This window comes from Paramisgurnus dabryanus, chromosome 14 (assembly GCF_030506205.2).
Source record: "Paramisgurnus dabryanus chromosome 14, PD_genome_1.1, whole genome shotgun sequence".
NCBI classification, from domain to species: domain Eukaryota; kingdom Metazoa; phylum Chordata; class Actinopteri; order Cypriniformes; family Cobitidae; genus Paramisgurnus; species Paramisgurnus dabryanus.
In genome coordinates, this window is record NC_133350.1 from 14,560,197 (window position 1) to 14,617,455 (window position 57,259).

Below are 57,259 nucleotides of genomic sequence, written 5' to 3' on the forward strand. Positions count from 1 at the left end.
CGATTAACTGAATTTTAAATTTGCCTTTCCCAATGCTTTGCCATTTTTCAGATTCCAACAAATCCAACAAAATTAAAAGTTTTTTTTTAAATAGAGAATGTCAGGATATAAATAACTTATTTAGGAAAACGTGCTTATTTCCGACTCATTTTGCCAGCATGGGTCAACAAGTTTAGTTAAACAATTTCAACTTGTTTTTCTAAGTTATGTCAACTTATCACAAGTCAAAACTTTAAAAAGTAGGTTGAATTTACTTGCATAAGTTTAAACTTCATGCTTTATAATTTTTTTTACCATGTAATGTGTTTGTTATTCATCTTCTTAAGCCTTAAATATTTTTAGCCAATCATATCAGCCGACCGGTGTGGGTGTTTCCTCAAGCGATGCTCTTGATTGGTTCGCGACACGGAACATCTGGAGTGGTTCTGAGTGTCGGTGTTGCCGTGGTGATGTTGTATAGGAACAGAGGGCTCTGTGTGTGTGTGTGTGTGCGTGCGTGTGTGTGTGTGTGTGTGTTTACTGCTCAGCTGTCATTAAAACTGTAAGAGTCTTAGAAAATGACTGCCCTACATCTAAATAAACACAAGTGACCTCTTAACACAAACACACACAAGAGCTCAGGGATTCTATTTAAAGCTAAAAATCACATAGAAATCTCCTTAAATGTGTTTACAGCACCAAAACCTCTACTGTCTATACACACAGCTGCTACTGAATATACAAACTACTGACTTCAAAACAAAATTCATACCAAGTAATCCTACTTTACTGTATTTTAAGGACAAATTTGTATGCAAGACCTGACAAACCTAAGCACAACTCCTTTCGGGAAAGTCCTCATTTGTAAAAACTTTGTATAAAAATATAGTAAATACATTTTGTTTAAATTGTAAAAATGAAAAAAAAGGGGGGTGGAGTGTGGTGGGTTGGGTTATAATATTACTAACTTGTTCTCTATAAAAACAATAGAATGGAATGTCCTCATTTAGTTTGTGTGTGTGTGTGTGTGTGTGTGTGTGTGTGTGTGTGTGTGTGTGTGAGTGTGTGTGTGTGTGTGTGCGTGTGTGTGTGTGTGTGTGTGTGTGTGTGTGTGTGTGTGTGTGTGTGTGTGTGCCTGGTAATTATCACGTTGTGGGGACCAATTGTCCCCACAAAGATAGGTATACCAGTGTTTTCGTGACCTTGTGGGGACATTTTGATGTCCCCATGAGGAAACAAGCTAATAAATCAAACAAGATGATGTTTATTGAAAATCTAAGGTACAAGAAAGGTTTTTGTGATGGTTGGGGTTAGGGAATGGGGCAGGTAAGGGGAATAGAATATACAGTTTGTATGGTATAAAATACATTACGTCTATGGAATGTCCCCACAAAACATGGAAACCAGAATGTGTGTGTGTGTGTGTGTGTGTGTGTGTGTGTGTGGTCTGCTGATGGGGGAATTCCAAATCCTGGATAAACTCTGATAGAAGAACAAGAGGATGGAGAGACACAGACTGTGTGTAATTATAAGCTGCATGCTGGGAAAACACACACACATGCACGCACGCACACACACCCACGCACGCACGCCCACACACACACACACACGCGCACACACACACACACACACACACACACACACACACACACCCACACACACACACACACACACGCGCGCACACACTTAAACTCACTGTAGATATTGAAGAGAAGTCTGTGATATTTAGCTGTAGGCACTGAACTGAAGTCAGTGTTTATCCTCGGTAAACCCAAGCTATCAGACGGACAGCAGATGCTTTCTGATGCGTCATCCCCTCATATCCCAAAGGCATGTTTGTGTAAATAATCATCAGGCGTTGAGTAATACTGCTCACCCTGACACACTGTTTACTGCACCATACTACTACTGAGAGAGAGAGAGAGAGAGAGAGAGAGAGAGAGAGAGAGAGAGAGAGAGAGAGCCTGTGTGTATGGTGTAAGAGTTTCTGTTTTTAACCTTTCACTTGTCATTCATCATTTCATCATTATTTATAAATTTGATTTTCTATTAGGTGGATATTTGTAAAAAACCATGCATAGCTTTTTCAAAAAAGCACAATAGTTTCACACGCCAGCTATAATGTAACATTAAACTGTAACATTTCTAATACACTTTATCCTAACATTAAAGAGCATTTATTACATTACTACAAACGTTATTTTGTGTATTTGCTGTAATACTATGTGTTTGTGTGGTTTATGTTTCATACAACATAATTTTCTACATACCGTACATTATTGTTGCTCCGCTATGCCCTGCCTCCCTGAAACGTGTTGGTTTTGTACAAACTCATCGCTCTGAAAAGCACTGTGTTCTCTGATTGGCCAGCTAACCAAAACGCTATGATTGGCCAGAATACCGGAAATGTGACCCTCCTTACCATGTTTGAAAGATTCACTCACAATGCAATACTGACAGGAGTTAATATCATCTTTACTACCTTATCAATACGCGCCGGATCTGATCCAGAAAATGCAGATGAACAAGCTGATCGATTAACTTTACCAGCTCAACTTAAGCAGAACCGATTGGTAAGATAAGGATACTAAAACATTTAAACCATGTCTGAATTTGTGATCATAAACACACTGTACACAACTTGTGTTTAAGTCATGGTTTAGTCAGTAGTAGTGGCAGATTTAGCAAATTGGGGGCCCAAGGCAAAGGTATATATGGGGCCCCCCATTCAATCTTTTTTTACTCCAAAATGAAGATGGAAAGCAGAGAACACACTAATTGTCACACTACACAAACCAATAGGGAATAAATCAATGGAGCAAAAACGGCCACGAACAGTAAATGAGGGAGAAAAAATAAAATCTGATGCTGCACAAAAACTAGCAATGCATCAAAGCCAATGTTGTTACTAATCATTCACATGCCCAAGACTGTGATAAAAGTAAAAAAAAGAATCCAGTCCACAATCACTTTTTATATTAAAAATAAGTAATTGTATGTGTGTTTCCCCAAATCAGTTTTGTGCTTTTGAAAAAATCATTGGCAATTAAAGAATTGTTCATTAAAAATCCTGGATTTATTATTAAACATTTTAATACATAATAAAACGTAATATTAATAAAATTTACAATGCTTTTGAAGTGTTCATGATGATAAGGGTTTATTTATTTATTAGGTTGGATGGGGGCCCCCCTTATATGTCCGCTGGTAGGGGGCCCCAAGCAGCCACCTACCTTTGCCTCTTGCGACTCTGGTCAGTAGTAAAGTCTTAAAATATGAAAACATTGACAACTTACAGGCTGAGAGTCAGAAGCGGGAGGAATTATGATAATGTCAGTCTTATAGGACAAGTTCGGTATTTTAGACTTAAAGCCCTGTTTTCATATTGTTTATGGTCAAATAGAATGGTTTTGACTGAAATTTCGACATTTTCGGCTGCCCTGAGAATTTTCGCTTGTTTGTGTTTCAGCTCAGACCTCTACAATGGCTTTATAGGTGCACTGGAACAATCCTTCCTAAAATGCATTAAACTTTCGTTTACAAAGACGTGAAACTCACCGAGTGGTCAGGGGTGTTCACTGGTATGCTCACACAAAAATCGCTCCAAAAGACGCATTCCAACAGGTTTTATCGTAGTTTTTACCAACTCCATTGACATGTATTAGACGTCCTGTGAGGTACGGTATTACTCCGCGCCGGGAACTTTGTTTCTATTCTTGCAATTGGCAAAGGCGGATTAGCGCCACCTCCTGGGCTGGAGTGTTTATTATTCAAGCTCTAAGCGGAAGAATGTACGGGTGTGAGGCGTTTGGGGAAATAGGTCCACAAGTTAACAACGAATGCTAAAACAGCTGTTGGAAAGCATCTTTTGCAGCGATTTTTGTGTGAGCATATCAGTGAACACCCCTGACCACTCGGTGAGTTTCTCGTCTTTGTAAACGAAAGTTTAATGCATTTTAGGAAGGATTGTTCCAGTGCACCTATAAAGCCATTGTAGAGGTCTGAGCTGAAACACAAACAAGCGAAAATTCTCAGGGCAGCCGAAAATGTCGAAATTTCAGTCAAAACCATTCTATTTGACCATAAACAATCTGAAAACAGGGCTTTAAGTCTAAAATACCGAACTTGTCCTTTAACAACATCACCAATCTCAGGAAGTAAACTGTTGACTACAATCTGTCTGTTTGTTGTAGTCCAAGAAAAGAGATTTACGTTGGAGAGGATAATTCGCGTCATCGTTTACTTTTGTACCTTTTGCATATCATTAACATGAACTAATACACACTTACACACCAAAGGAAAAACGTGAATCGGAAAATAGGTGCACTTTAAAATGTTTTAATGCCACAACATAATTTATTAACATACCTGATGGAGTGTGTACTTTAGAAATCACACCAAACTTTTGAAACTGAAAAAAGTCACCTGAGTGTATTTCATCCGGAGCGCGGGTACAGATGGAAGTTGATATCTTTGGGAATCAGACATTAAATGCAGGAGGGCCGTGTCCTGTGATGAATAGAGATGTATTTGGGTTACATGAGGAAAGAGTTTATTTACACAATGTGCTGTAAAATCCCATGACATGTAAAGCTCAGAGAACACACACACACGTTTGTTACGTGAAATGAAACTGGTATACTTGGAGTCGTCTATCGGTCCACAATGGATGTGAATGCACCCGTGTGTCTCCCCACCCTGTAAACCTTTCGTTCCCACACTTAATAATTAACCAATGAAAAATGAGCCACACAAGAAACTCGAGACACAAACCTGAACTATTCCTCTGGAGAGGTTGTTGTTCGGTCACCTGATCACCACGACCAATCACACGTCACGCCTCACCTGATAAGAGCAGACTGACCGGAGCATCTATTCATGTGTGTGACATCATAAACTCTGCTCAGTTCATTTCTGCTGGCGAATACTTACAATATTGCCCAAGCATGAAACAACATAAAACAACACACAATAACACAATAATAACACACTATGGTGCTTTAACTATGAAGTACTAAATATAAGAGCATTATAGAATAATTACAATAGAAAATTGACTTTGAAATATAATATTTGAAAGGGAGAATAAAAGCACTGTACAGATAAGCAGGTCTCTCTCTCTCTCTCTCTTATAGAGTATATCTCAGGTCAGATGAGGGTGGTTGTGTTACAGTTACTCAGTTGCACATGTCTCAGACATTGAAGGGTAAATTCAGTGTCTCCTGCCAAAATCAAGTCTCACTTTCACCAGAATGAATTTTACATTTTCTAAGACTCTCACTTTCTCTGGTAACTTTCATTTTCATGTAATGTTTTTCTGTTAGACATCATCGCTATCTAAGTTGTAAATACACACACTTACTAACTTACATGACCTGACCATTATATGAAAACTGAATACGATAAGACTTTACTTGAAGGAGTGTGCATAAGACTGACATGACACGTGTCATGAATATGAAGGAGATTTTATGACAAGTAAGTGTCATTTGTTGAATTATATCATTTTGATTGCAAACATGTCTTTGTTATGACAACTTGACCAATACATCATAACTTGTCATAAATCTGTCATAAACATGACATAGCAGAATAATGATGAAGCTTAAGAAACTATCTAAGTTTATGGGTTAACATTACATTAAACTGTCATTTAAATGGCATTAAGTGTTAATACTGTCAAATAAGTTTATTTATAGCATAATGAATATTTTTCTTGACCTCAACTACAGTGATACAAATTGAATTTGTCATGAAAATGTCATTAAGTGTTAAGACTCTGTAAAATAGTTTTAAATACCTTAACAAAATGCAACAGACATGTGAAAAGATGCACAATACATAAAAAACTGACAACTAACAGAACTTGTTCTTCCTCACACAGACGGTTCTGAAATTTTCTGACATAGACGAAAAACTAACACAAAATGTATTAATTAAATTAGTTTTTTTCAGTGATATGGACGCAACACAGCATAGCTTAACCCAATGTTGTATTGTTTTCATTTAATTTTTTAGGTGAATCGGTTTCCAAAGGCAATAAAACATAGTTTATTATTATTATTATTATTGGACGATTATTTATTTTAAAAAAACATTATGAACTGAAGAATATTCATGACGCTGTTATAAAACTACTTGACAGAGTATTAACACTGAATGACATTTTAATGACACATTCAATTTATATCAGTTATGTTTTCTTGCTAATGTAAAGTTGTCATACTGTAACATAAACATCTCAAACAATGTCATCTTTGCATTAAAAATTACATAATTGAGCGAATGAGACTTAATGACAGTTGTCATAAACGTGCATAAAATGTCCATCATGTTTATGTTCATGACACGTGTCTTTTGCACACCCCTTCAAGTAAAGTGTTACCCTGAATACTTCACAGCACAACCATTTAAAATAACAATCTAACAACATGCAGAATAAAGATGAAACAGGCAGTTTGATGAAATAATTCAAGAAGAGTCCGGTTAAAACTGCATCTGTGAGACGGTTACCATGGTGATGGACCACAATCTCTGTCTCTCCATCTGTCTAAGATGCTGCTGTGATAAAGCAGACATTGATGTTACACTGTCTGATATCAAAAAAGATAAAGACAGGTCAAGTGTCATAAAGTTTTAGAAGAGCAACTACAAAAAGCACACACAACAAGTGTCCCTCTTTAATATCTCATTTACTCCTGCTTCTCAGATGTTTCAGGTAAAGACTGCAACGGGCAGAATGAGGTTTCAACAGTGTCTCAAACAAGTCAGCTCAGACAAGTCAAATACAAAATCTGTGATGATATATTTTGTGTTTATGAGGTTTTGATAAAAACGTTTCTACTTCTAAGAGAGAAAATGACCTGAGCTGTGCTCTCTAAATGGTCAATGATCTGCCAATCAAGCATATATTATATATAAATGAAAATATGAATGATAAAATATCATACAATATCATAGAGATACAGTCAGCATCATATGGGGGACAGGAAAAAACACAATTTTCCTCCAAGATTAATTTGTAGTTTTAGTCCTTGAAACAGATGGAAACCATAAAGAGTCTCTTGAGCAATAACAGAGGAATAACAGATTTTTCTGGAAACACACACACACATTTATGAGTACTAGTTGTTGTGTGTCAGGTGACAGTAAAACTGGTGGAGTTTCCAAAGTCACATTGAGAGTCTCATTAGGATTCAGTGAGTAATACACCTGTGGCTTCATCTATATATCAATGTGTCTGTGTCGGTCTCATCCCTCTTTCTATTTTCATCACCCATCCTTCTGTCCTTCAGGAGTCATGGCGACACTTGCGTCATCACTCCAGGTGCTTGGTGGGCGGTTGCCACGGTTACAGCAGTGGGATTACACCCAATCAGACAGTGGTGTGGTCTATGAGGCTGTCCTCAAGGGCGCCGGGAGTCACGGGGAGATCTGTGTCTCACACGTCACGTGATGTTTTTCACCAAACAGAGCCAGATGATCTGTTCTGTTAACCTGGTTCTGTCGATTGTACCCATGAATTACTGCTGAAAGTCATTCCCTTTATTACAGAAAGACCATTTGTTTGTCTGTTAAACTACATCAGTCTTGATAAACAATGACAATGGAGCACAAAATGTATTGTATGTAATGTTATAATCTTTCAGTGATGATTGTTTATAAATACACTATATCTACTACAAATTACTTACAGTAAAAGAAAACCATGATACTATCATTATCAGTCTGTCTGTCTGTCTCTCTCTCTGTCTTTTTGTCTGACTGTCTGTCTCTCTGACTGACTGCTTATCTGTCTCTCTGCTTGCATGTCTATCTCCCTGTCTGTCTTTCTGCTTGCCTGTCTGTCTCTTTGAGTACCTTTCTGCCTCTTTGTCTGTCTCTCTGCTTGCATGTCTGTCTCTCTGAGTGCCTGTCTGCGTCTGTCTGCATCTCTCTCTCTGACTGCCTGTCTGTCTGCTTGCCTGTCTGTCTCTCTGCCTGCCTGTCTGCCTCTCTGTCTGTCTCTCTGCTTGCCTGTCTGTCTCTTTGCTTGCCTGTCTGTCTGTCTGTCTCTCTGACTGCCTGTCTGCGTCTGTCTGCATCTCTCTCTCTGACTGCCTGTCTGTCTGCTTGCCTGTCTGTCTCTCTGCCTGCCTGTCTGCCTCTCTGTCTGTCTCTCTGCTTGCCTGTCTGTCTGTCTGTCTCTCTGACTGCCTGTCTGCGTCTGTCTGCATCTCTCTCTCTGACTGCCTGTCTGTCTGCTTGCCTGTCTGTCTCTTTGAGTACCTTTCTGCCTCTCTGTCTGTCTCTCTGCTTGCATGTCTGTCTCTCTGACTGCCTGTCTGCCTATCTGTATATCTATCTGACTGCCTGTCTGCGTCTGTCTGCATCTCTCTCTCTGACTGCCTGTCTGTCTGCTTGCCTCTCTGTCTCTCTAACTGCCTGTCTGCCTCTCTGTCTGTCTCTCTGCTTGCCTGTTTGCCTCTCTGCTTGCCTGTCTGACTGACTGACTGACTGACTGGCTATCTGTCTCTCTGCTTGCCTGTCTGTCTCTTTGAGTACCTTTCTGCCTCTTTGTCTGTCTCTCTGCTTGCATGTCTGTCTCTCTGACTGCCTGTCTGCGTCTGTCTGCATCTCTCTCTCTGACTGCCTGTCTGTCTGCTTGCCTGTCTGTCGCTCTGCCTGCCTGTATGCCTCTCTGTCTGTCTCTCTGCTTGCCTGTCTGTCTCTCTGCTTGCCTGTCTGTCTGTCTGTCTCTCTGACTCCCTGTCTGCGTCTGTCTGCATCTCTCTCTCTGACTGCCTGTCTGTCTGCTTGCCTGTCTGTCTCTTTGAGTACCTTTCTGCCTCTCTGTCTGTCTCTCTGCTTGCATGTCTGTCTCTCTGACTGCCTGTCTGCCTATCTGTATATCTATCTGACTGCCTGTCTGCGTCTGTCTGCATCTCTCTCTCTGACTGCCTGTCTGTCTGCTTGCCTCTCTGTCTCTCTAACTGCCTGTCTGCCTCTCTGCTTGCCTGTTTGCCTCTCTGCTTGCCTGTCTGACTGACTGACTGACTGACTGGCTATCTGTCTCTCTGCTTGCCTGTCTGTCTCTTTGAGTACCTTTCTGCCTCTTTGTCTGTCCCTCTGACTGCCTGTCTGCGTCTGTCTGCATCTCTCTCTCTGACTGCCTGTCTGTCTGCTTGCCTGTCTGTCTCTCTGCTTGCCTGTCTGTCTCTTTGAGTACCTTTCTGCCTCTTTGTCTGTCTCTCTGCTTGCCTGTCTGTCTCTCTGCTTGCCTGTCTGTCTCTTTGAGTACCTTTCTGCCTCTTTGTCTGTCTCTCTGCTTGCATGTCTGTCTCTCTGACTGCCTGTCTGTCTCTTTGAGTACCTTTCTGCCTCTTTGTCTGTCTCTCTGCTTGCATGTCTGTCTCTCTGACTGCCTGTCTGCATCTCTCTCTCTGACTGCCTGTCTGTCTGCTTGCCTGTCTGTCTCTCTGCCTGCCTGTCTGCCTCTCTGTCTGTCTCTCTGCTTGCCTGTCTGTCTCTCTGCTTGCCTGTCTGTCTGTCTGTCTCTCTGACTCCCTGTCTGCGTCTGCCCTGCATCTCTCTCTCTGACTGCCTGTCTGTCTGCTTGCCTGTCTGTCTCTTTGAGTACCTTTCTGCCTCTCTGTCTGTCTCTCTGCTTGCATGTCTGTCTCTCTGACTGCCTGTCTGCCTATCTGTATATCTATCTGACTGCCTGTCTGCGTCTGTCTGCATCTCTCTCTCTGACTGCCTGTCTGTCTGCTTGCCTCTCTGTCTCTCTAACTGCCTGTCTGCCTCTCTGTCTGTCTCTCTGCTTGCCTGTTTGCCTCTCTGCTTGCCTGTCTGACTGACTGACTGACTGACTGGCTATCTGTCTCTCTGCTTGCCTGTCTGTCTCTTTGAGTACCTTTCTGCCTCTTTGTCTGTCTCTCTGCTTGCATGTCTGTCTCTCTGACTGCCTGTCTGCGTCTGTCTGCATCTCTCTCTCTGACTGCCTGTCTGTCTGCTTGCCTGTCTGTCTCTCTGCCTGCCTGTCTGCCTCTCTGTCTGTCTCTCTGCTTGCCTGTCTGTCTGTCTGTCTGTCTCTCTGACTGCCTGTCTGCGTCTGTCTGCATCTCTCTCTCTGACTGCCTGTCTGTCTGCTTGCCTGTCTGTCTCTTTGAGTACCTTTCTGCCTCTCTGTCTGTCTCTCTGCTTGCATGTCTGTCTCTCTGACTGCCTGTCTGCCTGTCTGTATATCTATCTGACTGCCTGTCTGCGTCTGTCTGCATCTCTCTCTCTGACTGCCTGTCTGTCTGCTTGCCTCTCTGTCTCTCTAACTGCCTGTCTGCCTCTCTGTCTGTCTCTCTGCTTGCCTGTTTGCCTCTCTGCTTGCCTGTCTGACTGACTGGCTATCTGTCTCTCTGCTTGCCTGTCTGTCTCTCTGACTGTCTGTCTGCCTCTCTGTCTGTCTCTCTGCTTGTCTGTATGCCTCTCTGCTTGACTGTCTGTCTCTCTGCCTGCCTGTCTGCCTCTCTGTCTGTCTCTCTGCTTGCCTGTCTGTCTCTCTGCTTGCCTGTCTGTCTGTCTGTCTCTCTGACTGCCTGTCTGCGTCTGTCTGCATCTCTCTCTCTGACTGCCTGTCTGTCTGTCTGTCTGCTTGCATGTCTGTCTCTTTGAGTACCTTTCTGCCTCTCTGTCTGTCTCTCTGCTTGCATGTCTGTCTCTCTGACTGCCTGTCTGCCTATCTGTATATCTATCTGACTGCCTGTCTGCGTCTGTCTGCATCTCTCTCTCTGACTGCCTGTCTGTCTGCTTGCCTCTCTGTCTGTCTCTCTTACTGCCTGTCTGTCTGTGTCTCTGCCTGTCTGTCTATCCACCTAAAATGTCTACCTACAATTTCATGGTAAATGTTGAAGGCAACCAATGAAAACACTGCTATAGTGTTTACCTGTACAGTGTTTAGTCAATGCAAATACCAACATCATCATAATCCCTGACTGATTTCTGACAGTGATCATGAACCTCGGTAAGATCTTCATTTATTCTTCCTATTGGTTGTTGAATGACTCTCCTGTGAAACACTGACAATATTCGTTTGTGGTCACTGAACGGCTTATCAGACTATATTTAGATCATTGAGTAAGACTAGAGCGATCTGTCCGGCTTTTATGACCCCTGGACGTCAGCCAGTGTCAATTCAACTTTCTCTGAATCGGGGGAAATGAACTACAGCTGTTGTTTTTATTTTTGTTCACAATGTGAAACTCCAGAATTTCCAACAAACAAGAATGTCAAAGGTCAAACCTAGATAACAAACATCTCTGTGGTGTCCTACAGCTGAAATCCATCAGACCAGTCACTTCACAAACCGCTGTGTGAATGATTTCAATCTTCTCCATTACAAACACTCAAGGTTGTGCAGACTCCATCCCAACTTTTGCCAAACTTGGCAGGCAATAAATACATCAAAGTAAATCACAGAAAGAAAATATGGTCTAAATTTTTGTGCTTTCACAGCCCAGTCTCTATTTAAATCAGTCTGTGCGGTGTCGTCCTGCAGTGTTACACGTCACTCTGATATATCGACTCATTTCTATTGAACGGGCAGAGGACACCACGATACAGGAGAGAGAGCCGTTCTTCACCGCTGACACGGCTGACAAATCATTCAAAACTCTTTTACACCTGACACACGTCACAAACTCTCTAGTGCCCTTAAATGTCTTCCAAAACTGTAAGTGACTGATTAAAATTATTTAACTACAATAAGTATCTTGTTATCATATCAGCTCTCCTGATTTCAGGGTTCCCACACTTTAGATAACTTTCCATGTCTAAAACCCTCAAATTCAGGGGGACACATTTCAAGTCAAGGTTACATCGTGTTACCTTTTAAGATACATTGTTACAGTTCTCTTTCAAGGGAACTGGCGCTGCGTCACTGCGGTGACACTTTGGGGACGCCTCCAGGGGTAAGTGCGTCTGAATGTGTATATCAAATTCAACCAATGGTGAGGCTTAATGACAAAGACAGGGTGACGCGGGAGCCAGAAAGTATATCGCTATCTGAAATATTGCCAAAGACGGCGTTACAGGGACACAGGAAGTATGGCAAGGGAGACGCAGCGTCTCGTTCCCTTCTCAGTGAACAACAGTTACATACGTAACCCGAGACGTTTTCATGTGTCAAACACAACTATGCAAAAAAACATTTTGGTCTGAATCAACATTCGCATACAGAAGATAAAAACATTTAAAGTGAACAGTTTAGCAAGTGTGCTTAAAAAGTCTAGAATTTTTATGATATTATCCTACACTACACAGGGAATAATATGGAGTTTTTTCCAGAAAATTTCTTGCATAAAATTAGCACTTTCAATGACCTGTATCTATTTATGTATATTTTCAAAAGCTCCCCAGGACCTTGAATTATTTCCTCCAGATTCACAAACTTTCAAGGATTTTAAGGACCTGTGGGAACTCTGTGATTTTGTCAAATGGTTGATGTCTTCAGGGCACCATTATGTTGACCCTGGGACAAAACATTTCAGTCAACTAATAGGATTTCAGAAATAAGTTTACAGTTTGTTTTAAGTTTAAGCTTGGCAAAAAATAAATTTCTCTGGCCAAAAATTTATTTAAATATATGCTAAATACATTTTGTAGAAAGTAATCCTCAATTTAATATATTTAGTTTAAACCATATATCAACAATATGAAAAAAATTATTTCAAGGGCAGGCAAATACAACTAATTTTACATGCCATATGGCAAAAATGTATTCTTTGCCAAAATATATTTGAAATATATGCTAAATACAAGTTAACTTATAAAGTATATTTTTTAAGTAAAAAATGTATTTAATTTACCTTTTTTAAAACGTTTGTAACATAAATAAAGTTTTTCTTCCATTGCAATGTAAATATATTTCCTTAGATTTAAATATATGGAGGGCTAAATATATTTTTTAAAGTTTTAAAATGTATTTATTTTTAAAATATATTTTAAAATAAAAAAATATATATCAGTGGAAAATATATTCTTGTAAACATTTTTCAGAAAATATATATTTTTGGACACTTTTTATATATTTTGAAATATATTAAAAATATATTTAAATATATATGTTTTGCCGTATGTTTTCACATCATTTCCATCTGATTTCAGGGTTCAGTTATGGTTAGGTTTGGAGGACATCAACCACTTGGAAGAGTTCTGGTTGTTTATTTCCGACAAGACCCACACAATCACACAAGAACAGACGCAAACAAGTCCTCTACATTAATACATTAAGTTGATGGAAATCATTGCTCATGGCTGTCGTGATCTGTGAGCATTATTTACGCAGTATAACCTTTAAAGTCATTTCTGATGATGTTTTGTTGATTTGAGAATGCTCGTGTGTTTTCCTCGTGATCATTGAGCTCAATGTTGTGATGACATCATCTGCTGGATCTGAATGGCGTCAGGGTTTCCTGCTCTGTCAGCTCTGGATCGAGTTTCTCTCGCAGTAAATGAGTTCAGCTGTCTGTTGGCAACCCGACCCAAACCGGCACTGAGTCTGGCAAATTCAATCATTCCTGTCTGTGTAAGTGAAGAGCTCGTGGTAATGAGGGATGAAGTCATGATTGTGAAATCTCCTCGCTCGCATGGTCTATCCATTCGTGAAATCATCTTTGTATCTGAGGTAGATGTTTTATGTTAAATGCAGCCGTTGCCATATTAAAATGTGCAATTAAATGTTTATATATGTTTCAAAACTCATATATTCTGTAAAACATCTGACACAGTGTTTATTAAATGACATCTATACAGTTTCATTAAATTGTCTCGTCTAAAAATTATAAAAAGAAGGAAGTGTTGACATACAGTAAAAGTATAGATCATTCTCGATTTCATCTCCATTTAAAGTCATTTTATTGCTGTCTAGGAGTTCTTGAGACCTTGGAAAACCGAGGCAATTATCATTTCGTTCTGGCATCTACTCGAGTGGTTTATTTCTAAATGCTGAAACGCATCCCTCCACGTTGCCAAGTCTATTTAAACGTAATCCTCCGGCCCTGATGGTCTTCTCAACTTTAATCACAAACGAACCCCAAGAGTCATAAAATAATCTGTTTAACATTAAGAGTTTGTAGGTCAGCTCTTTAAACTGAGACTTGCTAAAGAACTGTCATTGTAAGTGCATCTCTCTTTGGGAATCTCCAATAACACAAACTCAGCTGTTTCCAGATCAGTCATCTCCTTTGGCTTTGCCATGGCAACATTCTGGAGGACAGAAGATGGCAGACTGTTGCGGGTGGATGAAATTCAGCCCCTGCTGTGTGCTGTGGGTAACCCCGCCTGTACCGGACATTCACTACAGATGCCCAACACACGACACATTATATTGGTTTGTGAAGAATTGAATGGCCTCTTTTTTATCCTCGCAAATATGATCCAAATAATCTCACAGTAAGAGACCTAAGTCTAATAAATTGGTCTGACATTTAAGGATTTCTCCACTTTCATAAAAATCCAGATAAATTACTCAACCCTAAGTCATCCAAGATGTTTATGTCTTTCTTTGTTCAGTCAAGAAGAGTTTTTTGAGGAAAACATTCCAGGATTTTCTCCATAGTGGACTTTAGTGGACCTAAACAGTTTATAGTTTCAATGCAGCTTCAAAGGAGTCTGAAAGATCACAACCAAGACATAAGGGTCTTATCTAGCAAAACCATCATCATTTTCACAAAAAAATAAGTACTTTTAAAACACAACTTCTTGTTTTACACAAGCCATGTGATGCGTTACATACAGTGAGGAAAAAAAGTATTTGAACACCCTTCTATTTTGCAAGTTCTTCCACTTAGAAATCATGGAGGGGTCTGAAATTGTCATCGATCAGCTAGATTTCTGACCCTCAAAGACCTGTTAGTCCGCCTTTAAAATGTCCACCTCCACTCCATTTATTATCCTAAATTAGATGCACCTGTTTGAGCTGCATAAAGACACCTGTCCACCCCAAACAATCAGTAAGAATCCAACTACAAACATGGCCTAAAAAGGTCCACTGTTGGAGCAATCATTAGAAAATAGAAGAAGCTAAACATGACTGTCAATCTCCCTCAGACTGTGGGGCTCCATGCAAGATCTCACCTCGTGGGGTCTCCATGATCCTAAGAAAGGTGAGAAATCAGCCCAGGAGGAGCTGGTTAATGACCTGAAAAGAGCTGGGACCACTGTTTCCAAGGTTACTGTTAGTAAGACGTCATGGTTTGAAATCATGCATGGCACTGAAGGTTCCCCTGCTTAAACCAGCACATGTCCAGGCCCGTCTTAAGTTTGCCAATGATCATTTGGATGATCCAGAGGAGTCATGGGAGAAAGTCATGTGGTCAGATGAGACCAAAATATAACTTTTCTACAACAGGCCAGAAACCTGACTGATCTAGAGAAGATCTGTGTGGAGGAGTGGGCCAAAATCCCGCGTGCAGTGTGTGCAAACCTGGTGAAAAACTACAGGAAACGTTTGACCTCTGTTATTGCAAACAAAGGCTACGGTACCAAATATATTAACAGTGACTTTCTCAGGTGTTCAAATACTTATTTGCAGCTGTATCATACAAATAAATAGTTAAAAAATCATACATTGTGATTTCTGGATTTTTTTAAGATTATGTCTCTCACAGTGGACATGCACCTATGATGACAATTTCAGACCCCTCCATGATTTCTTAGTGAGAGAACTTGCAAAACAGCAGGGTGTTCAAATACTTATTTTCCTCACTGTATGTGAAACACGCACTTGTGTGTTTTTTTAAACAATAAACATCTGATAATAAACATCTGAACGCTCCTCTTTCTCCACACTTGTAAACACTGGAGCGGTAGTTTCACATACGTCATGCTTGACCTTTCGGCGTGATTATGTAATACATAAGGTCAAGTTGATGCATTACACGACTAGTGTAAGACGGAACTTGTGGTTTAAAACTACATATATATTATTTTTTGGTGAAAATGATGATGGTTGGCTAGATAAGTCCCTTATGTCTCGGTTGGGATTGTTTAGGGTCCTTTGAAGCTGCATTGAGACTGTAAACTGTTGAGGTCCAATAAAGTCCACTATATGGAGAAAAATCCTGGAATGTTTACTTCAAAAAACGTCTTTCTTTTCGACTGAACAAACATCTTGGATGACATTGGGGGTAAGTGAGTAAATTATCTGGATTTTTAATGAAAGTGGAGTAATCATTTAATGTAACAACTAGAGACGAAAATGCATATCTTGATCTACTTCAGTCTGTAGCAGTGAATTGTGGGTAACGAATGACACATTTTCTGTGACCGCATAAGACGGCAGGAGAAAGTCCCTGTAACCGTTCTGAATTTCCCGTCAGGCGGTTTCACTTCTGTCGTGTCACTTTCATTTCCGGCCACTGAATCATTTGCACTGTAACTACAGTAGAAAGTAAATCACCTCAACCAAAACAACAGCAATGCAACGCAGGAGATGACAGGACTGACTCCAACGTTTCATTGACACAAACGATTGCGAAAGATTTGTTCTTAGGAATGAAAGAGAAGAAGTTAAACATGAGACAGTCTGACAACATGAGGAGAAATCTTTCACAGTGACTTTCACTTCTGTATATTAAAGGACTGAGTCATCATGCAGTACTAATATACTGATTAAATGATCATAGCAATTTTATTTCTTTCATCACTATGACACCGTTGAGTTATCTTTGAGCGGACACTGCTGTTTTTACTTTCTTTTGTCTAATTAAAATGTTTAGAATTAGGCCTAAACATGTTTTTTATTTCCTTTAATTTGTTTTAGTTTTTCTTAAATGATACAATACGTCGGTGCAGATAGCACAGTGATTAGTGCATCGACACATAGCGCTAGTGTGCTCACGGTGACCCGAGAAACGTTCCCAATCTCTGAGGTCCTTTTGTCGATCCCATTCCCATATCTCCAATCAGCTACAAATAAAAGTACAAAAAGCCCCTAAAACATAACTTATTTATAAGTCAAAGAGGGAAATAAGATTTTTATTGGTTATAGTTTGTGGTTAATTGACTGTAATCAAATCAAATGGGTTTTACCTTTTCTTTTCCATCTGTTTCTTTCCTTCTGCTCTTGTTTTTTCTCTCACTTTCTTTCTCAGACCGTCCGCTTCATTAAACTGTGGGAAATGATTTTGTGCCTCATTAAATCTCTGAGAGTTAAACATGAAGAACAACACATTTTGCTTTTGTATTTGTGTTTATTTTGAACTTTAATCTGAATGGAAGTTTGACAGGTGAAGAAATAGATTAACTACTGCTGGTTTTGGTTATAAATGAGGCAAGATGACTGATATCAGTTCAGTAGATAAAAAAGGAAGAAAACATATAAATAAGATGTATGAGAGCGGGGTAAGTTGTCACATTGTTCATAACTCCAACACAAGAGGCACTGTCTTAAAAACCAAATAGCCACTTTGTGTGATGACCACTTCAACTACGTGTTCACATGTGGTGAAGATCGCTCTAATCTGACAATAGCACAATTTTATAATTTTTTTGGCTTAAAAAGTAAAGCATGTGCAATTTATATTTTATTCATTACAACTTTGTTACAGTAGGTATGAATGTTAAAAAATATTTTTTGCACAAAATAGAGTAGACAATATCTTATCTTTTGATACTTTAACTGACATGCTATAGCTCAACGTTAGCCAACATTACCACACATGCAACCTGATCTTACAAATTTACATGAAATAGTCACAAATTATTTTGCTCATTTATTTTCCATGTCAGTTTTATGTATTGGTAACTCAACTGTTTTTCCTACTTTAAAACAATTGTCGCTTCGGTTTGGGGTTAGATATGCTGTTTGCGTTAGAATGTCACTTTAAGTATTGATCAAGTATTTGTTTATATTATTTGTTTTGTATGCTTTTTTAAACCATTGTCGCCTGATGTTAGGGTTAGAGTTGGGTTTGGGTAAGGATGTCATTTTATGTAACAGAAAGTTGTTCTAACCCCAAACCGAAGCCACAATTGTAAGAATAGGAAAAACACTTGAGTAACCAATACGTGAAACTGGCACGGAAAAATGTGCAAAATAATGCGTGACTATTTCACTTTTTTTCTGAGATCAGGTTGCACACATGTCAGTTTGGGGCAAGTTGTCTTAATGACTTTGACGCGAGTCATCACATTGGTTATTCGGGTTAACCCCACAAAAGCAGGGCTAGCGGGGTTTCATAACCCAGGGTTAATTTCAGGGATAACCCCGCTTCTAAATTAGAGGTGTGAAACGATCCTTAACCTAGGGTTAAAAGCAGGCTTTAGAACGAAGATAACTCAGGGTTAAAAGCCCAAGACTGAGATAATATTTCCAGTTCAGGTTTGATTTTAAAAATAAAATCAATAATCACAATTAAGCAGTTTTATCTTGATAGATAATCTAATGTGACAACTTACCTGCCGATGGGGCAAATTGTCACATTCTCTATTCATTAGTCTACAACTCCGTAATGAGATAAGATATGAAAATGTAATGAATACAAGATATGTGCCCAAGATTTACTTCTTTTATTTGGTATGAGATTTATACCATTGTAATGTATGGTGCTCAGTAAATGTTAGACAGTGTGAAAAGTTTCTTACCCCACTCTCCCCTATACAGACTTACTATCATCCTATGATCTAAAAAACACATTGCAGGCACACTGTCCCCACAACCTTAACCTTAACAAACCTCAGTACTCAACATGACCATAACATCACCTTTACACAATGTTAACATAGTTTTACAGCATCCTGTGTGTGTGTGTGTGTGTGTGTGTGTGTGTGTGTGTGTGTGTGATGAACTCAGGTCTCTTTATTGCACCCTCGAGCAATCTTCACCTGTATTCATCTGTATTTCTCCACACTGTTTCCACTATCTGATGGCAATGGTGGAGTTTTACTGGTTGTCATGGAGATGTGTGACATTATCAGGTGAGATAATCTCTCTCTCTCCAAACTGCACTTTAGCCATCAATGCTGTCAGGATTCAGGAAGCAGGTGTACACCTCCGTTTCCATGACAACACACGGGCCACATTTTCCATCATCCATCACGCAGCGGTCCGGGAAACAGGTGTCTGTGTATTCAGTGTGGACGTGATGGCGAGACACGCTCTGTCTGATTAAACGACAATAACACGGATCATTAGCACCACATACAGAAACACAACTGTATTCATGTGAAAGAGAGACAAAACATCAAACTTCTGTTGTTATGTACTCATCATCATGTTGTTTAATTAGAAAAAGAAATCTTCACCATCTTATAGTAAATCACTTGTATGTTACATTTAAAAAAACAGGCCACAATTTGTTAATCACTGCAAATTCAGCTCATGAAAAACAACACACTGTGCTTTATGAATCTTGTGTTATCTAGCAATAGTCGTTCAATAAGAACCCTGTTGATATAATAATGAGCCTTTACCCATTACCACAACTTCTTTTTTTGATGCTCTTGGTCTTGTCTCGGGCTCAACTATCTTTGGTCTCGGTCTTGGTTTCAAGTGGTCTCTGGATTTTATTTCAAGGCTGGTCAAGACTAGCCTGGCTCCGCCCTCCTACGTGCTTCCGCTTAATTTTCATTTCCCTTCAGCAGTACGTCTGGGATTTCTCTATAGAGTTTCGTTTTCTCCTGCAAAAATCTGCAGGACCAATCAGCGAACAGATGGGGGTGGCTAAGAACGATGACGTTGAGGTTGCGCGTCAGTTTGAGTTGTAGTTCAGTAATGGCAGCGGAGAAAGACGTAAGAAAAGCTTTTCGGGCCGTTGTTGCAAAACTGCCGAATATACAGAAGTTAAAGCCGGAGCAAGAACCAGGTTTGCTAACTTTTGTTTGTCTGATTATTCTGACTTGTTGTTTCCGTCCGGTTTCGGTGCATGATATACGTCACAACCTCACGTTAGCGATTGGCTTTGGCAGATCCTGAGTACTCTGGGCAGATCCAATAGTTTTAAACTTCAACAATGGACCCTCCTTAACGGAAGTAACGCTTTCCAATGGAGCGTGGCCAGACTCTCTGTACAAATGAAATTAATGTACGAGAGTCTGGTTATACCAGGCTAGGTCAAGACCACAACTGTGGTTCATGATTTGATGTAAAATTTCTGGCTTAGCTAGGTTTCCATCACCCCAATTTCATGCTCATTTTGAAGTATCACGAGTAATGGAAATTTCAAATAAAAATCCCTTAATTTCGCATAAAAATGTTATACTTGCTTTACGAGGTTTTTGATTTATGCGATAAAGACTAAATGTAAATAATGGAAGATGGAGACGCATTTGCCAAATATATTTTGACGTAGTGAACATTAAACCCATGTGACTAATGGTCTATCTGTAGCATAACGGCCCCTCAAAGTCTTGATCTTGTCTTGGTTTCGACTGCCTTTGTTCTCGGTCTCGGCCCTTCAAAATCTTGGTCTTGTCTTGCTCTCGACTGTCTTTGGTCTCGGTCTTCGTCTCGGCCCCTCAAAGTCTTGGTCTTGGTCTCGACTACACTCTAAAAAACAAACGGTGCTATATAGCACCAAAACAGTTGCTTTGGATCGTAACGATAGAAGAACCATTTTTAGTGCCATATAGCACCGGTGAAGAACCAGTGAAGCACCAGTGAAGCACCTGTGTAGAACCATATAGTGCTATGTAGAACCATATGTGGTGCTATATGGCCCCTATATGGTTCTACACTGGTGCTTCACTGGTGCTTCACTGGTTCTTCACCGGTGCTATATGGCACTAAAATGGTTCTTCTATCGTTACGATCCAAAGCAATTGTTTTGGTGCTATATAGCACCGTTTGTTTTTTTAGAGTGTATCTTTGGTCTTGGCCTTTAAAGTCTCAATCTTGTCTCAAACTTGACAGTCTTTGGTCTTGGCCCCTCAAAGTCTTGGTTTTGTCTTGGTTTTGACTGTCTCTGGTCTCTGTCTTGGTCTCGGCCCCTTAAAGTCTTGTTGTTGTCTCAGTCTCGACTGTCTTTGGTCTCGGCCCCTCAAAGTTTTGGTCTTGTTATCTGTTTAGGTGGTCTCGATTACAACACTGCTACAGATGTTAATGGAGTTCTCCTGCTCTCACATCCAAGATCATTTATAAAGACTTCTGACAGCTGTTCAGATTCAAGTTAATAAATCTGATCTGATGAATGTGCAGAGGAGTTTCTTATTGTTTACAGGTTGATCATTCAAAACTCAAGAGACCTCATTTATTTTTTAGTTATACAAAATAATAAAAATAAAAGAGCTGAGATCACAGACATTCAGTCTAATATTAATCACAATTCAAGAGAAATCAAGATGTTTATAAGCTCTGTCACATCTATTGAGGATCATTCATTTGTGTCTGAATACTGTGAGAAGACTTCACACTTTCAGTATGTGAAATTTCTAGGCTGTCCCCCGAGAGACTGAATGTGACATCACACGGCAAGCTGTCATCTTTACAAACTCATTTTAAAAATATATGTTTAAATGTTTACGTACTCCAGTATGCAATGACATCCAATCATCCAGGCAGCTTCTTTTTTAATGACATTTTATAATCTTTCAAAGTAGTGATGGGATTGTGAGACATTTATTAAGCATCCTCCATCTTTAATTTTCTGAAAAGATCACATATGCAATGTGTCAATCTCTTATTGCTCACACATCCTCATGTCATACGAATACCAAACTTGAACTTTGGAACAGACCGAAATGTGAACGTTTTTTGCAGGTGCTTGTGTTGATTCTTCATATGAATGATCCATTCAGAATGGAAGTGAATGGAATTTAGACGCTGAAGTTTAATCCTAAACATGATTTTTAACCCAGATTTTTGCATTTTCATCAGATGAATGTCGAAAGAGGGAGAGAGAGAATGAGATGAGGGATTTCACACATGGCTCAGAGGAGTAAGGATAAAACACACACACACAGCTGCGAGGTCAGACACATGGTTAAAGCTGTTGGATAATCTGGCTTGACTCCATCCCAGATTTAAACACCATCCTAACCCCATGGTGACGCTTCACAGCCTGAAATAAACCAATGATCCACCAGCACAGAAACCTGAAGATGAGACTCTTGGGTCATCATTGTCCTGTCAGTAAAGATCTGAGCTGCTGATTCTGTAAATACAGCCCGGATATATTTACACCACAGACATTTAAAGACCAAACTTAAACTAAAAAAATTATGTTTTCCAACAGCTAAAAATAAGAGTTAAAAATAGCTGCATATACATATCAGTGAGATTTAATATATGCAGGAATATCAGAGCTGATGGTCTCTTGCATCCGATTCTTAAAATCCTTAAAGACATAAAATATAATTACAATCCTGCAGAAAAAAGCAGCAAAATAAAGAGAACAATTAAACCTCCATTTGATTTCATTATTAAATCTCAGATACCATCTTATGATTTGTGACATCATCCATCAGTAAAGTGTGTTTATTAAAGTGTGTCAGCTGGCTGTGCTTCATTGAGTTAATCATTCATGTAAAAGCTCAGTTTGGTCCTGTGAGATTTGCTCGTGTCTATGACGTTTAGAGATAAACAGAAGAGTTATATAACATGATTCACAGGCCTCCATGTTTCTTTTTCTTTCCCTTCGGCTATTTATTTTCCTCATCTCATCTCTTTCATCCAACACGTGCCAACTTCTGTTTCTCATAGAGGACATAAAGTTTCAGATTTGAAAACATTATCACAGATGTTTCACTGGTTTCTCCGTCTCACTGACATGCAAAGAGTAAACTACTTAGTGCTCTTTAATCTTTATGTCTAATATGATTTCAGATTTATTCAACTTTCCAGTCTGATATCACGGGAATTTGTATGTAGCCTTATTCGTATGAATTGGAACAATTAGAAAAGCAACAATAAAGAAACACTGTCCCTAATCCTAATGTCACAAAAATGTACGAATGTGGTCATATGAAATAATTTGTATTAGCCACCTCATGCGTACGAATTGTTATGAGATTGTGTTGAACTCTCTGACTCTCATGATTCGTCTGTCTTAACACATCATCATACATCAACTCTGAATTTATTATGTTTTGAATGATGTCATTGATTACCTGGCAACAATCAGATGTGAGATGATTATACGACATTTATAATGTTTACTAATTAAAATGTCTAAGAGCAAGTACACTTGATGTCTATCCGTCTTTGTGTGTTTAGATTATTGAGATATATTTTGGGTTTTCTGCCCAGCGCTTCGCCTCTTTTCTAAATCAGATCTGACAGATCACAGATCAGACTGGCAGCAGATGGCATCTACCCGATCAAAAACAGATCACATGTCTGATCAGTTTGTTATACTGTACGGTGTGTTCAAAAGGGGATAACTCCTCCTCATAAAGAACATAAGGATGATCACTTCTGATTGGCCCATACTGTCATACGTTTTAAGTAATGACACGTGGTCACATGACCAGGCCACTGGTGCTGATTGGAGCAGAAACACAGATCTGTTTTATGTCTGTGGTATAATGAAAGGGTTTGCTTCAGAAGTTAGATTTAACTCAGAGATTTAACACAGTGTGTATATTGTAAAATCTGTGGTTTTACGCTCTTGGCAGTCATGACTGTGTGGTGGATTCATGTGCTACTAAACTCATATTTAGTCTAGCATGGTTTTTAAGAATGAGTGCATGACACGCAACCGTTTATATCAACATGAACTCGTCACAGAGGGCCTTGATATCCAGAATAAAAGATATAGGATCTTTTTCAATCGATAATAAATCTAATTACCTATCAAACACTAGATGAGTGTGATAGCAGGTGGTTTATCTGTGTTCTCTCACTGACACTAGATCAGACAGATCTGTCACTGCTGTGTGTTACCAGCGGCTATTTCTGTGCTCAGATTAATGGTGACGGACCATATGGCTTAAAACAGCCTGAGCCAATCAGAACAGAGATGAACCTGAGTCAAGGACACAAAGACACCTGAAGTCGCCTCAAGTCAACACAATGATCAACAAATGACATCTCTAAAATAAACTTGAGTCTTCTCTTACAACAGCAGAAATCTCACACGTCTCCTTTTAAATTCATTAAGAGATCTTATTAATGTCTCACACAATAGCCAAAATACAAAACTCCAATCCAAAGACTCAAAGAGGTCTCAATATCATCTCATAAACTTCTCATCAAATTGTGCGCGTGCGTGTTTGTATGTGTGTGATCTGTGTAGTGACTGATGCTGTCAGGATCTGCTGTCACACATGATGATGATGCCAGCGGTCAGGACGGGTCGAGTCGGATCAGGGTATTTATGGAGTTTCCCTACACAGATTTGACTGACAGCTCACATGTGTCTCTCGCTTTGTGTGTCTTTTCTTGTTGCATAATAAACTATTTCAATCGCAAATCAACATTTCAATGTTCATTAATTTAGTTATTTGGTATGTTTTTTACAAAAGCTAGATAATGTAGTGTCAGATTATCAGTACTGCAAAATAATAATAACAGATTGGCTGTATCATGTAACTCTATCTTTTTGTTTTACATTAATACTTTATTGATGTGAAGAGCCTTCATTGCTGATTCAACAAATATATATTTTTTTGTTTTCAAGTACAGTTCACTTTGTTTTTTAGCTGTGTACTGTATCATTACCAGAACTGCATCATGATAAAGGTCAAAGGTCATCACTTTTATTGGATGATGTTTAAATGCATACAGATCCAGGTTTCTATTATGGTGGTGTATGCTCACTATGGTAAATAACATGAGGTTATTTTTGGTAAGAGGTCCTCGGTTAATATTGTTTAAAGTAGTCTTCAGTTCTCTTAGTAAACTGTGATGTCACATTTCTTTTAAATGCATTGAAGTTCCTCTAGGTTTAGAGCTGGAATCACTGACCCAGGATCAGACCTCAAAATGATCTTTTCCCAGAAACACTGACATGCAGACAGACACCAGGTCTCATATACTGTCTGCGTGTATTAATCCTCTTCACAGTTCTCTTAGTTTTTTATTAAAGGGGTCATATCATGAAAATCACACTTTTTCATGTTTAAGTGCATTAATTGGGTCTCCAGTGCTTCTATCAACCTAGAAAATGTAAAAAAGATCAACCCAGTAACTTAGTTTTGGTAAACCATTCTCTGCAAGCATGTGAAAAAAATCTGGCTCCTCTTGTGATGTCACAAGGGGATAACACCGCCCTTTATTATGTTCTATCCAAACCATTTAGTGCAGAGATCAACTCATTTGAATTTAACAGGACACACCCAAAACAGCACATTTTCCTCACACCTACAAAGAGGCAATTTTATATTTATGTTTTAAATTATGTTCTAATAAATTATCTATATAGTATTTTGAGCTAAAACTTCACATACATACTCTGGAGACAACTAAGTTTTATTGGACATCTTGAAAAAAACTTGAGAAATGTCAGACTCTGAAGATATGTTTGTGTCTAATAATGATGACATCAGCGTGGAAATGATGTGAAGATTACAGCTTTAATCCATGTGAGAGACTCTCTCATACACACACACACACATCGAGAGAGAGAGAGAGAGCGAGTGTGATCAAGAGTGTTTATGACATTATCACATTACTTTCACTTCTCTTTTATAAATCATACGGGGATTATTGATCTGAAGTAATAAGGAGTTTTCTTCACTTGGGTTCTCTCCTGAGTGACACAAATGTCAAGTTTAACGTCACTATCACTGACATCATCACTGCATACAAAACCACTGATGTGTTGCTGACATAACACACGGACATAGTATGGATTTATATAATATCTGAGTTAAACAGTCAAACACAAATGTCCACATGTACTTTATTGTAAAGCTCACAAAATATGTTGTTTGGTTAGATAACAAAGAAAGAAGGATATGATAGGATTCTGCTTCAGAGGTTCTGATGGACCTTTATCAGGTTTGATCCTAAAGCACCAGAGCTTTTATCATTAAATAATCAACTTTTCATAGTTGTTTTAATAAAGAAAATCAGAGTATTAAAGGGATAGTTCAGTTATCATCACTACTACTATCATAAAGTTCTTCCAAACTCGTATAAATACTTTGCTCTGTTGAATAAAAAGGAACTATAAAAAAAATATTAATAACGAAACAGATCTGAGGCATTATTGACTTCACTTCCATAGAAAGGAACGTGTAATAATTGTGTGTGTTGTGTACATGAGTGAGTGTGTGAGTTGTGTGTGAACTGGCAGACAGACAGACAGTTTTATTCCTGTTCGAACATGACACGAGATGTTTCCAGGAACCCGGACGAACGCTGGGGCTTTGCTCCAAACCCTCACCAGCTGCCAGCACACAGGAGGATTTAAAGGCATCAAAGACGCTCCTGACGTAAAGACATTCAAAGAGAAGATGCTATAATTATACTGCCTACTAAAACTTCTGCCTTCTGTTGACCAGATCAACATCACATCTAATCTTCACAGGCAATCCCATAATGCACTGCTACTCTAATAAAACTTCTGAATATATATAAATACTTTAAGGTTTGCCGTTTCCCAACATTTCTCAGCTGGTTAGTTTGGTGTGGTGCCTGTGAACTGGGCTGCGTCTGAAACAGCCTACTTCCATACTATATAGTAGGCAAAAGCAGTAGGCGAGGCAAGTAGTATGTACGAATTCATAAAGTGTTCATATAATGGATCCTTTACATGATCCCGGAGAGGAGTTATCCAATGAAGAAGATGACAGAGGAGCGTTGTATTATGTAGAAATGCCTGAAAGCAATAACTAGCAGCTCTATTCAAATGCAAATACATATTTGCAGTTAAATTGTGCTAGTTTAACATAATTTCAGTCAACAACTAACTTGTTACGATGACGTGTGTCACATTATATATCAACATGGCGAAAGTAGTATGTCCAAATTCATTCATACTATATAATAACTACTGTGCGATTTCGACATCTTGCAGACTAATATCCAACCAGGGCTGGGTCCAAAACCGCATACTGTGACAGTAAGTACTGAATTAGATAAAGTCCTTACATCTGCCACGTTGATACATCACTTGTCTTCATAACAAGTTAACTGAAATGATGTTAAACGAGTTCAATGTAACCACAAGAGACAGCTGTTTAATATACACTCACCTAAAGGATTATTAGGAACACCTGTTCAATTTCTCATTAATGCAATTATCTAATCAACCAATCACATGGCAGTTGCTTCAATGCATAACTCCAAACTGAATGTCAGAATGGGAAAGAAAAGTGATTTAAGCAATTTTGAGCGTGGCATGGTTGTTGGTGCCGGACGGGCCGGTCTGAGTATTTCACAATCTGTTCAATTACTGGGATTTTCACACACAACCATTTCTAGGGTTTACAAAGAATGGTGTGAAAAGGGAAAAACATCCAGTATGCGGCAGTCCTGATAGAAGAGCAACTTTGACTGAAATAACCACTCGTTACAACCGAGGTATGCAGCAAAGCATTTGTGAAGCAACAACACGCACAACCTTGAGGCCGATGGGCTACAACAGCAGAAGACCCCACCAGGTACCACTCATCTCCACTACAAATAGGAAAAAGAGGCTACAATTTGCACGAGCTCACCAAAATTGGACAATTGAAGACTGGAAAAATGTTGCCTGGTCTGATGAGTCTCGATTTCTGTTGAGCCATTCAGATGGTCGAGTCAGAATTTGGTGTAAACTGAATGAGAACATGGATCCGTCATCCCTTGTTACCACTGTGCAGGCTGCTGGTGGTGGTGTAATGGTGTGGGGGCTGTTTTCTTGGCACATTTTAGGCCCCTTAGTACCAATTGGGCATTGTTCAAATGCCACAGCCTACCTGAGCATTGTTTCTGACCATGTCCATCCCTTTATGACCACATTCCTGCCTTCCTGACATTTTATAATAAAACAACTCCCCTCCGTCTTCTTCTTCATTGGATTACTCCCCTCCCGGGATCACGGTGTCCATCGAATGAACACTTTGGGATCTTGCCGGACGTGGTAGGTCATCCGGGTACTTTTCACCTACTGTTTTCGGAATACTATGAATTTGGACATACTACTCCCCTCGCCTACTGCTTTTCACCTACTATAAAGTATGGAAGTAGGCGGTTTCAGACCAGTGCTAACCAGTGCACCATATTAGGCTGCTTGTAGTACAGCTTTGTTTATTTGATATTGTACTTCTGGCTACATGAAGCATCTGTACATTTCAGTTAGATGACTGAGAATCATTGACAGAATAAACGACAAGCTCCATTTGTGTATGGGAAGCGTCTCTTGTCTGCTTACTCAAGGGCCTGGCGTTTCTCCCGGATCTGGTGTCCCGTCTCCGTCATTCACACTATTTAGGTTTCTGCTGCGAGAGAAGCGTCCTTGACAGACAGCTGGACACCCGATCAGCTTTTATAAATCTCTGAAATAAACCGATCTGTCTGTTTGAAATATGATGTCTTCTGTGTGGAGTAAAAGCTGAAGGTGTTTTCTTCATCAGCTCACTCCACCTGTCCGCTCAGACCACATATAGCAACAAACACCCGATGAAGTTTTCCACGAAACGTCCGTGTTAACAAGACACAAATTGTTGAGATATTTCTGTACGCGGGCCAGGAGGACTTTACTGGATGTGTGCGGTTGAAATAGCATTTATAAGCTGTGGGAGTCAAACGCAGACAGAAGTCATTTTAAAAGCTGGTTTTTAACCTTCCACCCACCGCTAACAGCTGCACAGTTGCATGTTCACACTCAAATGTTTTGCTCTGTTTTCTTGGAAGAGATAGATCTTAAATCTGCATATCTACTGAAGGTTTTTATGTGTCAACTTACTCAACGCTACCAACATGAACTAAAATTCCTAACCTTTGTGTCACACTGAGTAACAACATAAGGGCAGAGAGGAAAATATCCTAAATATTCCCACACAGCCGATCACGGAAGCTGCTCATAAACGCACAAACACTTCCAGGTTCTGTTAACGCACAAATGCACGAAAACAGTCTACTTTTAGCATCAAACACCGGCCCATGCACACCATCACAGGAGTGAAACGACATTTTCAGACACACACCAACATTCTTGGCAAAGATCCTGCAGAAAGTTTCCCCGGCCAGCGTTGCACATCCGTGATGTCTGTAATTAACATTTGTCTTTGTTTAGGAATGAGAGAGGATGCACACATAGCTTTCACTCCGGGCCGCGCTCCAGCAGAAACACTCAGGATGTGGACACAATGACCCGCGAGCTCCTGACGCTGGCCTGAATCTCTGCTTTTAATGCAGCCAACACAAATATTCACTAACCGACGAGTAAAACCTCAGCAGACGGTCTTTATGTGAAAAGTTCATTAAGCTCAAAACAAACAGATTGTTTTACAGTCTGAGGTATGGCCACGTTTATACTCTCAACCAATCCTCATACTTTACAGAAATCGGCCACAGACTGGATGTTAATGCATGCGTTTAAACTAAAACACAGATTTACGTTGCATTTCAAATGTGCTTCTAAACCTGATACATATTTCTAACGTGATCTTATACGTGTGTATTTTTACGTAAAGTGTGGTTGTACAACACGTACATTTATTTAGGTTTTAAAACACACTTAAACGTTTAATATAAACGTGTTGACAGGACTAAATAACAGTCTGTGTTAAAAACTAAAATCAGGTCAAACCGTCGTGCATCAGCTGTCATAGCTGCAGAAATCTCTGCCAGTGCCCGCCGATGCCCTCCTGCCCGCATCTGTGTTGGCACAGATACAATGCATTGCTTTTATCATCACCTCGCTGTATCAGCTGATCCAATCTCTGTCTGGCATACAAAAGATCCGCCTGTCTGGCTTTTTTCCCTCTCCTGTTTTGTCCTCTCTTGTTTTGTTCTCTCCTATCTGCCTCTTAAATGTGCTCCAGTTTTTTAGCACATCTGTCGGTGTTTCAGCCTACAGAGAATCACTCACACGAACGCCAGCATCTCAAATCACACATATTGGGTGATGACTTCATCGATCATGTGACCTGTGGCCCACTGAGGGTCCTGCGAGTCTTCTGTGACATCACTATTACAAAATACAGCTGTTTGGTCACATGAATCAAGCTAAAGAAGTAGAAAATGATGTTTGTCTGGTAATATAGTGTTTAATATTACATCAAAAGATACAGAACCGCTTTACAATATTTACACATGAAAGCAATAAAGCAACATGGAGCAATGTCAATATATAGCTGTCACTGGGGCAGTAACCTTTCAAAAGGTAAACCAGCGTACCTAAAGAGTTCATATTAGTACCTCAGAGGTACATATTTGACCAAATGTATATATATACACATCTCATATCAAACACACCAATGATAAGAAATCAATTAGACCTTGAAGAGTAGAGACGTGAGTTTATCTCTGCTGTCTGAATACTCAACCAGCATTAACCCTTCAATCCATAACAGATGAAAGATCCAGCGGGGGATCGAGGGATATCAGCTGTTACGTGCATGTTGCAGCATCGTTTCAGTCGACATGAGAGACTTTTCTCACAGATGGTAAAATATGTATAAAGACGATTTCACAGACCTGCCGGGTAAATCGAACCGTGTGGCACAAAGGGAGACAACATCACAGCCGAGCACAAAGTCAAGGAGAAAAATCGATTGAGAAAGACGGTTTCGCGTTTCTGTGAAGCAAAAGAGTGAAATAAATTGCAAGCGTTTGGATGCACGTAAGATCTTGAAAGACGACTCAAAGCTAATGAAATTACGTTCTGTAGTTATTTCTGCATCTCCAGGGGTCTTAACAGATCTCGATTTCAAACCAAATCAAATTCCTTCCTCATCTGCTGTGACCTGGATTCTCTTACAGCCCGTCTGTTATCTCTGTATCAGCAGGGTGACTGAGAGAGAGAAGATGAGAGACAGACAGAAGATGCAGGAGGGAAGTGAAGATCAAATGAATAAGGTTTCATGAAAGAGAAACTACAGGGCTCAAGAATTGGATTAATTTTTATGCTTTTACATAGAAATGGAATAATTCCTGTCTATTTAGTAAAGTCTGTCTTAATGTTTACCTTTTAATAAATTACATATGAGGAGTTCAGATGCAAAACCTTTTAATGCTGGATTTACATGCAAATCTTGATGGACAATTTCAATTTGTTTCCTGTATCCGCGACTCGTATACAATATCTGCATTTACAGTAAACACTTGGCAAAACAATTCAAGGTAGACATACTGACCCAACAGCTTAAACCACCATATGCAATGAACACAGAAAACACGATTATAGAAGATTATAGAGTTTTATTTCTGTAACAAGACATAAAACGCCAAAAATACTCCACCAAGTGAAACCCTCGTCCTCCATTGCGCTGCTAAGAAAAGAAGTGGCGGCCGGTGACTTCTTTCCAAGGGGCGCAAATTCAAAATATGTGTTTGGAGTGTCATGTGTGTTGCTCGTGTTTTCAAAATATGTGTTTGTTGCGTCATGTGAACCTTGTGCATCAAGCGTCTTGTCAAGTACCTGCTGCACACGCGTTGAAACGATTTATGATAAAAAAATGTAATTCATGTTCACAAAATACTTGCAAGACACTAACTTAACACTAAATTCTGATAACACATTAGATTAAGTGAGGATCTGGCAAACGCGAGCGTCAGTTTTATAATAAACCCTTAAGACGCGTCTGTGGCACTTATTTTGATATAACTCGTGATGCACACATGTTCACTTGATGCAACAGACACATATTATAAAATGACAAACCACATACATGACAGGCTAAATACATGTTGGGACGAGTTTCGCATCGTGTGTCCTCAAAAAACAAGTCACTGGCCACCACTGAAGAAAAGTCATGTGATCGCAGGTGGAGTCCACCAGAGTTTATGTCACTTGCCAGCGTCGCATTTTCAATGATGCATGGCACGTCTTGACATGGGAATATCCAATGTGTCCACTTACATTGCGGATGCAAATGCATGTGTCGGATTTATATCTTATTTATTTTCACATATGAAAGAGGCCTGAAACCGATCAGAGAATATCGGAATCTATTAGTATTCGTCCTGCTCACATGTCCGTGGGTCAAACCGATCTGTGCCACATGAGGGAATTGAGTTACTTCAAACAGGCAGTGCCAAGTGTTTTCTTGTAAATAAGCATTTTTTTAAATCAGATTCTTATGTTTAAGTTCAGTAGTTTTGATTTAATGGCAACGAAAAGGTTGTTAGTAAGTAATTAAAATGTCTTATTTTCACTAATGTTACTTAAGTCATTTAATTGCAATTTAACAAATTTGACTGTCTTTCATGGCAAAACCCTCTAAGTACATGCACGCTTTTGGGGAAAAAATCCTCCACTTTTAAAAAACCTCTTCACTTCTTTGGATAAGACAGTTGCAAAAGCACTAAAGTATTAGGGTCCAAGCACAGGGGAATATTTTAATGTGATCCATGGTCATTTCGTTCATCCAATTCATCTTCTGTACACTTAGAGGACTTTGCTGAGAAATCCTGTGCTGTTTAACGGATTCTGTTATTTTGAATAGCCTGATGCCGTGATTAAGCAGATTTGAAGTACTTGACAAACATTTAAAACATGCTGAGAGCATTCAGTCAATATCATTATCTAATTTTTGAAGGATTTGGCATTTAGAGGCTTTTGCATATATATGCTTCATATATTATCTGAACACATTTTAATACATTGAGATTCTAAATGAAATGTAAAAATGTTTATCTGCACAACTCTTAATCTCAGGTTGACATGAATGATTGTGTGTCTATCATAACCATAAATCTGATGTTGACATGTAAATCAAATGAAGATTAGTTCAAACCACACAACTAAACACATCATTCATGTCTGTAGCATAAATCATGTGTGTTGAGTTACACGCCAAATATTAATACCTCAGGGTTCATACAAAGCACTTTCCCAAAATAATACCTGCCTTACAACAACACTGTTAGTCACAACTATCAGATTGTATGTAAACTTCACTGGTTTGTGTGTTAACTTTCTTCAGAAGGTTAAATCTCTTTTAATTTGCCCTCATGTGAATGCATTGTTTTAGTGTTATAAATACAACTAAAAGCAAACATTACACAATGACATCACACTACCCAATCAAAACACAAACCCTAAACACACACAAACACACACACTCAATGTGGACTTTGTCTAACAGTCCATTCATTCATATTGCCTGAAGCTGATGTCAATATTCATTGAGTCTGTGCTCCAGATGTGATGATGAGCGTGCTTCTGTTTATTTTCTTACCCACAGATTTGTGAGGTCAAAGGTTAAGTGATTGTCAGATAAACTCTGACCAATGAGCACAGGGGGTGTGGCCAGACAGACTGACACTGCTTAATCACTGCCATGTGACGATCCGAAAAAAATCACATTCCTATAAAGAAGTGATTTATAAAACCAAAAATATATAAAGGTGAAAACAACATGATCAAGCATCTAAACAATTACTATGTTGCTTAAAGTTAAATATGTAACACTTTATAATAAGATTATATTTGTTAATATTAGTAAATGCATTAGCTAACATTAACTAATAATAAGCAGTATAGTTTAACAGTATTATTAATCATCAACTTAAGTATTGATCTTTGCTAGTTCATGTTATCTATTGCATCAACTATGTTAATAAATACCTATTATTAAGCTCTTCAGAGATGTTTTGATCAATGTTTTGATGTATTGGGATTATATGTGACTCAAAAACCAGCTAGTCTTTTTTTTGTGATTGACTGCTTTCTACATAAAATCATCCTAAATAATGTAAAGAACATTATGTGAAAATATAGTCTTGATATCTTTAATATAATAACTAAATATAGTCATATTAAAGATTCAAATCAAACTCAAATCTCATCATTAGATTACAACAAATATTTAAATATACAACTTAAAATTTACATTTAAATTTACGAATTTAGCAGATGCTTTTACAAAGCCAAAACATTTTTATCCAAAAATTATAAAACAGTAAAGTGATTTATCATACACTGTAAAAAGTAAAATTTGGATCAACTTAAAAAATGCTTCAATTGGTAATGCCTAAACATAAATGATCTCACGTTAAGTGAAAAGTTTAAGTTGAAAATGTTTTAATTATTGAGGTGTTACCAACTGAAGTAATATTAAACATTTTTTACTGTAAACTTTGACTAAAGTGAGAAAACATCAGATTTTAGGCGTTACCAATTGAAGTAATTTTTTAAGTTGAATAAACTTTAGTAGTGCTTATACCAAGTTATTAGTTTTCACAATGGCGAAACAATACCTGTTGAAGATGATATAAGAAATGGGTTGTCACAATGCAAAAATTATAACTGTCCTAAAAACCGATTCTTTAAAATGGCTTATCTTCATGTAAATGTCTTTATTTTGATTTTGGAGTGGATACTGTATGTTCGTGACCTGTAATCTTCATGTTCACTCATTATTTGGTCAACATCTAACAATGTCAGGAAACCAACGTTTGTCCTTCAGATCAGTCAGAAAGAGCAGAAACGTACCGTAATGATTAAAACTATCAGACAAAAACAAAAACCATAAAAACAGCATCACTGTCAGGCCGCCAGATTACTTAGCAACTCTTACAAACAAACAAAGAGACAACAAACGCAAAACCAGCGATGAAAGACACGCAGACGGTAAAATCTCACCAGTGGGAGTTTTTGTGAGGTTGACCTTACCAGAGCCAATCACCACACCCACACTCACAGGCCACGCCCCCTCTCGAACCCACCAGAGATCACAGCCTGTGTTGTGTAACTCTTGTCAAACAAAACCTGCGAAAGACCTGTAACACATTAACAAATGAGGTCAGAGCAAACAGTTACTCCCCCTTTCCTCTTTTTTTTCCACCTCCCTCTCAGGGCCGTCGCTGGGTGGAGGATATTTTACCGCAGCTGTAAGAGATGGACGACATGACCCAACCCAACCCCACCCCCAAAAATCTCTGCCATCTGCACCAAAACACAGTTGTGTGTTTGAAAAGCGTCTGTGTTCACAGGAGCGGATGTGAGGATCCACTTTAAAGGGCAAATCTTTAAGATCTGACTTCCTGTAACAGGACTCCACTTTCAAAGTTTCCACACGCCTCAGAAGAATGAAAGCCGCACTTCTGGAATAACATTTCAATCCCCCCTCCCTAAACCCACCTCCGCTCGGAGCAAAATCTCTGTGACAATTATTTAAGGAAATCTTTCCTTATATAAGAAGCCCGAAAAAAGCACAGGGGAAAGACTTCACACCATCTCTCGCATTTACAGATGAGACTTTAAAAAGCATATCAGATGAATCACGGCCTTGATTCATTATGCAGCTAGAATGATCTGAATCTCCTGTTTAATGTTTCATCTCATTCAGGGCGTTGGGTTATTTTTGACTATTACAAAATCCCATGGCAATTCGTAGCTATTTTATGAGGTGGCTAATTTGTGTCAGCTAGTATGATCACATTCGTACCTTTTTTTGACATTGGGGTTAGTGGTGGGGTTTCTTTATAATTTTTTGTAAGATAATCATACGTATTTGTACGATTCACTTCGTACAAATTCATATGAATTAGCAAAATACGTACAAATTCTCGTGAAATCATCCTGACTATTACCACCCAGAAACTCTCCAACACAATCTCATGGCAATTCGCACTTATTCTTACGATCATATTCTACGCTTTTGTACGATTTGCTTTTGCCACTGTGCGTTGAGGTTAGCATCTGGGGTTTGTACAATAATTTTACATATTTGTACAATTCACTTCGTACGAATTCATACAAATTAGCGAACTCGCAAAATACGTACAAATTCTTGTGAGTTCATGCTGACTATTACCACCCAGAAACTGTACAACACAATCTCATGGCAATTCGTACGTATTTCAGAAGGTGGAAAATGTGTATTATTCTTACAATTACATTCATACGCTTTTGTACGATTTGCTTTTGCCACTCTGACGTTAGGGTTAACGTCTGAGGTTTATACAACAATCATACGTATTCATACGATTCACTTCATACAAATTAGTGAACTCGCAAAATACATACAAATTCTCGTGAAATCATCCTGACTATTACCATCCAGAAACAATCTTATGGCAATTCAAACGTATTTCAAGAGGTGGCAAATTCGTATCAATTCTTACAATCACATTTGTACGCTTTTGTACAATTTGCGTTTGCCACTGTGACATTGGGGTTCATGTATGGGGTTTGTACAATAATCATATGTATTTGTATGATTCACTTCGTCGAATTTGCCAACTTGTAAAATGTGTACAAATTCTTGTGAGATCAGGCTGAACTTTCACTAAAAACCAAACTACAAAACGTACATGCATGAATGTTTATCTTATCTTATGAATGAGACTTTATGACTAACCTTTAACTAAACTACATAAATACTTGCCCTGGCTCTCAGACAGGAGAGTCAACAAATGGTTAAAATGCTCCATATCTTGGATTTTTATGGTACATTAGCGTTGCTTCTATATTCAGTTTATTGGCCTTTGTGATTTAATGCCTCAATTTGTTTGTCGTATCCCCTGCTGTTTTACATTCGAGTCCGTATGAGGCACTTTCAGATCAGCGAGATGTTCTCACGTCTCTCTCTTGTTTTCAGCCAAACTCTTCCTCTGTTTGCTCGGCCTGCAGGTAACCAAGCAACAAATGCACATCGCAGGTTCAGAGCGCATCTGATTGCTATATTTGGTGCGACATAAAAAGGTTTCCTCCAGATAAAGGCCTGCAGTCACCAGGACACGAGTGCCTTTCTTGGTGTTGGAGCTCGTGTGATTGATGTCGGTGAACGTCCGCCTGTATTCGGTCTAATTATAGTGAGAGCAGCTGCTAGAAATATCTGACCTATCCACATCACACATCAGCACAGAGACACAGGAATGTGATCCGGGGTGTTTGGCTTCGTCTTTGCTCTCTCGTGAATGTGTGTGACGTGTCAGGCATATGGCGCTCAGGGTTCCCAGCGGCCCGGGGCAAAGTGGCTAAAACTGCTGACGTGGCATTTGAGCCGCTTCACTGATATTATATAAAGAAAACCAGGAACCACCCACAGGTTCAGCGGTCTGGGATTTGGAAATTTATTACATGAGTTTTTTCTATAGACATTTAAAAAAAAACTTAAAACAGTTGAGAGCCAAACCAACCGGCTCAGAGATAAATTAGAACAGTACAAGAATTATCATTAAGCAATAAACATAACAAATGTGTATAAAAACAGCAATAAATTACTACTAAACTTACTAAAATGTATTCATTTTATAAAGTATACAAATATATTTTTTCATTGAAAGAATAAGTAGATGCAATGATTCATAATGGAGCGTACACACCAAACGCGAATTCAACGATTTGCGAAAGTAGATTAAATGCAAAGACGTGAATAGATGCGTAATCACACAGGGCAATGCAAATGACACAAATTCAGCGCCGCATTAGTCACAAACGCTTTTTTGCGCTAGTAAAATTTGCATGGCATGAAGTGAAATCCTGCGAGTAATCTAGAGCGAGAAACACGATGCTTTGCGTTTGGTGTGTACGGAGCATAAGAATGAGTGACAGCTGGTGAACTTTTTTGCCTGGTTGCCAAATATATGCTTTAAAATTCAACATTTTAAATAATGTTTTATAAATATTTTGGATGCTATTTGATTATAACTAAAAGTAATAGTAAACTAAATGGAAAATACAATAAATTTAAATTTTTCTGAGATTGGAAGCATTCAGTTGCTTTATTGATCTAATATTTCCTCAACATTTGAAACTATGACTATGAGTTAATAAACCAACTATATAAATCCTAAACCAGCCCTAAAGTTATTATTGCAAAATAAACCCAAAACTGATGTGGGGGTAAAATAGTTTGAACATCTGTAGTTTTGCAATATTTAATGAAAAATAATAATTATATATCTGTTAAATAAATGACTCCAGATGCACAAAAGATTGATCTGATCTCGAAGTACACATTCCCTCACAATACAAAAAAAATCAAAAAGAGTAAACATCATTAAAAACTGATGAATGACGGGAAGAGTTTGACACCAACACCAATGGAGGGCGAGACAGCTGCACAAATAAAAGACAGAAAGAGCTACGAGTCTGTGACTGCGATGTAACCGGAGACGATCGAGCGATTCATCTCAGACCATCGGGGTGTTACGTTTCCAACCCACCAGAGTTTATTATTTCTGAATAAACCAATCAATATTTTACCCTTCTCATCTCTCACAGGACTTGCATGTCTACTGACACGACTTTGTTCAATAATATACATATATATTATGCTGACTGACTTAAATGTTACATTGAAATTGTTAAAATACAATTAAACACTTTTTATTGAGAAAACACTGCTTAAGTCTACTATAGCATATTAAATAAGCATTGAAGAGTTTGTGGTTGTTGAAGGGTTAACAGGAGAACATGTGGTTTGGATAAGAAGACAGATCTTCATTCATCTGATCCTACGTGAGAACTGAAGCGGGAGGAGGGCGAGCGTGACTCAGGAATTCCAGAGGATCAATCACGTGACCCGACATCCTTTATTAAACTTCTGCTACAATAAACTGATGAACAAATAAAATGTTTACGTCTTGCTTTGGTATTTGTAGCTTAAACTGTAAATAATTACTGAACAATTCAATGTGAATGTTTGTGTCATTAATTTACTTGAGACGTCAAGCAATGCTCAAAATAAATCATATGCATCATTTCTAGTGCATGACGCATGCAAGGATTCATTTTGAAAGTTTAATTTACCAACCAGAAACCACAAATATCATCTTTAATGTTTAATGTTGCGACTCTTTATCCTCCAAAAAAGGCCAAAGAAAAGATTGTTTACGAGCTCCCAGCGAGTGAGTATAAATAGACGTGAAGCGTCATCTTACCAGCAGCATTGGGTTACTCCACATGGAGTCCAAAAACAATGCGTGATACAAGTTGCAGCTTGCGTGTGTTAGGAAAATAAAGAGAGGTTCTCTTCCAAACTCGAGCATTCTCCAGTTACCTTAGCTTTGCAAATGATTGTGATGATATCAGTTACCATTATTGAGGCAATGAACTCCAGTCTGCACCAGAACAAAATCTCCAAACTCCCGCTGACCTTCATCCACCTCCCAAGACTCAAGGCACAATAACCAACAACACACACACACACACGGCAGGATGTTATTACAAGGTCAGAAATTGTATTTGGCAATTTTAAACAAGTGCATACAATACAGCTAAAAGCGTTTCAGTTTTTGCCAAGTGCTTAAGAGTATTAGTCACATTCTGTGTTTTAACATGGACTGCCACCTGCTCTACGATTACACTGAGGGGTTGGGGTCTGTTATAGTGTGGACATTTAATCTTCAAAAAAATATATAGAAACACAAAAAAAGGGAAAATCAAAAAAATTATACAGCCATGTTTACGATGTGTACAGATCCCTTAAAGTCATATGTACATATGTCCATTAGTTCACGTTTGGATGGTATGCAATGCATTATAATTAAAGTATATTCATTTGAAATTGTATATGCTTTGTTGTCGTTTTGTTAATGGAAAAAAATAAACAAACAGGAGGAAGAGAGGAAAGATCAAGGGTCCCGCTCCTTTTTCACTTTAACGTCCCCAGCCAGTATGGTGGCTATTTCGCCCTGCATGAACGCCCAGGGCACATTGGAACCCACCAGCGGGCATTTTTCTCCACTGGGGCAGTAAACCTCCCCCGTGGCCCCCTGTTGTTTGATGCTCTCACGAGAGCACGGAAAACAAAACTTGTGTGACGCCACGGATGGGCACTGAACGAAATGCGTGTCCTCTAGGCGCTCGTGGCACAGGGTGCAGCACAGCGGCACGCTGCCAGGGGGCACGGAGGAGTCTGGAATGCTCTGCGGGTGCCCGGCCTGCGGGTCCATGCCCAGCACGTGCGCCACCGCCGTGCCAGGGTTGCCAGACACACCCAGACCGTCCCTCTGGTTGAGCCGCCTCTGCCCAGCGGAGGGCGACTGGGGGCTCCCGCTGTTTCGGCGCGAGGTCGTGGAGTGTACTTGATTAGCGTCTTTGGGCGATCCCGTGCCGGCGCCAGCGTTGTCCGCGGCTAAGATGAGGGCGGCCATGGGCGACTGTCCGTTTTGCGCGGCAGTGGCCGCCTCGGGGGGAGTGGTTCGGGAATGCGGGGAGATGGTCGAGGGGGGAGCGGCCGCAAAACCAGGCAGGGCCGCGGAGGGAATCTTAAGCACTTCCGACGGGGACGGCAGCCACGGCTGAGACTCACCGTTGAGTTTGGCCGCAGTGCTCTCACCGTCTGGCTCAGGAGAGGTTTTCCTTTTAATGCCTCGAGAGTGTTTACCACGGTCTGCAGAGAGAGAGACATACACTTAAGTTAGAGACGGAAAATTTTACTAAACGGCAGAAGCAGACTTTTCCTAGTCCTGTGTGTGCATGTCAGGCATGACCTGTCGTTGGCACTAGTTAACCATTATTTTGGCTCTAGATAAAATATGCCAGATGATGCAATGGGAAGTCAAAACCGAAGCTTGAACACATAAAAATAAAAGTGTAAAGATAACACAGTGTCTGAGGACAAAGTATGATACTTTATACGGGTTTAAAGTCTAAATGCATGAACTAAAATGACAAACAGTGTCGTTTAAAAGCATGCCGTGACGTCTCATACTCTTGTAAAGCCTAAATCCTCATTCAGGCTTTACAATAGTATGAGACGTCACAGCATGCTTTTCTCATCAAGCACGCTTGTCTCATTTTATCCATGCATTCAATTTTAAGTGCAGAACTCCTTAACTAGAGATTAAAAGCATTCTTTTAGGTCCAATTTTAAAAATGCATGCATGAAGAAGTCTGTACACCCATACTCCAGAGTTTAACGCATGCTTACATCTCTCATACTACACTAAGAAAATTAAATGCATGCATAAGAAGTATAAAGACTCATCTTCTAGACATTTAAAGCATGCTTAAGCATTTGAATGCATGTACACAAAAAGAGTTTGCACGCATGCTGTAATGCATTAGTACCTGTTTTTAATGCACTGGAGCCGCTCTCGTATCCCATCCTGTGCAGCGCCGCGTGCTCCTTCTTGAAGCGCGAGTCCAGCGCCATCAGGTCTCGAACCGTTTTGCCCTTCTGCGTCCAGTCCTCAACGCGTCTGTGCGCTTCGCTCGCGTCGCTCATGCTGTCGGCGCGGTGCTTGTCCTTCATGTCGTCCGAACGCTTTCCCACATGCTCCGCAGCGAGCGCGCCCGACGGGATCCCCATCTGAACGGACCTCCCGTTAAGCGCGTGCACCGGAGGCAGGGTCCCGTTTACCAGCGGCACCAGGTTGGGCGGCACGGCGCCGGTCCGACGGGGGTTTGGGCTCTGGCGATTCAGCTCTGGCGGTTCGTCGGGCTTCGGGAATCCGTTCGGCAGCGGAATACCGTTCGCGTGCCGCGCAGCCTGATACTCCGGACCCAGTCTAGGGGGTCTGTCCGAGGCGAGCGGGTACCGATCCAGCGGTTGCGGCGGACGCGAGCCCGGTTCAGTGTGGTTGTGGGTCTGCATGTCTTTTCCCGGTTTGCCCACCGGTCCCGGGGATCTGCCCTCCTGGAAGCCATGCGCCCGCTTCAGCTGTCGGGCGGTCTCGATGACGAATTCGATCCGGTCCGCTCCCTCGTAGTTGACGCATCCGCGACACACGGCTTCGGTAAAATCCCAGATCATCGCCCACGGCATACGCGGCAGATCGCACAAATAGCACGACTGCCTGCGCGAGGCAGCGACCGCCGCCGACGACGCCATACTGGTTAAACGAGGGGAAAAGGACAAGAACGTGCAACTAAATTATCCGAATGTTGCTCGTTTCGATGAAGAAAAAACGTGTATGTCGCTTTAGTTTCCCAACCCGTCCGAAAAGCAAGAAAAACGGCAAAGTTACGCTCCGAAGTTCATGGCAGTGTGCTCTCCAGCCCGCGAGCTCTCTCGATGTGGGAGCGATGACGTCACCGCGGCGCTTCTATTTACTTGATTCTTCGACGACCCCGATCTGCGCAAGCGCGTTGCCTTCTGCCCGTCGTGCGTAACCGTAAGCTTATATTTATTGAGTTTGAAACAAAATCAAACCATTTAAACTTCAAAACATTCGAGCACGCGCTTTCATTTCAAATGATAAATGCGATGAGAGAATACTATGCGTTTCTGTCAGCGCATCTGCTGATACTTTACAGATTTATGATACATTTATTTAGGTCAATACTCTCCTGACAATTAAAATAAATCATAAACAGGCCGTGGTGCGCATGCGTTTTGTCCTATTATTCAGTTTTCAGTGATGTCCTCATGACTAACATTTGAATGCCACTTTATCTGCATCCTTTATATATTTTTATTTTGAAAGTGAGCTATATAATTATAATTCTTCAGAATAGTTTGAAGTGCATGGGCTTGACCTCAGCATATTTTTAAATGTCTGGTATAGCAGCTTCCACACTAGAAATACTTCCCTAAATAACAACACTAACACATTCATTTCTAAGAAGAGAGAGTAGAAAATGTACTGCGTAACTTTGACCTTAGCAGCTTCACAGTTCCACATTCCAGTGAGTCTGCCAACGTAACGTCACACATCACTGCCCATTTAACTCTTTATTAACCTCATGAACCTAAAACAACACACAGCCACTGAAATGATGAGTCTGATTCTTTCCCTTTGATTTAATTATGTACATTATCAACTTTCAAAGGATTTAAATCTAGTGTATTTGGGAACCATGTGCTGTGTGAAATATCCACACTAGTAGATTATTCATCTGTACTGGACTTCGTACAGCGTCAAAGTCTGATTTGTGTTCACCAAGATCATGTGATTCATGAAGCCTTGCAAAATCATGGAAAGTCCCACAACGAGGTCGACGAGTCTAAAACACGTGGTCCTGCCATTCCAAAACCTTTTTTTTTTCATGTATTTACACATGACTCATGACTGAAAGTGATTTGGTCAAAAAGTTCTGCTAGTGTGACATGTAGTTTGTGATCTTTGCTGCTTTTCTTAGTTCAAATTATATATCTGTAAACATCTATTAATATTAGAGACAATTACTGAATTATTTCTCGGTATAAAATGTTACTAATTTATAGAGGCAGGCGGCACAAGAAACCGAAAACATGCAACCCTTTTTAAAAATAAAAAAGGGAAGTGTGCCAACATAGTAAGAATTGCAGCAAAACTGTATTTTTTTTACTCCATCTGAATGTCTTTCCAACTTGCACACAAAGCGTATTTGTCGGGCGAGGCGACCCGCAGGCACAGAGTGAGGCTTGTTTTTGCAGGACCTCATGAGGAAGTAAGAGAGTGAGGCATGTACCTCACCCATCCGTGGAAAAACAAAGCAATCCTGCTGGCAAGAGTCCAGAGATCTGTGAACATGCCCTGCTGGACGAGTCAGTACAGAGCCAAAAACACACACGCATGTTGGGCAGATCATAGTGATGTAGTTTATTAATCATCCTGCTTTAGATTAATAAGATTAATATTTATTTTGAAACACTACATTTTATTTTATCGGCCTATAATCAGAATTTTCCCCAATTTTTCTGTTTTTATTTGCTATAATTGTCCCAGTGCTTCTAGCAACCCAGAAAATGTGAAAAAGATCAACACAGTAATTTAGTTTTGGTAAATCATTTTCTGCAAGCTTGTGACAAAATAGCTTATTGAAATTTGGTTTGTGATGTCAGAAAGGGATCTTATTATAATAATACCACCCCTAAATCCAACCATGGCACTGCCATTTAGTGCAGAAATCAGCTCATTTAAAGGACACAACCAAAAACTTAACATACATACTCTGGGAGTACATGGTGGTCAAAAAGGGATGGACATGGTCAGAAACAATGCTCAGGTAGGCCGTGGCATTTAAATGATGCCCATTTGGCACTAAGCGGCCTAAAGTGTACCAAGAAAACATCCCCCACACCATTGCATTAATGAGAAATTGAACAGGTGTTCCTAATAATCCTTTAGGTGAGTGTATATTTGAGTTAATTTAAGTCTGGAATCTAAATTAAATTTGAGAATTTGATTTTATTGAATTTTAATGGTAAACTAATAAATGATTAGGTACAAAATTCATAGACAATATCTCTATAAATATTACTGATAAATGTCTGTAAAGGAAAAATAAAATAAATGTTTTTCACAAGATGGAGGTTTGTGATGCAACACGTTTCTGAATGTGTCACAGTATTCACACTCATATCTGTCAGTTCATCCAGTTGACAAACCATGATGATTTAAGCATGTCACAACTTTTCTCTCACAACAACGGCATGCATCTCAGCTCCACCTAAAAGCACGAGTCAGCAGGCAGGCCTGTAAATACAGGACACTGTTTGACATTACTACATACAAATAAAGGAGTTTGCTCAGTGTTATGGATTGAAAGTGCCACATAGACACTTTCTGATATTTTCTTGTAAATCCTCTCTAGTGACCGACGTGTCAGATTAAAGCATTTACTCTCAGTTCATACGTTCACACAGGCTTTCCCCTCCTGTCATGCCAACATCGTTGCTATGTAAACCTCCCACTGCTAAGACTCTTAAGTAAGCTGGTTAAGTGGAATTGGAGCAAACTAACCCTTGGTTACCTTGACTCACTGGAGAGGTTTATTTCTGGAGTCCTTTGCATTATTGCACATCTGATTTGGAGGGATTTGGAGTAACTAAAACTCTTGCAATCTTTCTAAACCATTTGCAGAAATGTATTTATAAATAGTATATGTGTTTATATATATATATAGTTAAATAGATGCATGTCTGTTATGCTTTGCATCTTTGGTTAGAAACATTATTTCAATTTTTCTGTTTTTAGATGTCATGCAAAATGCTACCAAGTGTGTACAAGTTCAAACCCCATAAAACTAATATCATGTTGTTGTTTTGTTCACGTCAGCAGTGCAGAAACAGAGCAGAAATGTAATTTAGCGTTAAGCCCCTGCAGAGGTTTCCTGGAATTCTGGTCCAGACGGGCGTTTCGCACACACACGCACAAACACACACAAACACACACACAAGCTCTGACAGAAGAGCTGACTGTGACCCGCTTAGCTGAGTCACATGGGAGGAATTGGAGAAATCCAGACTGGATAGACTAGACTGAGTTAACAACAGTAAGAATGAGTGTGGTTAGATGATCTCACCCATCTGAGAACTGAGACTAAACATTGATTTAATAAAAAATTTGCCCATTCAAGCGAGAACATTTGAATGATCCTGACTGTCAGCTGCTATGAGATTTACATTTAATCTCAATGCAATGCTTAAGTATTTTATGAGGTTCGTACGACTGCTTTTGTACGGTTAGCTTTCACCCCTGTGACATTGGAGTTAGGGGTGGGGTTACATTATTGTTTTTTTTATAATAATCATACATTTCTGTAATTAAATTGTATGCTGTTGCATCTACATGGTCTGTAAAGCTCCAACAAGAACAAAATACACTCACCTAGAGGATTATTAGGAACCTAATATTGTGTTTTGGTTGTGCGTGTTGTGGCTTCACAAATGCTTTGCTGCATACCTCGGTTGTAACGAGTGGTTATTTCAGTTAAAGTTGCTCTTCTATCAGCTTGAATCAGTCGGCCCATTCTCCTCTGACCTCTGGCATCAACAAGGCATTTTCGCCCACAGGACTGCCGCATACTGGATGTTTTTCCCTTTTTACACCATTCTTTATAAACCCTACAAATGGTTGAAAATCCCAGTAACTGAGCAGATTGTGAAATACTCAGACCGGCCCGTCTGGCACCAACAACCATGCCATGCTTAAAATTGCTTAAATCATCTTTCTTTACCATTTTGACATTCAGTTTGGAGTTCAGGAGATTATCTTGACCAGGACCACACCTAAATGCATTGAAGCAACTGCCATGTGATTGGTTGATTAGAATATTGAACAGGTGTTCCTAATAATCCTTTAGGTGAGTGTACATGAGCAACATATTTGCGATGCATTTCTGTTGTAGTTTTTGCTGCCTGATGTCCTTATCATGTAGTTTTTGACTTTCGGGTAAATTAATTCTTTCACATTCATAAGTTAACTAAAGACAGACTGTAGTTTATTTTGAAGGGTGGATGTGTTGGGTGGGTTGATGATGAGTATCCTGGCAGTGATGCAATGTGATGAATGTCTAATCTCATCTTAACCTGAAAACGGTCAGAGATCTCGTGCTGTGTTACTTACACCGCAACCCTTTAATAATTAAACTGAAAGCTTTGTACTGCACTCTTTGATGTGTTAAAGCCATTTAATATTTAAACGGCACATTAAGCATTACATTTTTTTTGCAGAGGTCTCACCGTCTTTTCCCAAAATATATTTATATTCATGCATTTGGCAGATACGTTTATCCAAAGCAATTTACAATGCATTACAAACTATACATTTTTATCAGTATTTGTGTTCCCGGGGTTTGAACCCATGACCCTTTGTGCTGCAAACACAACGCTCTACCGCTGAACTACACAGGAACCAAATGAAGCAACAGCCTTTGAAAGCAAACACATCATGAGTGTCCTCATATAACCTGAAAGTATTCGAGTTGCACTGAATTAATCTGTGATGTAATTGCATGTTTTTAAGATGAACGTTACCTCCTGCCCAGCAAGAGAGTCTCGCTTCTGATTGGTTGGCTCACTGAACAGGAAAGTGTATCTATGGAGACCATGGCCTTATCTGGATAGCCGGTATGACTAACCGCTTCCTGTTTACAGTGTTTTGCTTGCATTCTCAATTCATGTACAGAGTAATACAGAGGCAGTAAAATAACAGCACCACACTGAGTGTTATTTACCTGCTCAATGCACTACAGGCTGAAAAGCTTTTGATTTAATGTGATTGAAAAGCATGCGCTAAATTTCAGCATCCCTGCTGAGTGCGCAGGCTGTAAATCACAGCGTCACCTTGATGGAGAGCCGTGTGCGCAGCCGGCTGAAGGGCAGGAGAGAAATAAATATTTCTCTTATAGTAATCAGCAGAAAAACACACTGCATTGAAGAAAAGATATATAACCACTGACAGCCGACGCCGAGATCAATGCAAAGGACACAGACTGCATGTTTGGATGTTTAAGTAATAACCTATAAAAACCAATGTGTTAAACTCATTAATAAAGGATTTGCACGAGAGTTTTGAACTCTAGCGAAAAGGACAGAAGCATTCTGAGGTGCAGCCAACGCACTGTGGTACATTTGGGGAAAGGGTTTCGGATGACTTGTAGTTGAAGTTTTTTTCCCCACTTGGTTTTATGTCTCTCTCTCAATCTCTCTCTCTCGCCATAATCCTCTTTGCAGGACTGGAAACTAGAGTGGCATGCTTCCAATGCAAAGGTTGATGGGAAAGCGTTCACGCTGCCAAGCGGCCCCAGTCGCCCGCGTTCGAAGCGCACACATCTTTGTTCTTTGAGACCTGGTGTCCTGCCAAGAGTCTCATTGCTTTCTCTGCATTATGGTTACCCTGGATGGACGCCAAACTACTGCGAGCCTCTCTCTCACTTTTTTACTGCTCTCTCTCTCTGTCTCTCTCTCTCTCTCGTGCGTGCGCAAACACACACTCTCTTTTTCCATTCGTGTTTTGGCCGACTGATCTCTGAGGCCGCATTCATTGCATCTCTCTGCGGCCCGCTGCCAAACATCCTGCAGTTGCCATGACAGCCAGGAGGCGGATCTTTGGATCCGTGCAGCCAGTGAGTCACGTGAGACTCCAGCTGTGGCGCATCTGCTGGAAAACAACGGCACAATAACAGCCGTGGAAAAAATTGAGAAATCACTTTCATTTCAAGCCAACGTGATATCAAAATGTACTCGATTTACAACCCATAACATGTCTCATCGTGCACAATTGATAAATATGATCTTCCGGCAAAACAAAGGCGCAAGTGCTATAATCACTTTTACTTTCTTCTGATATGACTAAACTGTCTTATTTTCACACCTGGATTCTGTCCCGTCCATTTTTATGATGCAAACATCTAATTTGGACGCTAGTGTTTTATGTTCATGTTAAATCATATTGAGATTTGCCTCATGTGGGGTTTGTATTTAAAGTTGCTGTAGAAAGTAAAACTGTATTTATGTAGTCATAGATGAATAATAAGAGTTGTGTACATGGTAAAGACATATCATGAGCCTCAAACATGATAGTTTCCTCCTTCTTATGTAAACCTTGAGCATGCAAAAGACCGCTGGAAAACAAACAAATCTCAACATAACACCGACTGTGACATCACAGTCTAGACGTACACACCAACATTAAATTAAGTACAATGTTGTAACAATGCTAAAAACAAAGTTGTGACTGCTGAGTTAGCGCTATATGCTAGTTAATGCTATATGCTAGATAATTCTATATGCTAGATAATTCTATATGCTAATTAATGCTATATGCTAACGTCTAGGCTAAAGTTATACTATTGACGTTATGTTGCTTTTACACCAGCCGCGGTTGAGGCAGCAAGTGCGGGTGATTTACATGTTAAGTCAATGCAAAGATGCGATTAGGCATCCTGCGGCGCGGTACACAAATTGAGCGTTGCCGCGGGAAACGCACAAGTTGAAAAATCTGAACTTCGGTGGATTTCCGCACCGTGTTAACCAATCAGGACCTTTCTGTAGCAGTAACGTGATTACAGGAAGCGAGTGGAGTCTCAGCAGAGTCGCAGAAGCCCCTCCCATGACGCGGATTTCCAGGTAAATGTCTCTGATGACTAGAATTTCACATGCAGCTTTCATGAGTGAATAAAGCAAGTAAACTCAAATGTTCAAGCGTCCAACTACGCGCGAATAGCTCGTTTTTGCTGCCTCTACCGTGGCTGGTGTAAACGCTGCATTACAGTTACGCTTTACAGGTCCATACTGATAAAAACACAAACTTACCACTCTGAAACGTCCATTAACAATCTCCAAACTATTGATTATTCCTCAAAATCTGATGCAGACTGAAACATAAGATCTGTTTACACACATACAGAGCTACTAAAGGAGCTGCTCTGAGAAACAGCCAATCAGTGCAGAGCTCAAAATTATTATTCATGACAATTCCAAATAAGGTAATAATAGACCATTTCATTATAAAGACAAATCCTAGGGTTGTAAATGGACATGAAAAACTGACTCTGGATCATTTTTGCACTTAATAAAGCCACATGCCTTCTATGTAAATATCAGAAAACAATATAACAGATTATTTCAATGCATTCTTTGGCACCTTTAAAACTCCATTGTCTTTCCACTTGGCATAATTTTGAAGTTTTATGATGACGCAGTTTGGATTTGCTTTCCTAATTCATGTCTGGATCCAAAAGAGGTTTAACGTAAAACAGGTCAAGCTGTGCTATATGAGAGCTGATGTCATAACGACACCATCCATTATCAAAGCCAGTGATTTTGACAAGAACAGAACAGGGTCATATTACAGCTCATGATGCAGTCTCTCTCTCTCTCTTTCAGGTCTCAGATATTCCTGGAGCAAAACTGTAAACTCATCAACAATCCTCACTTGAACTGGATTCATTTTCCCCAGAGCATCTGTGACTGACGTCTTTCTTCTTGTTTACCTTCCCTACTTCCCTCATGTTTTCCTCTCTGCTCTGTAGACTAAAGCGCCCGTTCACCATTCAGGTGACTCCCGTTAGCAATATTCACACGGCTTCCAAAAATAACATAAACACGGCACAGCAAAGTTCACTGTGATGTAACACTGCGAGTCCCAAAGCGAGAGCCAGCTCTTAATGACAGCTTATGTAACGTCCAGACAGACGATTGTTTCACTCTCTCATTCTGTCACCATCTGTATTCACGGCACTATGAAGTTTAAATGCTATCCATGAATTTCTCCACATTCTGCTCATTCATGATGGAAGACATTGCAGATGTTTTAATACTAATACCATGTTGAAGAAACCCACAACCTTAAGTAAACTTTACTTACAGAGTTTGTTCACCAGACATGAATCACAGGGATTATTGAGAAGATAGCACATCATCAAGTATTCTTTACATTAAAGCAGGAACTTCAATTATATCTACAGACCAGAATATCACAGACCATAGCAACACCTTGACAACCACCCAGAACACTGTAGCATCATGTCAGCGAGTGACCACACATTTTATTTAGTGAAAACCTGATCTGCAGAATTTTTATTTATTTATTTCCTTAAAACCATTGTGCTACAACCCAGTCTCACGGCAAGTCGTGTTATACTAACGAAAATATTTGATGACACGAATTTCCGCTGTTTTTTGTGTCTCTGGGGACGAACGTCTTTTTCGTCCTTCCCAGCACGAATTTCTATCAATGGCTGTTTGTGTCTGTGGCACAACTTTCTTCATTTTATATTTTGTTTTTTGTTTTCTCATCATTGTTTTTTTTTTTTGACCATTGTTGCTTGGGGTTTGGGTAACTGTGGGTTTACACCAGATGCGAGTTCAATGATTTGCGCGAGTAGATTACATACAAAGTCAATGCAAAGACGCGATCAGACGCGTCTTCGTGTGGGGCAATGCGAATGACGCAATATGGGTGGTGCGTTTGCCATGAAAACACACGCTATTCGCCTCAAACGCGTCTTCGCCCAAGTTGAAAATATTCAACTCGAGCGAAAAATTGGCATGAGTTAAATCCCGCGAGTAATCTAGAGCGAGCAATGCGATGCGATTGAACGCTTCGCGTTTGGTGTAAACCCACAGTTAGAATTACTTTCTGCGACTTCCTAACCCAAACCCCAACTCTAACCCCAACTGCAGGCGAGAATAGTTTTAAAAGCGGACAAAAAACGGCAGAAATTTGTGTCATCAAATATGAAAAAATTAATCAAAATTTTCGTTAATATAAGACGACTTGCCAAGAGACTGTGTTGGGTTCTAATATAATTTGATATTTTTGTAAGGGTGCATCTGCTGCTAGATACAAACACAGTTAGTTTGTCTATTTTTTTATTATTCAAATAAATAATATTATTTAGCTTTAACCCCTTAATTGGCGCTGTCCCACGAGCGGCACACCTGAGTTTACTTGAATATTCTGCATGTAAATTTTAATCTATCACGAACAAACTATATCCTGTTGGAAAGGTCTAAGAATGTAGTTTTCATATTTCAGCAGTAATAATAATGCAGTGACAGTAATTTATTCATTTGTGACAAGAGTATGCAGCAAACTGTTGACACCTAGTGGCTGTTGTTGGTAAAACCACTAAATGTGTAACACAAACCTCCTTTATTGAGATAGTTTTATGTATAAAATATACACTTTATTGCATTACCTTTATTTATTACAATAAATGTAATCTGCTATAAGTTTTTTTAATTAATATTTTCACCTCCAAACACTTCCGTGAAAACTTTAAAGTGTCGTCTTTAAAACAAGACCAAGATTAACCTTTTCACCCCCCACCACTCAAAAAGGGCTGCGGCGGTTAAGGGGTTTAACCAAAACCTCTCGACAAAAAACATATCTCATGTAGTCAAATATTGCCTGTGTCTATCTGTCGTTCTTTTCTTTCTTTCTATCTCTCTCTTTTTCTTTCTGAAACATTTAAATAGACCGCTATCTTTATACGCTCAGGGTTTGTGTTTGTCTTCTGTATGTTCTTATCAATAACACTTAGCCACAGCTTATCATTTTTTAAAGTATATCATAACTTAGTGTGCTAAAGTTTTCAAACTTCAATCTGATATTTCAGATATGATATTGCAGGACAGTGTGACATTGTCTGTGACAAAGTATATAAATACAATATAAATAAAAAAACAACTCATCTCTCCTCTGACAGTCTGATGCTTTATCAAGAGATCTGAATAACTTGATGAACTTTGCAGGTATTCACTAGTAAATGTTTAACATACAATGTTTATCTCTAGGTTCCCATAAAGAACGATTGGGGTCAGATATAGCATGACATGAAATTGATCAAAGTCAAGCTGAACTGATGTATTTTACTGCTGTGCTTTGTTGAAGTGTATTACTGTGAATCTGCTGTGTTTAATAAATAAAGGTGATTTGATTTGTGGGTTGGGTGTTGGCTAAAGTTCTCGTCTCTGTCACGTCTGTAATCTTTCTGTTTATCTGTTGGACATACAGAGCACATGGCCTGAAGGTGAGAGCAGAGTACAGCAGATGCCCTTGGTCAGACAGATAAGCTGCAGTAATATGATTACACATCCAACATTGTGCAACTCATGACTCAACCTGGATTTACTGCTCTGTGTTTGTGTGTGTGTGTGTGTGTGTGTGTGTTCAGTGCCTTTACTGTGAACTGAATTTACTAGAAACCTCATGCAAACAAACACAGTGAGTTGCACAACCTTGCAAGGCCATACCAAGCATTTACAGTAAACACAACGGAGGAAATAAAAGCTCTCTCTCTCTTTCTCTCTCTCTTTCTTTCTCTCTCTCTCTCTCTCTTTCTTTCTCTCTCTCTTTCTTTCTCTCTCTCTCTCTCTCTCTTTCTCTCTCTCTCTCTCTCTCCTGCTGCTGCGTAAGCAAATGTGGAGTATTTACAAACATCAGCATTTGGTAAACAGAAGAAAAATTATTTATGGCTTTTGTCTACATAACAAATGGCTATCAGACTTTAAAGATGAATTGTGCAGTGTTTGTACCTCTTGTTTTTCTCTTTCAAAGCTCAGAAAAGTCTTACATAAAGTGTAAAAGGAAAGCCACGGTTTAGATCATTTGTCCTTGGAAGAACTTGATGAGACTTTGAGCTGATGAATAAATGTGTGCACATATTGAGACATCTCCATTTAATCTCCACTTGAGCTATGATAAAACAAATAAAAAAAATATATGTTTAGGGATTTCATGTTTATATTTATAAAATGAAAAGATGAGATCTTTTTAATTTCTCAAATCTTTCTCAAAGACGCACCTTCATTTTTTTAAACATGCTATAATACATTTTCCATTTGATATTTTGAGCTAAAACGTATGTACTCCGGGGACACCAAAGATTTATTTTACATTTTAAAAAAGTATTGTGAAATGTCCCGTTTAGATTACAGATGTGCACAAACATTAACTCATCTTTACCCAGATTATCTTCATTATCTTTCATTTTATACCTCCATACTCATAATGTCTGTCAAGAAACATCAAAGACAATATATATCACACTTCTAAAGAGCCGTTTGACGTTTGAATCATTATCGTTTACTGTTACACCATACTGACCTCTTATACCATAGTAAAACATTAAGAGCTCTTATCTCAACCCAGTTAACTCAGACACACTGCTGCATCAAAGATTTATCAACACATGACACGCTGAATGGATTTCATCGATTTTAACTGGAACTGGGCGTTACCAAACAAACACACAGAGAAAGAGAGCGAAAGGGGGATCGAATCTGTGTTCATTGTGACAGAGACACACTTTCTCCTTTACTGTGGAAAATATAAAGAGCTTAGAGAAAAACACTTTGACAAAATCTCAAAGCTTATAGCAGAGTTTCATAGCTCTTCAGATCAAATGAAGATGTTAATGGGGGAAGACATCCTGATCTTGTACAGTACTTTTATTCTACGTCTCATGTGTAAATGTACATTTCTAGACTTTAAATGTTTATATTTCATAGTCTATTTTATATTGTAAATATCCTCTGACTGTATTTTATTTGACTTTATTTGCAATACTTCATCCATCACCCAGCACCTTAGCTTAATTCCACCTTAATGTTTGTTACTATTGTGTTATTGTATGTTTCTTGTTTTATGTATAATGCTTTGGCAATATTGTAAGTGACACAATCATGCCAATAAAGTTCTTTAAATTGAAAAATTTAATTGAGAGAGAGAGAAAGAGAGATGCTGGGTTAAGGACATTAGGTAGATCAGATCGACTGGGGGGACGGCAGCAGGTGTTCACATGACATGTCAGGGGTAAGAGGGATCTTACTCTTAAGAGAGATCTCTCCTCTTCAATCGGCTTTTTGTGTGTTCAGCTGGTTTGTTGGCTCGAGAATTTGTTGATTTATTATTGCAGCTGCGAAAGACAGAAAACATTTATTGAAAACCTTTTTTGGAGTCGTGCTGACTAAGCAGGTTTCAAACTGTGAAGAAGAATCAGAGCAAAGCCTGTCAGACTGAGACTGAACAAACTCAAATCCTCCATTATAAAGACCTCAGCTAAACCCACACAAAAGCACCTATGCACACACACATGCACTTACACACACAGACACATGCATGAACATATGCACACGCACATGCACGCACAAAACACGCACACACACATGCACAAGCATATGCACATGCACAAAACACGCACACACATGCACGAGCGTATGAACACACACACACATGCATGCACACACACACACAAACACGCACACACGCATGCATATGCAGACACACACACAACCCTCGCATGTATGCATGCAATAATTCACTGCATGATACACATTCTTTACTTAAAACCAAATAAACTCATTCAGTTTATTATAATCTGAGGAACAAGAAGACTCCAGAATGAGTTTTTATTATACAGTAGTATTTTTGTGACTGTCAGATGTCAAACCACATTGACAACATTTGAATGCCGAAGGTCAAAAACAGATGTTTGAGCAGTATTTTAATATTTTATTACTAATGCATTGATATTGTATTTCTTGGTGTGTAAGGATTTTTGTTACAGTTGCTTTAAAATGTGGAAAGGATTTCACTGTAAATACGTGAAGCAGGAAAACAAATCTCTGTTAGATTGGATTTTCACACACGCCGTTTTTCTTTCATTGAAAACTATGAAGGCAGAAAGGGGAGTGGCCAATAAATGGTGTCACACAGGCAGAGTAGTCAGATCACAGAGTGGGCGGAGTCAGAAGCACAAACAGGCGGTAAGCAGCGAGTATTGGGTCTGACTCAGCGTTTCTGATGGGTTTATTTTAGTACACACAACCCAAAGGTGCATCCCTGCCTTTACAGGTTACTGACCTGAAATATACCTGACAGCACAGAAATACCTTTAGTTTGTGACACACATACAGCATCACGTGTTAAACACTGAGAATACAAGAAAAACTTGATAGTTTTGAGATTAAAAAGATTTCACAAACTTGATCCAAACATGTTCATGCATAAATCTCCTGAGCTATACACGTTCAGGTTCTATCATTTTACCGTATGTCCGGGTTAGTCAACTGGCAGCCCACGGGCCAAACGCGGCCCCCAATCATCTTTATCCAGCCCACCGGTCATCTTTGTTTGATTCAAAACCAGCGTTGTCACTTTTACCTTTCCACTGTACAAAACAAATGACGTCTGAAAAACTGTAAGGAAAGTCGGAAAGGGGCTGTGTGGGGTGCCAAACATCTGCAGGTGCATAATTATTGGATACAATTTGAGCTTTGGATGCATAAAAAAACCGTAACACTGTGACCAGAAGTGATGTATTTCAGTGTGCTCCAATCAAAACACTGTGTGCAAGGTGAAAATTATGAATCATTTTTTGATAAACTTTATCAGTAACACGTTTAAAAAAACTGATAAGTTAATTATTAAGTATAAATATATTTGTAGATTAAAAGCTGAAATGAGCTTCTCTTCCATGTTGGCATAGATTTATGATTAAACTGAAATTTCATTACGCCTGCCACGAGGGGGCGAACTCTGACAGTCGTGTCTGAATGTAGTGTACAATGGAAAGGTGGTATAGCCTATATATCTTTAAAATATTTTAAAAAAAAAAGTAACAATTTATGAAAGTTAAACAGTTATAAACAAAAGAAGTTCTGCATTACAGTTAGTGCTATACAAAAATACATGTGTTGATTATTTACACTTGCACTTTTTTGTGCAATGTTCACAATTGAACTATTAAAGGTGCCATTTGTAATAATTGAGGTAAAAGATTTTAAAAAATTAGCTACACGCATCAAAAGAATGAGAAGAAATAAGGGCAAAGATGTCATTAAAAAAATGACAAGGTATAGTGCTGCAGAGATATCAATCTGAATTAGCATGCTAAATTACTAGCTACAGCCCGACTGGTGTTGTAATACCAGTTTCGACCATGGGAGGCGGTATGCGGGCCACGCACATAACCGCCAGCCAAACTGCAATACACGAATAAGTCGCATGTGTGGGAGTACAGCCCTCTACTACTACCGCTGCGTCCGAAAACTGCAGCTGACTTGTTGACTTAAGAGGCATGAAGGCAGCTCAGAGAAATGCAATTCGGACAGCCATGGATTCGTACATGCCTTGATGCCTTCCTGCCTTGCAATAGGGGTTTCGGACGTATTTCAGTTCAGGGAAGAGAGCGGAAGAATGGCTAAAGCAAGAGACATTTACCACTACCACAAACATTTGCTGCAGGGAACAACGCGCTCGGAATCACAAATAAAATATGATAAATAAAGTAACCGAACCAGAGTAAATACTGGCACTGCTTTTCATCGCTGGAGACAACTAATGGACATGAAAGAAATGAGGTTCGACTCCGAAATGACAACATTTCTTTTCGTTGGTAAGTAAGATGCTGTTAGTATTTCGCTAGAAGTTCACTTATAATAGGCATTGCTCAGCTTGTACATGAACTACGGCTTTGTGCAGTAAATATGGCTCCATCTGAAAGCAGCTGATGGCGATTCACTTTTAATCAAGAAACCGGCTTCACTGACGAGAAGCGCAATGACTATCGCATGCAAATTATTGCGCATCCTTAGCTGTTAGCGTTTAATAGTTAGCTCTACCCACGGATCCGATCCGGTTTTCACCCGTTATCTACCAAGCTGATGCTAAAATGTAACATTAGCTAAGAAGCTTGAAATGTCTTCGATTATAATGAACACCAAATGGACGCACGAAACGTAGCGGAAAACATTGCAATTTTAATGAGACCGAATGTTTTTTTTTGTGACTAATGATAACTTAGTTGCTAATGTAAATCAAACTTGATATATGCTGCTAAATTTGCAGCTGGTAAATTAAAATAGACCAACTCACTTTTCTGGAGGTATACTGCCCCCGTCTGTTTGGAGTGTGGAGTATGAATTGATTTTTTTTTGGGCGGACATGTTAAATGGTCCCTTAAACATTTGGCTTGGGCAATGTTCAACTGCAATTGTTTTTAAAATATTGAAAGGGAAAATTTTAGCTTTCAGCAATTTAAAGGCAAAATACTAAACACAAGAAGTGTGCATCTTTTTTGAAAATGTATGTTTTTTAATATATGACCTATAACTAAAAGTAGCAAAAACAACACAAGTTATGACATAATAATATATA

The 57,259-nt window shown here is 39.4% G+C and overlaps 1 protein-coding gene and 1 long non-coding RNA gene across 2 annotated transcripts; both read right to left on the reverse strand.

Moving 5' to 3' along the window:
* Window positions 1-16,820: 16,820 nt before the first annotated feature.
* LOC135740814 (uncharacterized) lies at window positions 16,821-31,492 on the reverse strand. The gene is made up of 3 exons (XR_010529258.1): window positions 30,521-31,492; window positions 18,838-19,116; window positions 16,821-17,123 (listed from the first exon to the last, which is right to left on the reverse strand). It is a non-coding gene; the product is annotated as an uncharacterized lncRNA (long non-coding RNA).
* Window positions 31,493-38,768: 7,276 nt separating this feature from the next.
* On the reverse strand, window positions 38,769-41,975 carry irf2bp2b (interferon regulatory factor 2 binding protein 2b). The gene is made up of 2 exons (XM_065259249.1): window positions 41,013-41,975; window positions 38,769-40,332 (listed from the first exon to the last, which is right to left on the reverse strand). Exons 1-2 carry the CDS (start codon window positions 41,773-41,775, stop codon window positions 39,572-39,574), a joined length of 1,524 nt encoding a protein of 507 aa, XP_065115321.1. The 5' UTR covers window positions 41,776-41,975; the 3' UTR covers window positions 38,769-39,571.
* Between the last annotated feature and the right edge of the window lie 15,284 nt (window positions 41,976-57,259).

Bases quoted from the DNA above. Each gene is read 5' to 3' on its own strand.
- irf2bp2b (XM_065259249.1), bottom strand. From the start codon at position 41,775: ATGGCGTCGTCGGCGGCGGTCGCTGCCTCGCGCAGGCAGTCGTGCTAT. The intron at 40,333-41,012 runs GTACTAATGCAT...CTCTCTCTGCAG, and splicing joins CTCCAGTGCATTAAAAACAG to ACCGTGGTAAACACTCTCGA.